Source organism: Papio anubis, chromosome 15, assembly GCF_008728515.1.
Source record: "Papio anubis isolate 15944 chromosome 15, Panubis1.0, whole genome shotgun sequence".
Lineage (NCBI taxonomy): Eukaryota > Metazoa > Chordata > Mammalia > Primates > Cercopithecidae > Papio > Papio anubis.
The window spans coordinates 9,312,898-9,368,175 of NC_044990.1; the positions used below are offsets into that span (position 1 = coordinate 9,312,898).

The 55,278-nt window shown below is 44.9% G+C and overlaps 1 long non-coding RNA gene across 1 annotated transcript; it reads right to left on the minus strand.

Moving 5' to 3' along the window:
- Window positions 1-22,784: 22,784 nt before the first annotated feature.
- Window positions 22,785-37,696, minus strand: LOC103879135. Its single transcript, XR_639583.3, has 3 exons — window positions 37,090-37,696; window positions 27,978-28,043; window positions 22,785-22,825 (listed from the first exon to the last, which is right to left on the minus strand). It is a non-coding gene; the product is annotated as an uncharacterized LOC103879135 (long non-coding RNA).
- Window positions 37,697-55,278: the final 17,582 nt, after the last annotated feature.

Consider the following 55,278-nt stretch of genomic DNA (forward strand, 5'->3'; position numbering starts at 1 on the left):
GGCTGAGGCAGGAGAATAACTTGAGCCCAGGAAGCAGAGGCTGCAGTGCGTCAAGATCGCACCACTGCACTCCGGCCTGGGCAACAGAGTGAGACTCCGTCTCAAAAAAAAAAAAAAAATATATATATATATATATATATAGAACATTTGTATATATATAGAACATTTGTGTGTGTATATATATAGAACGTGTGTGTACGTATAAATATATATATACACACACACACACACATATATATATAAACTGCCTCAAATTCACACCACCACAATAAGGCACAGCTGGGGCTCAACACCACTTCCCATCAGCTTCTTCACCACCACCCCTCCCCTGCCACCTGATGACAACATATATGCACCTTTTTCTGTTTCATGATACCCCTCACCTGGCAAGCCAGAAGGCTTTTTCTCAGGGTGGGACTGGGGTCATCACACTCTTCTGCCCACCAGAGCCCAGGCTGCTGGCAATGAAGACATCATTCCTTCCTTCCCAGGCCAGTCCTCTTGCACACAGAGCAGTGGCAGCTGCTGGAAATCCCTTCTCCCCTCCAATGCCTCCACTGCCTGCCCTTTCTACCACATTGCCCATGTTTGGTCATATCCAGAACATCGCTGTTAAAATAGATTCATCTTGCCCAGCAATTCCCCACAGGTGTTCCACAAAACCCTAGTCCCAAGGGAAGCGACTTTGTATCACTGGTTTTAACTAAGACTAAGGTGCACAAGCTTTCACATTTTAATGTCTCTGAAATTAGGATGTTTGTTACAACTGATGTATATTATCAGCAGCCATTTTCCCATGCTTTAACCTATCAGAAATCACGTCTCATAGACACTGGCCTCTTAGCTTATTAGAATGGTGCTTGAAAATAAAGGAGTTCCATGGTCAAATACATTTGGAAAATAATGGAACAAACTAAAATCAATAAACCTTTGCAATGCAGATCTTCTCAAAGCCTTTAACATGCTAAAGTGCCTCTCCAAGAGATTTGCTAAGATTATTTGGTCATGGAATTCTCCTTTTTGTAGAGTGCCTTATAGTACTAGTGTTATATGGAATGCAAATTAAGAAATTTTGCCATTATAATCTGCGATAATTGACCAGATTTGCCAACCAACTAGCTGTCTTCTGGAAGAAAGCTCCAAGAAAGTTGATCAGAAGACATAACGCGAGAAGCTGCCAAGTCTGAAGTGTAGCCCTTTAGTGGGAAGGTCAGAGGCCTCACGAGGCACCAGCACCTGCTGAGTCACTGGAAAACACAGCAGATACCTTCGGGGGAATAATGAAAAGTGGAACGTGCAATGTTGTTAAGTTTCTCCCTCTTGACTCTTTTTATTGGCAGCCAAGCCTGCATGCCTTCATCCAGTCCAAAGAGACAAGAGTATGACCAGGGCCGTGTCTCCTTAATGCTTGGATACTATGTCTGACCCCCAGAACCTATGACAACATCATTGGTCTGCCAAATACAAACACCTCTTATATGACCCTGGTAATGCTGAAAGGGGAGATCATTCGTAAAGAATTTATAGTGCTGCTTAAACTCTCCAGGTGATTCCAATATTCAGACAAATTTCAGACCCATAGTTTTAGGCTCTGACCTGATGAAGCAGCACTTAAACTGTGACAGCTGGTGAAAGATACATTTCACTGTCTCGGTCATCCCAGCCTTAGGTGACAAAGGCCACAATGGTAGTGGTAGTGAAAATGCAGATGAGAGATAGAGATAAGAAATGTTTTAGGGATAGAATCTCCGAGGAGAGGTTCAGAATAACTCGGGTTTTGAGAAGTTTGACAGAATGACATACCATGAAAAAACAGGATGGTGAGGGGTGGAGGCCTGGGTTTTGAAGGGAAGATGGTTATTTGAATTTCTACCTTGTGCTCTAGCCTTTAGAAGGATGTCCTAGTAGAAATTTCCAGAAGGCAGTTGGAGATGTGGGCTGGATTTTAGAGGGCAGAGCTAAACATTTGGAAGTGATCTGTATCCTGGTGATGTTTGAAGCCTTAGGAGCTTAAAGATGGTCTTCCCTGCAATGTGATACTGTTTGGAATCCCACACATGTATAACTGCTGGACTCAGCGTGAAGGATGTGAAGTTCCAGTTCTGCCTCTGCCACTTACCGGTGTCTGACCTGAAACATGACACTCTGCCTTCTCAGCCTCAGTTTCCTTAACTGGAAAGCAGATGGAATCATGCCAACCTCGCTGGGCGTTTGTGAACATTAGTTGAGAAAATCCTTGTCAAGTGCCTGGCATAATGCCTGGTGCTGAAGATGGCCTCCAGCCTTGTCAAGTCTCTCTAATGTCCCTCGCCTCACCCCACGCAACTCCCAAGCAGGCCATGATAGAAGTCCACTTCTCTTCTGTGCCAAGAGTGACTCGAGCAACAACAAGCAATCGATTTGCACTCATCTTAATGGTATGTGTAGATCAAATCTTGGCAGACCAATTTAATTTTCTTTGATGATAGATAGCCCATGTAGATAAGGAATGAGCAAGAGATGTAATCTCTCTGTGTTGAAATCTGACCTTAGATTCCATCACAAATGACTTTTCATCAACTAGATAGAAGGAAATAAGTGAGACTCTCTTCTGTCCTAAGTGCAGGCACCAAGAGTTGAATAATATCACCCAAAAGGCAGCCTATCCATGACTCAGCCTCCACCTGGGGACATCCTGCATGACCTTACTCATGTCAGAGAGGAGCCCATACTGAACATCTCTCTTTTTACCCCAACAATGTCATAACCAAGAACCTCCTAATTAAGGTCAGATGACACCAAGTTGTGAGGCATTTGTCTAAGGTAGGAATAGAGCCAAAAATAGCATTAACTGACAGTTCATAAAGAGTGAGGGGCAATAGGAACAAGTTTAACATTAAAAAAAAAAAAAAAAAAAACTATGTAAACAAAAAGAAGAATATATGTTGGCTTGTTCACTAAACTAGTAACCAGTGTCACCCAGAGTTGTAGCCAGATAAGGAATGCTCAAGAATAACTGGGTGCCTAGGCACCCCTGATGAGTTTAACCCATATCAGAGAAGGCAACAAGAAGGCAGAGGAAAAGGGAAGGAGAGACAGAATGAGAAAGAGATCAGGGAAGGGAAGATAGGTAAGTGCGATGTTGCTGTTGTTGAATATGTTCAGAGTGGAAGACGCTAGTCCATTGGAATTCAAGTTTACTTATATGGGCAACAAATAATTTATTGAGCGTGCAGTGTGTGCCAAGCACCATATCCAGTGCTAGGGATATAGCAGTGAGTGGAACATTCAGGATACTGCCCTCATGTGGTCTTCTTCCTCTACCCAACTTCCGAGTGTTGAGGAACCCATTACAAGTCCTTAGATGGCTTCTCGTTTCCATCTGCACCCACTGCTCATATGATCTCATCCACTACCACAGCTTTCCATACCATTCATCTGCGACGCCTTGCAGACTCAGCCTTCCATCCCATCTTCAAGTGGCCAGTTGTCTAGCTGTCCTCTCAATGAACCACAAAGGTGGTCCATCCAAAGCAGAATCTTGATTCTTCCCACCCCCTACCCAAACCTCTTCCTTCTCCCATCTCTCCCACCTCCACACATGGCACCAAGCACGGCCAAAACAGAGGAGTCGTCCTGGACTCCCACATCCCACGTTCTGTTGATTCTAATTTTCCAGAATTCGAATTGCATCCCACAGCCAAAAAACAGCATTTTCTTCTTAATTATTTTGCATTCTAAAGATTGCTGCAAACAGGACTAGAGCAGACACCCCCTTCGTCCTAAGCTGTACCCCCTTCCCACCCTCCAACTGTGACCTTGGCTGAACCAGCCCTACCACTATCAAGCCAACAAGAAGACTGCAGAAAGAGAGGGGTTTGGGGGGGTTTATTGCCTTGGGAGTGAGGACTAAGCACTCATGAGGAACGTTACTGCCTCCCTCACTCTGGGGAAGGTAAAGAGAGGGATCCCAAAGTGATGAGACGCTCGAAAGCCAGGGTCAACAAACTTTTTCTGTGAAGGGCCAGATGGCAACTACTTTAGGATTTGCTGTCATACAGGGCCCGCCACAACTACTCAGTTCTGCCATTGTAGCGTGAAGGCAACCGCAGACAGTAGCAAATGAGACAGAAATAAATGAGCGCGGCTGTCTTCCAGTACGACTTTATTTATGGACACTTACATTTGAATTTCATGTGATTTTTCACATATCACGAAATAGTATTCTTCTCTTGATTTTTTTTCAACTACTTAAAATAGGTAAAAAACTATTCTTAGCTCACGGGTTAAACAAAAACAGGCAGCAGGCCAGTCCTGGCCACTGGCCATACTTTGCAAACTCTTCGTCCAGGAGAGCCACTCACAGACAGTGCAGGGGCTACCAGAAAGGGACAGTGACACCTCACTTCCCAGTAGACCCCTGATAAGCTGCAGAACTGCAGGCCCCTTCTGGAGTGGAGCTAAGGGCGATGAGAACATCGTGTGGGAGCCTCTCCTCTGGAGGCTGGGGACACGGGGAGCCTATGGCCAGGGCCTGCTGCTTAACTGGAAGCTTCTGAAGGCAGGATGACTCAGTGGAGCAGGCCCTGCTGCAAAAGGAACAGGACTCATTTGCACTCATAACTATCTCTCGAAAATATTATAAAGCGGTGTCTCCTAAACTTCAGCTCTCTCTGCAGTAAATTTAAACTGTTGCAACATTGTTGCGGGTGATTTACTGGGGTGGTAAGCTTCTGCATGTTTTTTTTTTTTTTTTTGGGAGGTTCCTTTTAAATTTCTACTACCGTTGGTATCATTTTTAAGGAGTTACTCAGATGACAGAGTGTTAAGCGCTGATAGTGGCTAACAAGGGAGGCTGCAGAAAGTCTATGCTGGGATATTTAAAACCATGATCAACTGCCATCTGTTTGGGGGGTTTTAAGGTGAGCCCAGCGTGCGTCGAGAGGCTAGGTGGGTCACCGCTCAAGTCTCCTCGATCTTCCTAATTCCAAGATACGAATGGAAACAGACGCACGTTGGGGAGAGTAATGAAAAAGAGCAGTTCTGCTTTCCTTTTCTCCAACAACAGAAACAGTGAATATTAACTCCCCAAATCCCTGTGTAACACTGAGTACCCAGCCAAAGAAGTTTCCTTTGAAATTGCCTCTGTCTGCCTAAGAGGTCTACAAAGCCTGCATTTTAACGCTGAAATAACTCCAGTTACTTGAGCTGCCGTTGCTGCTAAAAGATGTTTGAAGAGGAGGAGGAAAAGCCATCTCGATATGACAAGGATTTGTCACTTGCTGCAAAGAAGGCATGGGATTTTTTTCCCTATAAAAGGGGTAGTCAGAGTTGGGAGCTTGTCCCTGTCTTCTTGGCCCGGATTCCCAGAGGAAACACAAATAGACATTTTCAGGTCACAGGTGTCTCTGCATCAAGTGTTTCCGGAGTCTCACTCAGTTTCTATAAGTCAGGCCATTTCTCTCCATCTTATGAGTCTCCTAGCACTGGACATTCTGGAAATCCAAATGAAATTGACAAATTTGGTTGATGTCATAGCAAATTCAATGCACCTTGCTGTCTTCAGGCTGATTTCAAATCACTGGATAGAAAAGAGCTAAAATCTAGCTTTTGTTTTTAAAAATTAGACTGTATAAACTGATTTTTTAAAAAAACACAGGAATAGATATTATGTAAGATTTTCTATTCCCCACACTCCCCTACCACCACCCCCCACCAAATTTTTCTGGCCATCACCTTTTCATGACCAATTTTATTCCTGTAATGCAAGCAGAAGGTTTGCAGTTTTGTGATGCCTTTTAGTTTTTTAGTGCCACGTCATTATCAACCAAGATGTCCAGATAAATTACTTAACAGAGAGGCAGTGGAGATGCTGCTCACATGACCACCCAGCTGAGAAATTCTCTCTTCACTCACTCGCTTCTGTCCTGGACAGATTCATGTGGTTTACAGTTGCTCTTATTTCCATTTACCAGAAACAGATTTGCAAACATTTTCTTTTAAGCTGGATTCCCTTCTCTCCATTGTAATCTCCATAATCATGAAAAGAGGAATATAGAAAATGAGCAGCATTGCTTTTTATCTCATCACCACTCACTGAGCACCCACTGCATACTCGCCTCCAAGCAGGCGTCCCTTCACTAACATCAGCACAAGCAGGCATTATTCATCCATTTTCACAGCTATGTAAACTAAGCTGTAGAAAGTTCAATAACTTGCCCGGGCTCATACTTCTGGTATGAAGTGGAGCCTGGCTACCAGCCCAGCTCTGTCTGCCTCCAGCGCCTTTCTCTGTACCCTTCAGCAACGCCTGGCTACAGAACACACCCAGTGTGGCCAAGCATTTTCCATGACCGTCCCTGGAGCACATTAATTCACCTGCTGACGTGAACCTCTTTTGGAAGGTGAGCCTTTTCCAAAATCAATACTTTTCATTGTAGTTACGCAATCATGACCTAAAAGAAAAATTTCACCATGATACCGAAAGCCACTAGCTTCATGCAAACACCAAACGTGTGCTGTAACTGAGGAGGTGAGGGGCGAGTCCTTGTCACACATTTCCTGGGGGTCAGGTCAATCCACCTGTGAGCCCAAAATTATGCTGGCAGAAGGAAGAAGCGAGATGATTTTTAATTGTTATGAAGTGTGCTGGTAACTTAAGTTATTCTACGTTTCCATCTTTGTTTTGAAACCAGGTTGAAGCTCTGTCTGTCTCTCTCTCTGTCTCTCTGCTTTCCCTACAAATTGGACAATAGGTTTCTCCTCAAACAGTTTCTTCTTGGCTTCCATATGACATCAGGTCTTTCCTAAATAAAAGCAATCAATGCAGGAAAAAAAAAAAAAGAAAAAAATTTCAAAGATGGGATGCCACTGTCTTCACAACGATTGGCAGTTTTATATTTCCTTGCAGTCATGTTGATGTGGATTTAACTAGTACATATTTTTAAATGCTAAAAATTGTATTTCTTTTTATACTTCACATTATATTATAAACGTATGTGTTTCCATATAACCTTTATATGACTAATTACATTATATCATAAACATATTTGTATATTTCTATATAACCTTTACTAATTGAACAACTGTATAATATTCCTTCAAGATGATATACCCCAGTATCTTAAACTATTTCTTTTCTGTTAAGTGTTTGTAGTGTTTCCCTAATATAAGTAATGTTTTGTTCTCACCTAGGTCTTAGAAAAAAAAAAAGTACTGTTAATAAACTTTGTTTGGTGTATATACCCTTTTCCCTTTCACTGGAATTTATATTTAAGCTAAATTGTCAGAAGTAAAATTACAGGGCCAAGATATTTGAATATTTTATGTTTGATCTTTCTTGCATCCTGAACACATACATATTATTTTCAACATTCTTCCTGTCATCTTCGAAGCATAATCTGGGAGAAACAGTCAATTCATTTCTTCATTTCTCTTACCCTTGACTGGGCACTGGATTATAGTACAGCTTGCTTACCCTCAAAGCTGCTGCCAATTTCTTCCTTCCTTTCCTCCTCTCCTCTCCTTTCTTCCCTTCCCTTCCCTTCCCTTCCCTTCCTTTCCTTTCCCTTCCCTTCCCTTCCCTTCCCTTTTCTTTCTGACAGGGTCTTGCTCTGTTGCTCAGGCTGGAATACAGTGGTACAATCATAGCTCACTCCAGCCTCAACCTCCCAGGCTCAGCGGATCCTCCCACTTCAACCTCCTGAGTAGTTAGGACTACAGGCGCACAGCAACACACCCAGCTAACTTTTGTATTTTTTTGTAGAGACAAGGATCCACTATGTTGACCAGGCTAGACTCAAACTTCTGGGCTCAAGTGCTCCTCCAGCCTCAGCCTCCCAAAGTGCTGGGATTACAGGTGTGAGCCATTGCACCTGGCCAGCTGCTGCCAATTTTTGAATATAAAGTAGACTTCTTGAAAATTCCCTGTTTCCCATATAAATAGAAGGCCAGAAAGATTTTTTAAAAATTATTACTCAGTGCTGGCAAGGATACAAGGAAATAGACACTAATAAATTTCAATGAGTATAGACTGGTACAACCTTTCTGGCAGGCAATTTGGTAATATGTGGGAATGCATTTAAAATGTATATGTGCTTTAGGCCGAGTGCAGTGGCTCACGCCTGTAATCCCAGCACTTTGGGAGGCCGAGGCAGGTGTATCACCTGAGGTTGGGAGTCAGAGATCAACCTGACCAATGTGGCAAAACCCCATCTCTACTAAAAATACAAAAATTAGCCAGGCATGATGGTGGGCGCCTGTAATCCCAGCTACTCAGGAGGCTGAGGCAGGAGAATCGCTTGAATCCGGGAGGCGGAGGTTGCTGGGCGGAGCTGAGAGCACATCATTGCCCTATAGCCTGGGTAACAGAGAGAGACTCCGTCTCAAAAAAATAAAACAAAACAAACAAAAAATAAATAAAATGTATATATGCTTTAGTCCAACCATTCTGTTTTAATAATTTATCATAACAAGGAAAGTCAAGGTAGGTACAAATATTTGCTACAAGCATATTCTTTTTAGCAATCCTTATAATAGCAAAAATGAAAACAAATTTCATCCAACAAAAGGGGACTGGCTTAAGAAATTATGACACATCTGTATAATGGATACCATGCAACCATTTAAAATTATAATTGCAGATGACATGATATATTAGTCACATAAACACAGGCTCATAATATATTTAATGAAAAAAGTGATACAATAGCACTTATTATATTATCTATTTGTGTAAAATATATATACCTAGATAGGAGAGCGATATGCCCCAATTGTTAACAGTATTTGGATCTGGATGGTGGAATCATTGGTGGTGAATGGTTTCACCTTTTTATTTTTTACACCACAGGTATTTTGTGTTTATAAGAAACAAAGCTTATTTTTTTCTCATTTATGCCAGTTTCAAAAGCTTACAAGGGCACAAAAATGTTTCCTGCTGCCCCCACCAACATGGAACAGGGACAAGAAGAACTGCTCTGCATCATCCTCTGGATTCTGTGTACGCTTCGTGATCCATGCCTCCGAATAACAAGGGTCGCAAGCGTGCAGCAATGAATGTAGGCAGAATTCTTTCTATGTCTAATTCAAAATACCAGTACCCCTAGTCTAGCGAAGGGAGTGAGAATGCTCCAACCACTCTAATCAGGGACATGGACAGTTCTCCCAGCAGAAGTAATGAGGGCCTCCTCTTGAAAGAGTCAGGAAGATACTATCTTCCCTCTGAATCCACAGAATGAATCCACAGAAGCTCTAATAGCTTATTTTTCCTTTCATTAAAATAAAACAGGTGGTACAGTAAGTAAAGAGCTTATCAATCGCACATTGAACTAGAGGTAATGGGCACTGTACTCTCTGTATTAGGTTTTCTACTGCCATGTAACCAATTACCCCCAAACACAGTAGTTTTTGCCACGGCAAACATGTGTGATCCCTCAGCATCTGAGGAGCTGGAAACTAGCAAGGTGGTGCTGACTCAGGGGCTCTCACAAGGTTGCAGTCAAGTCAGGGCTGCAGTCACCCGAAGGCTTGACTGGGGCTGGAGGAGCCACTGCCAAGAGTGCTCACAGTGTTCATGGCTTCAGGCCCTCACTGGCTGTTGGCTAGAGTCCCCATGGCCTCTCCACAGACTGTCTGCGTGTCCTTTGGACATAACAGCTGGCTTGAGAATTAGTGATCTGATAGATGGGGGGAGAGATGGGGGGAGAGACAGGGGGAGAGCCTGAGAGCTAATCTTAAAAATAAACTCTACTGGGTTCTGCTGTGTCCTATTGGTCACATAGATCAACCCTGCCACAATGTGGGAGGGGACTACACCATGAACACCCGGAGGTGGGGACCATCACAGGCCATCTTGAAGGTCACTGACCACATTCCCCAATCAAAGGCCTGCCTCACGGACACAGCCCACTACCACTACCTCAGCCAGAGACCTGGGGACTCAGGAACCTAAAGCCATCTCAAAGAAACACAATTGAGAGACCATGATTGCAAATGAATCCACAAAAGCTCTAATAGCTAATTTTTCCTTTCATTAAAATAAAACAGGTGGCACAGTAAGTAAAGAGCTTATCAATTGCACTTAAACTAGAGGTAATGTATACTGTACAATTAATTTCCATTTCATTGTGCTTTGCTTACTAGAAACTTTCAGATTTCCTTGGCAGCAGTTTCAAGGAGATTCTGATAAACTTACTTTGCTTAGATGCAGATACTGGGCACACCAAGACTTTTTCTCTGTGTCTGGTCCTATGTGCAGTGTTAGCGTGGCTGTCATAGATTTGCTCTCAGTCGTGCTCTGGCTATTGTCCTAAAGGCACAATTTTAGCCAAATGTAGTTTACTGCTTGGTTAAGGGGAAGTGATGTGGGGAGAAATCACAGTCCCTCAAGGCCTAACATCGACGGATTTAAAGCCATAACGACTGCCCATGCCTACTTCATTCCAGAGCTCATCAGAGAACACCCAGCATAGGAACTGGGCTCTGCAGGCCCTCCCACCTCCCTAAGCTCCTGCGCTACCCAGCCCTTGCAGTACAAGCTGTACCTGTTGTCAACCTCCACTCACCACACCTACCCCAAGCCCAGACCACATTAACCTCCATGGCCACAGCTTCCTCTTCACCTCTTTTTGCCCTTTCTAGCTTCCAGCTAACTAAAAAATTATTACCAGCAAGGTCAACTGACAGTCTCCATATACTTGCCTCTAAATTTTGGAAGGCAATTGCCATAGTTTGGATATGATTTATTTGACCCCAGTAAATCTCATATTGAAATTTGATTCCCAATGTGGTGATGTTAGGAGGTGGGGCTTAATAGGAAGTATTTTGGGCCATGGAGGCAGACCCCTTATGAATGGCTTGATGCTGACTTCTTGGTAATGAGTGAGATCTCATTTTCTTAGTTCCCAGAGGGGCTGGTTGTTAAACAAAAAGCCCAGTACCTCTCCCCTCTCTCTTGCTCTCTCTCTCACCCCGTGATCTCTACATACCAGCTTCCCTTTGCCTCTTGCCATGAGTAGGAGCGGCTTGAAGCCCTCCCCAGAGGCAGATGCTGGTGCCATGCTTCTTGTACAGCCTGCAGAACTGTGAGCCAAATAAATCTCTTTTCCTCATAAATTACCCAGCCTCACATATTTCTTTACAGCAACACAAATGGACTAAGACAGTAACCAAAGGTATCGGGTGAAGTGGAGTGGAAGAATTCATGTGACCTTTTATATTCTTCCAATGACTTAGTAAGGTTGCTTAACCTCAGGGATGACAGAAGAGTATTCTCTAGACCTGTTAAGTAAATGAATGAAGAGTTGGGGAAGGATAAATGTAAGTCTACTAGCCCTGTTTGACAAAATAAAAAGTTGGCAGCTCTATGATATTCTCCCCACCCTCATCGCATCCAAAAAAGTCATAATAATCTGGCCTGTGAAATCACACAGTTTGGGGACCCCCAGCTGAAGTTAGGAATGTAATCGTATTGTTCATATTGTTAGTTCCATGACTGCTGTCCTGCCTCTTGAGGTCAGAATATAAAGTAATGCCTGCCAACACTAAGATGTCCACATTGTTACTACATACTGTGCTGTATTTGCATTAGGAGGCTTGGACCAAGTAACAAGAGATGGAGAAGAATCTTATGGGTGCGATACAGAATGTATTTCGAAGTGGAAGAAGGGGTGCGGCATGGTGGTGTGCACCTGTTGTTCCAGCTACTCAGGAGGCTGAAGTGGGAGGATCATGTGAGCCCAGGAGTTCAAGGCTGCAGTGGGCTATGATTGTGCTGCTGCATTCCAGCCTGGGTGACAGAGCAAGACCCCCAACTCAAAAAAAAAAAAAAAAAAAAAAGTGGAAGAAGGGTTGTATTGTGGGGAAAGTTTAGCTGCTTAAAGATTTGACACACACTGGGGTAAGTCCAAGGGACCCAGTGGCAAACTCCCCTATCCTGGTCAACTTGGTACAGGTGGCAGCTGGATAGTGTGGTATGTAAACCCTGTATTACTCAGGACACTCCCAGTAGCCTAGTGGCAAAAGCTGAACTCAGGCTAGTTTAGATAACAGGGTCAGGGATTGAAGTCAAGGATTTGAATGCCATCAGAATTCTTCTCCCCATCACCCCATCATTTTTTTTTTTTTTTTCGAGACACAGTCTCACTCTGTCCCCCAGGCTGGAGTGCAGTGGCACGATCTCAGCTCACTGCAGCCTCTGCCTCCTGGGTTCAAGTGATTCTCATGCCTCAGCCTCCTGAGTAGCTGGGATTACAGGCATGCACCACCACACCTGGCTAATTTTTTTGTATTTTTGTAGAGACAGGGTTTCACCGTGTTGGCCAGGCTGTTCTCAAACTCCTGGCCTCAAGTGATCCGCCTGCCTCCGCCTCCAAAAGTGCTGAGATTACAGGCGTGAACCACCGCACCCAGCCTCCCCATCATAATCTCTGCGTTTCTCTTTGCATGTGGATTTCAATCTCTCCTCCTACACAGGGCTTTCCTCACAGAGCAGTAGACGTGGCAGTCCATCTCACTGGGGAAACAGTTGAATGGCTCTGTCACCAAGGAAGAAAGGGTTCTTCTGCTAGGTCCAGCTAGGAGAGCCCCGCCTTAGGACTCTGCTGGGTGCCAGGTCCATCCCTACACTAATTCCCATAGCCAAGAGGCCAGCTGTGTTACTAAAAGATGGAGCAGAAAGGCAAGACAATAGCCTCTACAAGCACATGGACCTAGAGCTGGACAGCCTTTGGTTCAAACCACTCACTAGCTGTGTCTTCGTGAAACTTATTTAGACCCTCTAAGCTTTACTTTTTTTATCTGAAAAACAGGGATAATACTAATACCAACCAGAAATTGTCATTTAAATGTGCCAATTTAAATCATTTAAATGTGCCAATATGTATAAAATACTCAATTTCATATCTTGCACATAATAAATGCTCAAAATGTCCATTGTCTATTTGGGCAATTATTAATGCTTTGTTATCTGCTCAACATGGAGACCAAACTATAGTCCCTGATCTTCTCCTTTGTACCCGAGTGGTGCAGCTTTCTGTTTTCAACACTCCCCTATTTCTACGGCCAGACTGGAGTTATGTTGGATAATGTATTAGGTTGGTACAAAAGTAATTGTGGTTTGTGTAATTGCACGTATTTATTTGCTTATTTATTATTATTATTATTATTTTGAGATGGAGTCTCACTCTGTTACCCAGGCTGCAGTGCAGTACTATGATCTCAGCTCACTGTAACCTCTACCTCCTGTGTTCAAGTGATTCTCATGCCTCAGTCTCCTGAGTAGCTGGGATTACAGGTGCCTGCCACCACACCCAGCTAATTTTTGTATTTTTCGTAGAGACAGGGTTTTGCCATGTTGGCCAGGCTGGTTTCGAACTCCTGACCTCAGGTGATCCACCCACTTCAGCCGCCCAAAGTGCTGGGATTACAGGCATGAGCCACCATGCCTGGCCACGCAATTATTTTTAAACACTTTAATTGCAATGAAAACTAACTAGGTAGGTCTTTGGTATTAATTCCATAAGATGCTATCAAATCACCTGTGCAAGAAGGTGTGAGGGGGTCAACAAAGGTAAAAACCAGAATTATACAATTCAGGACTTCAAAGAATTCATTGATATTTCAGATAAAACTGTACCCTCCATGTAGCTATATAGAGGCAGAAAATATAACTTGGTGTTCAAGATCGTGTTGTCATGAAAAGATAGAACATTGGAACGTTGGATTTGCAGATAAACAAGTTGGTCTCAGCTAGTGTTGGTTTGCTTTAAGGCCTCTGCTTTATCCATCAGTAAAACAGAAATAATGATGTTCCCCCTCAATTCCCACATTGAGGTTCAGTAAGACTTAATGAGGCACTGTTGGTAAAATGCTTTGAGCTCATCTCATGAAGGGCTCTATGTAGGCGCTTGGTCTTATTATACAGACACTTCATGGTCCTATATGTTTAGAGTAAGATGTTGCTTGGAACCACTTCAGAGAATTGCTAAGAAACACAGATACATGAAATGGTATCTTCTTAAAAACTGAGATTATCCAGGCACAGTGGGTCACACCTATAATCCTATCACTTTGGGAAGCTGAGGTGGGTGGATTACCTGAGGTCAGGGGTTTGAGACCAGCCTGGCCAACATGGTGAAACCCCTTCTCTATTAAAAATACAAAAACTAGCCCAGTGTGGTGTCAGGAGACTTTAATCCCAGCTACTTGGGAGGCTGAGACGGGAGAATCGTTTGAACCCAGGAGGTGGAGGTTGCAGTGAGCCAAGATCGTGCCCAGCCTGGGCAACAGAGTGAAACTCCATCTCAAAAGAAATCCCAAAAAACACAAAAAGCTGAGATTAAATGGGAACTGAACGGTTGGTTACTGTTACTACCTTGTTCTAGCGACTATATTGCTAGCAGTTGTGTTGCTGGGACAAGGCAGTAACTGTATCAATCTCCTCCTGCCCGATTGTGTTGACACCACTTTTCCTTGACCACCTGTGGATACTGATGACCTCTCTTCACCTCATTTTATTTTAACCTTTTTATTTATCCCTCATGTCAAGCATCATCTCATTCCAGAGGTGTCATCTTTTCTTCACCACAGTTTGAGAACTACAATTAGACAATGTGAATTTCGGATGTATTACCAATGTGTTAACAATATGTGAGGAGAGGTAACAGTATGCTATAGAGAAATAAACTTAAAAACAATTGATTAATATACTAAAAAGATAAGAAAACCATTACAAAGGCATAAGCCCGGTGGTGCGTTAGCGCCAGCTGACACTGACTTTTGAGAACTGATTGTTAAATTGTCGAGAATTTTGCCAGCTGGTTGTGGCATATAGCTATTTAAAAAACTAAACTATATAGGCTTACAATTTATGTTAAAAATAAAGTTAATAAAGGCCAGGCGGGGTGGCTCACGCCTGTAATCCCAGCATTATGGGAGGCCAAGACAGGCGGATCACCTGAGGTCAGGAGTTTGAGACCAGCCTGGTCAACACAGTGAAATCCTGTCTCTACTAAAAATATAAAAATTAGCCAGGCATGGCAGCAGGTGCCTGTAATCTCAGCTACTCAGGAAGCTGAGGCACGAGGATCGCTTCAACTGGGAGGCAGAGGTTGCAGTGAGCCAAGATTGCACCACTGCATTCCAGCCTGGACGACAGAGAGAAACTCCATCTCAATAAATAAATAAATAAAGCTAACAAAATCTCAATACTTGTCACTTCATAATATTTTTATAATTACATACTCTCTTGAAGTTACTTTTCTCTATTGCTCATGTCTATTGTATGTGTATAGTGGAAATATTACACAGATGCTTCTTGACTTATGATAAGCCCATTTTAAGTTGAAAATATCATAAACCAGGCCAGGCACAGTGGCTTACACCTGTAATCCCAGCACCTTGAGAGGCTGAGGCGGGTGGATCACCTGAGGTCAGGAGTTCAAGACCAGCCTGACCACTATGGTGAAACCCCGTCTCTACTAAAAATACAAAAATTATCTGGGTATGGTGGCAGGTGCCTGTAGTCCCAGCTACTCAGGAGGCTGAGACAGAATTGCTTGAACTCAGGAGGCAGAGGTTGCATTTGAGCCAAGATTGTGCCACTGCACTCCAACCTGAGTGACAGAGCAAGACTCCATCTCAAAAAAGAAAGAAAGAGAGAGAGAGAGAGAGAGAGAGAGAGAGAGAAATCATAAACCAGAAAGTCATTTAATATACCTAACCTACTGAACATCAGAGCTTAGCCTAACCTACCTTAAACGAGCTCAGAATACTTACATTACCCTACAGTTGGGCAAAGTCATCTAACATACAGTTTATTTTACAATAAAGTGTTGAATATCTCATGTGATTTCCTGAATACTGTACTGAAGTACTGTTTCTACTGAATGTGTATCACTTTCACACCATCGTAAAGTCAAAAAATCGTTAAGTGGAACCATTTTAAGCCAGAAACCATCTGGATAATGGTGTGCTACTTTGCTTTTCTTTCCAACTGCATGTTCAGGGATGTCCTTTTGGTGCCTTGAAATTAGCCACATTAGGAATATTTACACCATAGAAATTGGACTGCTACCACTCAGGGTTCCTCCCTTCCCCGCAAGAGCTGTTTTGTCAGGCACTTACCAGCACACCACTGCCTGGACCCATAAGTATAAAGAGAGAATAGGAACAGAGACAACAGCAGATAAAAATGTTAACAATGTTATGGAAATCAGAAAAAAAAAAAAAAAAAAAAGCAGATGAATGAGAAGCAACTAATTTAGCAGAGAAGATAAAGCTGCAACCTAAGCTCAAAGGGAGGGAAATCTGTAAGAAGAAAATCAGCTACACCACAGAATCTTAGAAAAAGCAGAAATTGGTTCCCTCTGTGCAGAACATGGGCACAGGTGTGCTGAAAACAAATGTGTTGAGAATGTGTACATGGAGCTATAAGACTCCACATTTATTTCCATCCCTATGTACACCTATGCACAGCTGCACTGTCACACCACTGTCCCTGCCCAGCCTCGGGAGGAAAGGTTGAATCTGAGAGGGACTGGACTCAAGGACACCAGGCACAATCGAGACCCGGCGTGTGACACACCATAGAAACAGAATTAGAAGACACTCTGTCCTTTATCGTCTTTGTTGTTTTGTCTTGCTGTCACCCAGGCTAAAGTCCAATGGCATGATCATGGCTCCCTACAGCCTCAAATTCCTGAGTAGCTGGGACCATGGGAACATGCCAACATGCCCAGTTAATTTTGTATTTTGTAGAGACAGGGTCTATGTTGCCCAGGCTGGTCTTGAACCCCTGGTCTCAAGCAGACCTCCTGCCTCAGCCTCCCAAGTGGCTGGGACTCCTGAGTGAGCCACTGCACCCAGTTGCACTCTGGATTCTAGGACACCACAGCCTCCTTACCCCTCTTAGATCCCAGAATGCTGGCAATAAGGGTTCTACCCCATGGGCAGAAGATTCAAGGATTCATCATTAGGGAAGCTGACCAGTCAGAGAAAAAAGACTTACAGAGAATGACCTAGTGGGTTCCTTAATGAAACATCCAGGTCTCCATTGAATCACCTGACAATGAGCCCACTGGTTGACAAGCTTCACTCATGCACACGTCACTTGAGTGTCAACAGTAAATCACCAGACATTTGAAGAAAGCCTCTAACATGAAGCAAAAATATTCCTGAAGTTGAGTTCTATGCCCAGACAAGTACAAGGGACATTTACAAGGTCTCCAAATATTTAGCTGCCATGAACCCTTCCTCAGGAAGCTACTAGAGGATGTGCTCCAACAAAACAAAGAATTAACCAAGAAAAAGATACAAGCTCTAGGAAACAGGGAATCCAACACAGGAGAGAAGGAAAAATTATTTCCAGGAGGATGCTGAAATCTGAGCTGGTAACTACAGTAGACCTGAGGAGAAACCAGCCTGAGTTTGAAGCAGAAGGATAGTTCCCAGAGGATGTCCGCACAGGAAGAGAAATGCAATGGCAAGATTACTAGTGTGTTCACCACATTGAGGAGAGCTTGGGAATGAATTACTCATAAATGCCCAAAAAAAAAAAAAAAAAAAAAAAAAACCCCTATGAACTAAAAAAGACAAGGCAATTATTAACTCCCGAGGGGAAAAGATATACATAAGCAGAAATGTAAACGCAGTACACTGCAGACAATATTTACATAAGCAAAATAATACAAATACTGACCAGGGATTTTATCAGAAGATGTGCTGTCCTGTAATTCATAATATTCTAAAATGCACATTTTCCCCCTCATTTTAACATTTTGGAAATCAGAACACATTTTTTAGTCAATGTGATAAGAAAGTGTTGCATGATAGTTTACTTGCATCATAGTTACTTTATTTGCACTTCTCTTCTTTTTGTAGTGCCTCATAAAATAATGGCAAACCTTATAATCAAAGGCATGCGTCTAAAATAGGAAGAAATACAGGAACTCTGTTCCTTAGTGAGAAAGAAGCATGTCCTGGGGGGAAGAGGAAAAAGCTACCTCTTCATCTTCCAGTAAGTCAGGAGATCATTTCTAAAGTTTAGAAAGATATAACTCTATAAGCACATCATTTGGAATGATTGCTGCAAATACCAGGAGTCACAGACAGTGGCTGACTCTGGACAGCAGTACCTGAAGGCAAGAATGGGTGGGGCAGGAGGCTACAAGGCTATGAATTTTCACTAAAGTTTGTAAATATCAGAATTTTAAAACTATATATATGGATTAGCAGTAAAAATAATATATGGAAATAGGCCTGGCACGGTGGCTCATGCCTGTAATCCCAGCATTTTGGGAGGCTGAGGAGGGCAGATTACTTGAGGCCAGGAGTTCCAGACCAGCCTGGCAAACATGGTGAAACCTCTCTCTACTAAAAATACAAAAAAAAAAAAAAACAAAAAAAAAAACAGGTGTGCGCCTGTAACCCCAGCTACTCAGGAGGCTGAGGCACAAGAATTGCTTGAACCTGGGAAGCGGAGGTTGCAGTGAGCAGAGATCGCACCACTGCACTCCAACCTGGGAGAGAGAGGGAGATTCTGTCTCAAAAAGGAAAAATAAAGTGCAAAAAATAATACGTATAAACATAAAAATCATGAAATGAAGCTTTGCTATTTCAAGCGTCATCAGAACAGAGGTCTTCAGACTGAGACAACCAGCAGGAATTTTCATGGGTTTCTCTGTCAAGACCAGCCTTAGCCAGCCCATGCTGTCATCCCCAGTTGGGTTTGCAGAAGCGAGCGTCCTGGGCGACCAGGCCTCCTGGGCAACATGTACCTGGCCTCCCATGGCACCTCTTACCTCCCATCTTAGACAATTCGCTGTCTGAATTCTCACTCCCAGGAGATTAGATAGCTGGGTTTCAGGGACAGTGGTAACCGCAGCTCGCGCAACACATTTTTCTAATGTCTTGTTACTGGGAGCCCTCAAGAATGAGAAAGGAAGCTGGCGGTTGGGCAGGTGTGGAGTTTTTTTTCACTTAGACATCTGTTAGTGGTTCTGGAAGCCCACCCCTCCTGTTTTATAGACGAAGAGCTCTGGATTCCTGATGCAATGAGGCATTCATTCTGACAGTGTGTTCCAGCTGCGCGGCGGTGGGGGCGGAAATGTACACGGTATCCTGGAACCAGAGGGTGATAAAGGGAGAGGAAGATTCCTCCTGATAAAGCAAGAACTGCTTGCTTCTCCTGTCAGAACTGCACATGAGTTACTGCAGGAGAAGAGGCCACCCCACCGTACACTGGGACATTTGTGCACGGCCTGGCTCTGGATGGGAGAATTTTGCAATTCTGCAAACAAGTCTTTTGTCTGCAATTCTGCCGGGGATCTGCACGAGGCTGGCATGATTTGCCAGGCACCCTGAGAGGCCAGCAGGACCATCAGCTGCTAACCCCACCAGGGCTGAAGTTCAGCTGCTGGGAAGGGTTGCAGCCACACCTTGTTCTCACATAGAAATGCTTCCACACTAGGTGGTAAGCAGCCCAGGCCCTGGCCCCGCCCCCAGAGCCCCCACACCTCCCACTGTCCTCCAACCAAACGGGGGCAGATATGGCCCAGCAGGGGGCCTCCGGGAGCTGACTCTGGAGGCCCTGCGGTGACAGGTCTGCTGGGTCAGGCCCGCCTGTTAAACATTTTAAATATCCCTCCCTGCAACCAGATCTATCAGCGAGTGGCCCGAAGGCCCAACTTCCTGCAGAAACCTCTCCACCTTCCTCTCCCGGCCTCCTTTCTCCATGGCCCAGTGTTTGCAGGTGCAGAACACCAGACAGCATCTCTCCTAGTAAAATGTCTTTTCCTATGAGCAAGAAGAGAAGCCCTTTTCTTATCCCCTGGGGAATCGTGATGCTCCAGCCTGCAAGGAAATGCTCCTATGTGCTCTTCTGTCTGCTTCCCTAACTTGTTTATCCTGATCCATTAGGTTAAAATGGCCAGGGACAGCATCCTAAAAGGTGAAAATAAAGTTACTGACAAGCAGCCTCCCGGACCTGGGCCGACTGCAGGAAGAGCCAGGCCTGGGTGACGTGCATATCCTAGGCTGGCGGGGGGCATCTGATACCCGAATTTTGTAACTGGGACTGCCAGTGACCCTCCTCGCCTCCTCCTTCCCACCTCTCAGCTGCCACTTTGAGCGTCTAGACCCCACAGGACAGAGATTCCCCAAGGTATAAGGCCCAGGCCACAGATGCCCCGGCCCTAAGGACACACTGAGCTCCTCCTATGCAGCCATAGGGACGGGACTTGCCTTTCTCCAACACGGAAAGCTTAACTGGTCTCTTATCCTTTGGTAGAGGCAGGCCCAGGTGTGGCCAATGGAGACAAAGGGGTCCCCCAGTGTTCCTGGCTAACCTAGGGTCTTATGGGGTCTTTACGAGTTGGAACCAGGTGGACCCTGTGCTAGGATTTAAGAGGGCAGGTTTTTAAAGAAGTTTTTAAAATGATGCATGCACAGGGTTAAAAAAAATTAAGATATATACACGCGGCCAGGCATGGTGGCTCATGCCTGTAATCTCAGCACTTTGGGAGGCTGAAGTGGGCAGATCACACTGGTGAGGTGGGGCTTTGGAACTCCCAATGTGCATGATGATCTGGTGAAATCATTCGGTCAGTTTCCTCTGTCTGTACAGAAAACATTTTCCAGTCTTTCCTGACTGTAAGACTTGGGATAATTTAGCAAAGGGTCTCTTTTGGTTTTGTTTGTCTTTATGTGAAATCAGTGGCAGGCTGCATAGTGGAAAGCGTCCATGAAGTAAGGACTCAGAACACCAGAGTAAATCCTTTTTTAAAACATTTTATTTAATTATTTTTTAGAGACAGGGTCTCACTTTGTCACAACTGGCATGCGGTGGCATGGTGGTGGCTCAGTTAGCTGGGCATGGGGATGCACACCTGTAGCCCCAGCTACCTGAGAGGCTGAGGTGGGAGGATGGCTTGAGCCCAGTAGTTCAAGGCTGCAGTAAGGGTACTGCACTCCAGCCTGGGTAACAAAGTGAGACCCTGTCTCTTAAATTAAAAATGGCTGGCCAGGCGCGGTGGCTCACGCCTGTAATCCCAGCACTTTGGGAAGCTAAGGAGGGCGGATCACGAGGTCAGGAGATTGAGACCATCCTGGCTAACACAGTGAAACCCCATCCCTACTAAAAAAAATACAAAAAAATTAGCCAGGCGTAGTGGCGGGCGCCTGTAGTCCCAGCTACTCGGGAGGCTGAGGCAAGAGAATGGCGTGAACCCGGGAGGCAGAGCTGACAGTGAGCCGTGATCGCACCACTGCACTCAAGCCTGGGTGACAGAGCAAGTCTCCATCTCAAAAAAAAAAAAAAGAAATGGTCAAGAGCAGTGGCTCATGCCTGCAGTTCCAGGCCTCTGGGAGGCTGAGGCAGGCAGATTGCTTGAGCCCAGGAGCTAGAGACCAGCCTGGGCAACATGGCAAAACCCTGTCTCCACAAAAAGTACAAAAATTTAGCCAGATATAGTGGTGTATGCCTGTACTCCCAGCTACTCGGGAGGCTGACTTGAACCCAGGAGGTCGAGGCTGTAGTGAGCTGTGATCGCACACTCCACTCCAGCCTAAGTGACAAATTGAGACCCTGTCTCAATAAAATAAATAAATAAAAACTTTTTGTAGTGATAAAGTCTTTACATGTTGACCAGGCTGGGCTCAAACTCCTGGCCTCAAGTGATCCTCTTTATTCAGCTTCCCAAACTGCTGGGATTACAGGCATGAGCCATTATGCCAGGCCTAATTTTTTTATTTTTAGAAATGGGAGTCTCACTGTGTTGCTCAGGCTGGTCTCAAACTCCTGGCCTCAAGTGATCCTCCTGCCTTGGCCTCCCAAAGTGCTAGGATTACAGGCACGAGTCACTGTGCCCAGCCCCAAATCCTTAAACTCTCTGGCCAAGGCTTTCTCCTGAAATGAGAAAAATAATTCCTGAATACCTTCCTTAAAGCATTGTGATAAGTAACAAATGTAACGCAGTTTGTAAAATGCCTTGAACATTATAAAGTAGCCATGTAAACGTAGGATATTCTGGTTTTTCTCTTTCATTCTAGCCAGCTAGTCCCTTTGGGGGGACCCTCATGCACTGCACAACTTGGCAGAGCTGGTCTCTGCATGCTTAGCCTCTCTTCCATCCCAGCCCAGCCCACACTCCCTATTCACCCCTTCCAGATGCTCCCACTACTGCTTGGGACAGGGCCTCCCAGGGCAGCACTGCCTCTGCAGGTGTTCCTCTCCCTGACATCACTTGTCATCTCTCATGGTATAAGGGCCTCAGTGCACTGAGGACACCCTCATTTTGCTGCAGCACAGCCCATTGTTTTGGGTCTGGAGGGGACAGGAGACCAGATGGTCAGGGACAGAAGCATTGATGTAAAGAACTGTGTTTGTTTAACCCGTAGAAGACAGGGTACAAAGGCCCATGGGAGAAGTTTGCAAATGCACGCTGTTAACAGAAGAAAGATTAGAGGTGTTCTGCACAGCTTTATGAGGTAGAACCAGGTGGACCCTGTGCTAGGATTTAAGAGGGCAGGTTTTTAAAGAGGTTTTTTAAATGATACATGCACAGGGTTAAAAAAATTAAGATCTATACATGCGGCCAGGCATGGTGGCTCATGCCTGTAATCTCAGCACTTTGGGAGGCTGAAGTGGGCAGATCACTTGAGCCCAGGAGTTTGAGACTAGCCTGGGCCACATGGCAAAACCTCATCTCTACAAAAACTACAAAAATTAGCAGGGTGTGGTGGTGCATACCTGTGATCCTGGCTACTCGGGAGGCTGAGGTGTGAGGATCACTTGAGCATGGGGAGGTTGAGGCTTCAGTGAGCTGTGATCACACCACCGTACTCCAGCCTAGGTGACAGAACAAGACTCTGTCTAAAAAAGAAAATATATATACACACACACACACACACACACATATACACATGCATATAAACACACATACATATATACATACATGTATAAACCTAAAATTCTTCCTTCTACTCCTGAAACCAGTTACCATAGATACCCTCAGCAGAGGCAAACAGTTACCAGTATCTTTCCAGGTACAACCTAAGCATATGTTCATGTATCTCCTTTTTTTCTATCACATAAATGGAATTATTCTCTACATATTATTGAGCTAGTCTCTCTTTCTCACAAATCAACATGAATTTTAGATTTTTCCCTGTCAGTGCATGAGAATGGTTTAGTTTTTTTAACAGCCTCTTGGTTTCTCATAGTACAAATATTCCATAATTTATTTCATCAGTCCCCTGGTCAAACGTTTAAATTATTTCCAGTCCTTTGCTGCAATGAGTATCTTTGCACACATGTCTTTGAGCCCATGGGGACTATATCTGTAGGATAAATTGTTAGAGGTAGAATGCTGGTCAAAGGGTAGGTACATTTTAAATTTTGATAGATATGGCCAAATCGTGAGTAGATTTTAGCCTACAGTAAGAAAGAATTTTAGCAATCAAAACCACTCAAGTGGTGTGTGGACTATGTTAGGAGGTTGTGAGTTTCAGAAAGGAATCAAGATCAGGCTACAAATCAACTTGTCAGAAATGCCATTGGGTATATTCAAGCATTGTAAACACACTGATCACAAAAGGTCCTTTCAACTCTGATACCCTAGCTTCCTTTTTACTTATTTTTATGTTTTAAGTGACTATATATATATATTTTTTTACATGTACAACATGACTTTTTGTTTGTTTGTTTGTTTGTTTGTTTTTGAGACAGAGTCTCGCTCTGTCGCCCAGGCTGGAGTGCTGTGGCCGGATCTCAGCTCACTGCAAGCTCCACCTCCCGGGTTCACGCCATTCTCCTGCCTCAGCCTCCCAAGTAGCTGGGACTACAGGCGCCTGCCACCTCGCCCGGCTAGTTTTTTGTATTTTTTAGTAGAGACGGGGTTTCACCGTGTTAGCCAGGATGGTCTTGATCTGCTGACCTTGTGATCCGCCCGTCTCGGCCTCCCAAAGTGCTGGGATTACAGGCTTGAGCCACCGCGCCCGGCCAACATGATGTTTTAAAATATGTATGCTCTAGCTTCCTAAGCATAGGTATCACCGTAGAGACTCAATATGTATTCATTGAATATTGTGCAGAGATAAAGTAAGATGTCATGCCATTCCCATTGGAAGGTGTGTAGAAGGAAGTGGGTCAATGCAACACATCTCAAAAGAAGTCCTCTGGTGAAGCAGCGCCGTCACGTAAGGCACTGCGCACGGCGGGCTTGCACCATGTAGGGCCTGGGCAGGTGGTTAGGAGTACAGAGGAGGCCTTTCCTGTTCTCCCCATCATCACTCACATTGTCCATGTCTAGAACTCCACATTCAGAAAAGTGCTCTTTGGCAGATGTGGCCAAACAGAGAGTGCAGTTTCTGGCCCTGAATCACCATTATTAGGTCAGCATCTTCAGCAGCAGGGCCACGGCACCCAGACGGGTTGTGATCCATCGTGAGGCGTGTGCTTATTGCTAAAGGTAACTGAGCATCCGAGGTTTCCCAGAAATGGGAAGTTCCTACCATACAACTCAGTTCATTTCATTCCTTGGAAAGATCTTACATATAATGGGATAAAATGTGTTCCTCTTTAATCTGCTCCTGTTTCTTGATTTTAGGTCTTCCTTTCACAACCAGTGAATACAAAATTGTCCTCCATCTACATTCTAAGCCTCACAGAGCCTGAGGGCTGCAATTAAACGCCAACTCGGTCTTCTCTCCTTTGAATTCCATCTCTTCAATTCTCTCAAGGTTGCTTGTGTGTCGTGTTTTTCAGATATTTGCATCTTAATTGCTGTTTTTGAACCTATCCCTTCTCACTCCAAGCAGTCACAAGTCTCAGAAAGCGTATTGCCCAGAACTTGGCCCGATCTTGGCCAGGAAGGAGTAGCGTGGAATCATCTCCCTGTTTTTCTGTGCACCTTTCTAAAATCAGCATCCCGGAGATCCCTTGCTTTGGCCTGTCAAGCACACCCTCCCGCTTTTTTTTGGGGGTAAAAGCACTGTGATTTCTCATTAGAGAGCTGTTCTTCCTTATTCTGAGAAGTCCTGGTTCTCCCTGCCCCTCCCACTCAGAGGATGGTAGCACACAGAACCCAGTTTAGGCCTTCAGACTCTAGCTTCCAGAGTTTTGAGCATTTGGAAGAAAAATGTAACAGAAAACAGTGGAACAGAGAAGTTCTGATGATCCCATTTCAGGGATGGGGTTGCGGGGGTGTCCTCATTTTCCTGCAGCTTGGTTCTTCAGTATCCAACAACCATTCCATACCTTTCCAGAAAATCCCTTTTCCGATTTAGAGTCCATTTCAGTTGCTTGCAACAGAAGAACTCTGACCCAGATTACCCTGTCCTGTCCCAGTCCCCACCAGGAAGTCACTGTGGACCAGACACTCCTAAATCTATTTCACACGTGTTGCCATTGAACCACACGTCCCAGTCCTGCCCTTGGAAAGCTGATCTGGGACAAGAACACAGCCTTTGTTTTGGGCTATCCCAGTCATGTCCCAAATTCATGACTGGGGATCGTGGATCCCTCTTCTTAGTTCACATCCATTGGTTTCCTGTCACCTATTGGGCAACTTGCCATCAAGCTCTCCCATCAAGTCACTGCCAAAAGTGTTGAGTAGCTAATTACAGCTCATGGGTTCAGCTACTTCCGTCAGTGTGCCACCCTCCCAGGCAGGGAAGTCAGCGTTGACAGAGCTTAACTAACTGGCCAATAAGGGATGAAGCCTAGTCAAACCCAAGTCTGTCAACCCCAAAGCCAGGGCATTGGAAGGAGGAATCCTCTGAGGGGTCCCTGCCTACAAGAGACCTAGGGGAGAGGTTGCATCTTACATGGTTCCTGAAGACCTGTGAACAAAGGGGGTTGAGGAACCATATGAAGCCAGTGCCCGGATGCAAAAGGCCCAGCCTCAGACTCCATGTGCTAATTAATGGAGCAGTAGAGCTAAAGTGTTGAGGTGGGACACAGGATGGCAGAGGAGAAGGGGCACAAGATTTCCAGGAAGACGAAGACCTGGGTTTGGAAGGATCCTCCAACCTAGGCTTCATTCAGCATCCTGGGTATTGATATTGATATATTGATGCACCGTTGGCATCTCTCAGATTCAGAGGTTGGCAGGAAAGATGCCCCGCCTTCTCACGGTGCCCCTCACCCCACCTGATCTCTCCTCAATCCCCAGCTTTGCTCCAATAAGGATGTATTTTAGGGTAGGGAATTGACAACATAAGAAATTTGATGTGTGGGCCGGGCGCGGTGGCTCATGTCTGTAATCCCCACACTTTGGGAGGCCGAGGTGGGCAGATCACGAGGTCAAGAGATCAAGACCATCCTGGCCAACATGGTGAAACCCCGTCTCTACTAAAAATACAAAAATTCGCTGGGCATGGTGGCACACACCTGTAGTCCCAGCTACTCGAGAGGCTAAGGCAGGTGAATCACTTGAACCCGGGAGGTGGAGGTTGCAGTGAGCCGAGATTGCACCACCTCACTGCAACCTGGCGACAGACCAAGACTCTGTCTCAAAAAAAAAAAAAAAAAGAAAAGAAATTTGATGTGTCCGGAGAAACACCAACATTGTTGGATGATGGAAATTATAATAAAATAAATTTAGATGTTGCTTTTGTTGAAGTTTTTTTTTTTTTTTTCCTCACCCTGATTTGGTAGTTTGAGATTCTAATTTTATAACCTTGGTCACTGGGAGAACCTTGACTGATTCCTATCATTTTAAACAGCCTTTTATAGTCACAGCATCTAGAGAGAGTACATTTCCTCTTCTTTTTCAACATATCACATTTCTTGGCAGAAATAGCTAGCAGAAAGCACCAAAATGTTTATAATGAGGATAAAATCAAAATTTCGCACATCAGATTTCTCTTTTAGATTATTTCTTCCTGTTAAATCTTTCCCTGTTTTAACTTTATTTTAGTGGCTAACAATTTAACATTTATTTTGACACTGTTCAATCATCTTATAGGATTTTATCGTCAAAGGACATTGGCTCTGGGGTTAAACGTTTCTAAACCGAAAGGACTTTGTCGGCATAATCATGAAGAAGCTTGGCTGGGTTCAGGCCGTTGTCACCTCCCACTCGAATTCCGAGGGTGAACTCCGGAATGGCCTTCCTGCTTTCTCAGCCTCCACTTAACTCGGCTTCTTTCTAAGATTTTCCTTTTTAAAACTGTACACTATGCTCTTGATTCTGATGTAAAGTAGTTTGTAGGCCAGACTCAGGATCTCATGCCCGCAATCGCAGCTCTTTGGGAGGCTGAGGTGAGCCTCAAGACCAGCTTGAGCAATACAGTGAGACCCTCGTCTCTACAAAAAAATATTTTAAAGATTAGCCAGGCATGGTGGCGCGTGCCTGTAGTCCCAGCTGCTTGAGAGGCTGAGGTTGGAGGATTGCTTGAGCCCAGGAAGTTGAGGTTGCAGTGAGCTCGGGTAATACCAGGGCAACACAGCAAGACTCTGTCTCAAAAAAAAAAAAAAAGAGAGAGAGAGAAAAAAAAAGCTAGCTTGTGGTGGCCATTAAGGAGTAAAGATCAAGTTCAAGTTCAAATCAAAAGTATGCTAAGACTCACAGCAGAAGCCACAGGAAGAGCCTTTATTTAACCCCCAACCTGGGCCAGGATGCCCAAGTGACCTTTGCCACATTCAGCTGAGTCACCAGGGTCCCCAAATCTTTTGCATTTTGCCCTGAAACTGCTTTTCCATCTCTGCTCTCAGTGACTAGCTCCATCACGAATGTGACCCAATTTGTTCGGCAAGATGTGATTTTTTTTTTTTTTTTTCCAACTCATGCTGCTTTTACTGGTCACGATTCTCTCTCAGGCATTTAGCGACTCCCTTTCGGCACCCGCCCGGCCCTGCTGCTGAGCTGGATTGAGAGCTTTCTCCACAGCTGTTCCCTTCCAGCCCGTCCTCCTCTCCCTGGCACATCCATATTCCATTTGCTTTTCTGCAGCATTTTGATATCTCCAGAGTCTCCTTAAAATAGATAAACACTAACCTCCAAGGCAAGTGGCGAGGCAGAGCCCAGACTCGCATCAGCTTAACAATCTGCTCCAGGAGGCGGCTGGATGGAAAGAATAATGATAGGAGTGATCTGCTCATCGAGGCTGTTTGTCATTTACAAAGCGCTTTTGCTTGCATGATCTTGTTGAATATAAGCACGGGTATAAGCACTACTTCCATTTAATAGAAAAAGAAACTGAGTCTCAAAGAGGTGAGGAACTTCTCTAGATGGTAAATAAAAGGCAGGGCCAGGACTGGAACCCGTCCTTTTAAAAACTGCTGTATAATTTACATTCAATAAGACACAGATGTTCAGTATTCAGTCTGATGGATTTTGACAAAGGGATGCACTTTGTGTAACTACCACCCCAAAAGGGAAAAGATCTTTCCATCACTCAGGACGTCTCCTTGTGCGCTTTCTCGGTAAACCCCCGTCCCCTTCCGACTTCGACACGAAAGATTTGTTTTGCCTTCAACCTAAGTCTGACTCCAAACTCCTGTATTCCAAATTCCGTCCTTTTTCTCCGACACCATGCTGTGCTTCGGAATTAACAAAATGGGCACCATGGGTCCCACCTGGCTGGAATCTATAGACATAGGACTTTAGGAGGCCAGGCCATGGTCTTTTAGCTGAAAAACTAGGTCAGCTGGTCGAGTGGACCTCGAAGCTTTCAGTTTTTGGAATGTATGGAGGGCAATTCCAAAAATACACACAGGCCTGATCTCTAGAGTGCACCTTGAAGCTGAACTCACCACTCTCCAGCCTCAACAGCACTTCTACGTGCAGATGGTCACTGAAGGGAAACTGGTACAAGGCTGAAAGAGGAGTCAGAATTCAGCTGGAAGGCAGAGAACACAAGACTCCAGTCCCACACGTCTAGAGCCTTCCCACCTGCCTTAAACTGCCACCACAGGGATCTGGAGCCACTAGTTACAGGCAACACCCTCCATTCTCACATCAGAAAATTCTCTTTTGTGGACTTTTCATGCCCATCAGGCGGCGTAATCTGACAATGCAGAGCTTTGCAACTGGAGGCCTCCATTTCAGTGGAAAAGAAGAAAGAAGCAAAATCATGAAAGCCCACTCCATTACTTCCAAGGCTACGCAGTAAAGGGAACGAGCTGCTGAGTCACCGTGGGCCTCATTCCTATCAGGCTTCCATTAAGGAAGGGAGACCTTCCTTAATGGAAGGTTTATCTGTTTATCTGGCCAGTTTTATGCCAAACTCCTTGTCCAGTCCAGCAGGTTAACTGATTGCTCTTGGATTTTGTTTACATGCAGTGACATGCCAGTAAATTATCAGCTGGTTCTCAGGGAAGCGGAAAAAAGCCCCAATGTGTAGTATTTGGAGATTTCCGTGGTTTCACCGAAGGCGGCTTTGAGAGTGTGCCTCTGCAACCTGGCTCTAGCGCACTTCCAATTTACAATAACACCTTTAATTTATTCAGCACACCCCTACCCCAGCGGTGACACAGTGATCTAAGGGGTGGAGATTTGAGAGTGGCCCTGTCCCCTCTGCATGCTGTCCCAAAGCCATTTTCTCCCCACAAAAGATGGGGCGCTGCATAGTCAAGAGAGTTTGCAAGGGCCTCCTCTCCCATGTTGGAATCTCCAAAGAAACCTTCAAAGTTATTTGGAAGTATAGAATAAACATAAGAAAGCCCGAGATAAATTCCCACAAACCTCCAATCCAGGGGGGCTGAGTCGCCAGCCTGCACCTTTCTTTACTGGCCTCCGTCAATAGCCAGCCTGTACAAGTTTTTAGAATATCCCTAAACATTCAGTTTTCTTTCTTGTTTGGTTTTGTTTTTCTCTTTAGAAGACTAATTGCAGAAAAGCCTAAGAATGCACTCATTTCCTGCTCCCGGATGAGCAGCAGCAGCCATGCAGAGAGGAAAGGAATGGCAGGAAGAGGCTCCAGCTGAAAACACCGTTGAAACCAGGAGTGAGCGCCGGGTCCGTAAATATCGAGAGGCTGCCGCGCTGCCAGTCATACTCCTCCTCTTTAAGGCCACAAGCGTAGGAGGAAAGCTGAATGCCAATGTGCAGGCTCAGAAAATGATTTGTGCGGTGGAAAGATTGTTTTTCCTTTTTTTAAAAAAATTTAATTTTTAAATTTATGATTGACATAATTGCACATACTTCTGGGGTACAATGTGATGTTTCAGTACAAGTGTACATTGTGTAATGATCAAATCAGAGTAATTAACACATCCAGTACCTTAAACATTTATGATTTCTTTGGGATGAGAACATTCAAAACCCTCTCTTCTAGTGATTTTGCAATCTATAATACATTATCATTAACTCCAGCCATCTTTTTCCATTTTCATCAACATGCCTGTGTTGGGTCAGGTTGGCAGCAGGGCTCCCTGCTCTGCCGGCATTTACAGCACCACGCTGTTCTCTTTGGCCACCTTAATTAGCACTCACTCATCATGTGCCTTTGCTCCTTCTTCCCTCCAGAATGTGACCTGATTCTGCATGACCTCTCCCAATCTCAACTCCATTTCCTGTCCCAACACATCCTTGCTCTTGACATTCTGCTCTGGGTTTTGTTTTCTGCTCCACAGTTCTTTGGCAGGAGCTTTGGCTTTACATTTATAAGCCTTCTGATGACCATAGATATTCAAATAATTATCCAAGCTTCCTGTCTCTCTTGTTCAGTACAGTCTCTCTTGTGTGATGCATTCATTAAATCCCTCTGACAGACACTTTGCCCACTGTTATGGAGGGGTTCAAAGATATCCAAGAAGAGGTCCCTGCCCTCAGAGATTTTGTAGTACGGCAGAGGAATAATAATAATATCTATGCCGTACTGAGAGCTTTCTACACGTCAAGCAGGTTCCTCCCATTACCTTAGACCTCCGAATAATCCTTGAAATAGACCCTAAGGTTATTCCCATCCCATATAGGTGATAACTAAGGCTCAGAGAGGTTAAGTAACTTGCCAAGGTCACGTGGCTTGTAAATGGTGAAGATAAATATGGAGCTGGGATTCTAACGCAAATGGTTCCAAAACCTAAGCCCTTACCACTGTGTGACAGTTAAGTATCCAAATAACAATACAAGGCAGAGAGTGTTGATAGCAAAAACAAAGCAGAAGTTAAGAACTAGGTGGTTTTAGAGGGTGGAGATGGGAGATGATGGTTCATAAGAACCTTTTTAGGGGGAAGTAGTGAATTCCCAGGCCCTGAACATACTTGGGCAGAAACTGGAGCTATCTGTGAGGCTCTGAACTAGTGTCCCCACCTGAAAGATGCCTCTGGAAGTCCTTCTGGCCCTTGGAATGCTGATTTTAGCACGTGACCTATGTGCAGCGCCTAGAAGGATGATTTTCTTTTTCCTCTCTCTCTCTCTGAGACACAGTCTCGTTCAGTTGGCCAGGTTGGAGTGCAGTGGTGTGATCTTGGCTCACTGCAACCTCCTCTTACTAGGTTCAAGCAGTATTTGTGCCTCAGCCTCCTGAATAGCTGGGATTACAGGCATGAGCCATCACTTCCAGCTAATTTTGGTATTTTTAGAAACGACATTTCACCATATTGGCCAGGCTGGTCTGGAACTCCTGGCCTCAAGTGATCCACCCACTTCGGCCTCCCAAAGTGCTGAGATTACAGGCGTGAGCTAGTGCACCTGGCCAAGAATGCTTCTTGATGGTGCAGATTGAAGGAAGAAGCCAGGGACCAAATCCTCAGAGCTAGAACACTCAGGGGGCACCGTTAGTTTTGACTGCAGTCCTCATCTGCTTCGAAGCTTGCCCATCACTTGGGCCAGGAATATATGTATGTGTGTATATATATATATACACACAAATCACAGTCACTGTTTGACAGCTAAAGAAGCAAGAAACGGGACTCTTTAAGCCAGTAGTTCTCAAACTATGATCCTGAATTTATTCCATACGCTGGACTTGGGAGTTCCACAGTAAAATTAAATCATTGCCTTATTGCTAACACTCAGGGGTGGTGCAGTTGTACTAGTGTACTAAAAGCACCTCAACTTCAATAGATTCCATTGAAAATGTTCCCTCAAATGTTTCTGAAAATTTCAGCACCTGCTCTTACTTATCTGACAGTGGACACTGATACAATAAAACAAATAAATGAGTGGAGCTAACAACTATTAGCAGAGAAACAGAAGTAACCAATTAGATTTGGCATAACAGCTTGGTTTTTGTATTTTCATGGATGGTGGGTGGTAGTTTTGGATTGCACACATTTATTACAGTCATACTTTCTGCCTGTTAAATTGTTCTTAGATCATTTAATAGAAAAAGTACATCAAGGCCGGGTGCGGTGACTCATTCCTATAATCCCAGCACTTTGGGAGGCCGAGGAGGGTGGATCGCCTGAGGTCAGGAGTTTGAAACCGGCCTGGCCAACATGGTGAAACCCCATCTCCACTAAAAGCACAAAATTAGCCAGGCATGATGGTGCGCACCTGCAATCCCAGCTACTTGGGACGCTGAAGCAGGAGAATTGCTTGAATCCAGGAGGCGGAGGTTACAGTGAGCCAAGATAGCGCCATTGCATCTAGGCTGGGCGACGAGTGAAACTCCATCTCAAAAAAAAAAGAAAAAGTTACCTCAATGTTTCATGGTGTTCTGCAGAGTCCCATGGCTTCAGGTGTTGCCCCTCACCTTCCTCACACGCGGCGTGACTGAGTGATGATTATGTGGTTGTTGACCTGCAGTGTGAATGAACTTGTGGAGATTCTAAACGGTGGGACTGTGTGCCGTGACTAGGCTGGAGCGGGACACTTTAAGTGCTGGGGGAAAATGGTTCAACCCAGGGGTGCAAAATACAAAGGACGGTCCCAAGCCTTCTCTCTCATTAGCACTGCTTCCCTCACTGCAAATGGTGCATTCTCCATCAGTTAAGGATGCATCAGAATCGTCCCACGGAGGCTCTGGTCCACAAAATGGATCCCTCACTGCCAGCTCCCGAAGGACAGCTCCCACGCCTGTCACACACCTGTGAGAATCTCAGGCCCGTGGGAGGAGGAGCGCACGCACAATTGGAAAAAGGCAAACAGGTGAGTTCTACCTCGTCATCTGCTTAAAAACCTCAACCTGGGGCCGGGCACAGTGGCTCACACCTGTAATCCCAGCACTTCGGGAGGCCGAGACGGGTGGATCACCTGAGGTCGGGAGTTTGAGACCATCCTGAGTAACATGGTGAAGCCCCGTCTCTACTAAAAATACAAAAATTAGCCGGGTGTGGTGGCGGGCGCCTATAATCCCAGCTGCTTGAGAGGCTGAGGCAGGAGAATTGCGGGAACCCGAGAGGCGAAGGTTGCAGTGAGCGGAGATCACACCACTGCACTCCAGCCTGGGCGGCAGAGTGAGACTCCATCTCAAAATAAATAATAAATAAATAAAAGAACTGCTACCTGGACCCTCAATGAACAGGACCTTTAACGATGTTTCACTAACGTTTAAATGCTCCCCTTTCAAAGAGCCCCTGTAGCCAGCAGAGGGCTGTGACTTTTCTCGTCCTCAATCCCACCCTTCCCTCTAGCCCTGCACCTGGAACTGAGACCCAATGCACCAATCCCTGAAAGAGGCCGGCTGTGACCCATTCTCCTGCAAAGCCAGTGTAGGCCCCAGCGTCTTTGCCCACCAGAGCCCGGGCCACACCAGATGCCTTGAGCTGACGCACCCTAGCCTCAGGCTGCCGGCACTGCTTAGTCCTATCCTTCGAGCTCTGGTCTGCCCCCTACTCATTCTCTCCCCAGCCAAGCCCATCTCTTCTCTGAGGCTTCAGTAATGCACTAGATGCAGATGCTGTTAACTAAGGCCTCTGGAACTGCCTCCTGGGCCGTCCCCCTAAATACTCATCAGGCACCTCAAACCGAGCATGTTCCCTGCTAACCCCATCATTTCCTGCTCCAACCCAGCTACCCACTCCCTGTGATTGTGAACTAGTGGCTGTTACCACCACCTACTTGGCCGTTTGAGCTGGAAACCTGGAAGCTGTCCTTGAATTTTCATTCTCTGTCTCCCAGCGCCTCATTCAATGACCAATCACATTTCATGTCCCACTTACTTTTTTTTACCTGGCTTTCCCGTGATCTCAGTCTTAAGCCTTCATCATCTCATCTGGATTTCCTGTAACAGATATCCCTGGCTCGGCTTTTTCTCTCATGAATTTCATCCTCCATACTGCTGCCAGGAGGATCCGTTTACAAAGCAACTTGGAGGCAGGTGTGCTGGCTCACCCCTGTAATCCCAGTGCTTTGGGAGGCTGAGGCAGGAGGATGGTTTGAGCCCAGGAGTTCAAGGCTGAAGTGAGCCATAATTACACTACTGTACTCCAGGCTGGTGACAGAGTGAGACCCTGTCTCTAAAAAATAAAATAATGATAATAAATAAGCAACTCAGATATCTAATGACACCAACATTTCTGACCAGCCAATAAAGCACACACTCCTTTATGTATTACACCTAGGTCAGGCGCAGTGGCTCACACCTATAATCCCAGAACTTTGGGAGGCCAAGGCAGGTGGATCATCTGAGGTCAGGAGTTCGAGACCAGCCTGGCCAACATGGCGAAACCCTGTCTGTTCTAAAAATACAAAAAATTAGCTGGGCATTGTGTCGGGCGCCTGTAATCCCAGCTACTCAGGATGCTGAGGCTGGAGAATTGCTTGAGCCCAGGTTGGGGAGGTTACAGTGAGCCAAGATGGTGCCACTACACTCCAGCCTGGGTGACAGAGGGATACTCCTTCTCAAAAAAAAAATAATAATAATAAAATATATATTACACCTGGCCCTCCCTCCCCACCTTTATCTTCTGCCTTGCCTGGCCTGAAATTTTAAGTCCCATCAAGATGCAACTGCTCATCCCTTGCCTTCCTGTCCTAAACCTGATCATGCTTCCACCTCCAGCTGCCTCGAACGGCTGACCTTCAGCTGTTATTCCCCACCGTCTCTGACCCCGCCCCTTCCATCCCAAAGCTCCCATGACCCCAGTGCTTACTTCTGGATGACCCTGTTGATTTCTGTTATATGTTTATGTGTCTACTGTCTTTGAATCTCCACCCCCTAGAATAGTGCCTGGCCAGTCTTAGAGCAGAATGACAAACAGGGTGAAAATCTAAAGCCAGTTTCAGCACAACACTATCAGTATTTTCAGTCTTTTGAAAGGAAATACCAGAAGTCATCACCACCCCCAAACATCCTATGGGCATTTCTTTACTATTAAAACATCCCCCATGTTCCCTAACACATAGGTGTGGGGATGGGATGGCTCCCATCAGCTTCTTGCATTCATCCCTGATTCTCCTTCTCAGTGTCTCCAGTTAGGAGTAGACCTGAGTGAGAGACGAGGGTTGAGACCCAACTCCCCATCCCAAGCTATCTTTCCCAACACCCGAAATCACCTGAGGCTCCCATCTGCCTCCCTAAACACATACACACACACATAGACCAAGTGTCTCTCCCCTGCCACACCCTGCTCTCATGCCTGGTTCCCTGCATGGCCTGAAGTGCCCACCACCAGCTTGGCTCAAGTCAGCAGCAATCTGGTGGCATCTCATCATCCCCAGGATGACTATTGGCTTGACACCCTACCAGACTTCTGGTTGCCCCAGTCTCCTGTGGCCACAGCTAAGAAGCTGAGTCTTTGATAAGTAGACAGCACTATGAGGCCCTTAAAGGTCACCCACGCCTTGTGCCATAGCCAACAGAGGTGACAAACATGGCTTCTGTTCCAGGTGATCCACTGTATACCCCATTCTGATCGTTACTGAGTACTTACCAAGTGCATGCCACTGACTGCCTGTCTTACAAAAGGTGCAACTTGGCGTCATAAGAACACGGGTTCTACAGTCAGGCATAGGTTCAAATCCCAGGTCTGCCAGTTAGTAGTTGCATGACCTTGAGCAAGTTACTAACCTTTCTGTGCCTCAGCTTTCCATCTGTAAAATGGGACTGACAACAATAGTACCTCCCTCATAGGATTGCTCTGAGGAATAAATGAGTTAACAGAAAAACAGTGCCTGGGATGTAGTGGGGGCCACACAAGTATTAGCTGTCATTATTCATGTGCTAATGAATATTAGTTCATCGACTTCTCACATCACCCCATTTTATGGATGAGAATACCGAGGCTAGACAGACAAAGAAGCCCAGACCTGAGCATCTCCAGCATCCATGTCCTCAACCAGTGAGACCATTTGTGGCCCAAATCCCCTCAGCCATGCAGCTTAGGCCTCCAATCCCAATGCTTAAACTGGGCAAATCTTCCACATCCTTATATTGATATCACTTATCATTTTAGTAGGAAATGAGTTCTGAGTTGATTCAAAGGTAGGAAATGCCTAATACTTAAAAACAGTTTGTTTCATAAAAACAAAAACAAAAACCCTTGTTAATTAACACCTGACCAAGTCACTCCATTAACAGGAAGGTGACATGGTGGCAGAGCGAGGGCTCAGGGTTCCAAGTTTTGACTCATTGTTGTCAACAAGCACGTCCTTTTGCCCAGGGAACATCAGAGAATTGTTCATACAGAGACAGCGACCGCAGATGGGGCACTAGTGCCTTCAGCTACAAAAGGTCGTCTGGCAGGAAGCACGTTGGTCCCCTGGCAGTTTCTTGGGCCATGTGGCATAACCGCCAGGTTATACTTCTGCAATTACAGTCCCCAGGGACCTGCCACATGAAACAGACATTGGTTGAGATCCTGTAAAAAGCCTCAAGCAGTGGCTCTTTCAGTACAAGGAAACCCTTGGGACAGAAAAGTTTACTTTTGCTCAGGCTTTATGGTGACAACCAGCGTGATCAACAGGAATTCTGCAGTGGGGTGACGCATCAGGCTCGGGAGCCTTTGCGCTTGACTTTGAAAGATTATAAATACACCAGGCTCGCCAAGCATAGCCAGTCAGTTACAAATTACGAGTCATCTTTCGGTTGTTGCTGAACTTCCTTTACAACTCTTGTTTTGAACAGTGAGCAAACAACATCTAATCTTCTGGCTGTGGAGTTCCAAGTACACCACAAAGCATCGGGACACACCTTTGCCCCGGCTGCTTTGTATGGTTGCAGGTTAACCAGACATGCAGCTAGGAGTTCACCTAAAACCTTCCTTTCCCCGGTACATACCTTGGTGTTGATTTGACGGCTGGATTCTGACTATTGAGTGTTCAGGGATAGTTACTTCATTAAGGCTTCTGAGATCTCCCATTTGCTTGAAGATGAAAACAGGCAAAGGTGTAAACAGATAAACAGTCACACAGATAAATAGCTGTGTGTGCCATTACTTTTAAAGCATAGTAGATGTTATTTGTGTTTGGAGAAGCTTAATGATACACTCAAGAATCCAATAGTAGAAATTGTTTGCTTTCAGGAAAAAAACGTTATACCAGGAAGGTAGGTATGAAGAAAAGAACTGTATAACAGCAATCCACAATATGCCTGTTCATTTGTAGCGTAACAGTTACACCTGCTCACTGGAGCTTCTTTGAGATTTCCGTCTTTGGTGTAAGACACATGTATGCACATGTGCACACACAATGGTAAGCACACATGCTCCGCAGCTTCAACCCTCAGTGCGCAATAAAATAAAAAGGACACTTGAATCATCTGTCTCAGCCCCAGCTAGAGCCTACGTCTTCCAACATGAATTTTAAAATACCTTTTTGCCTTTTAAAATATGCTGTAGAGGCCAGTTACAGTGGCTCATGCCTGTAATCTCAGCACTTTGTGTGGCTCAGGCAGGTCACGAGGTCAGGAGATCGAGACCATCCTGGCTAACATCGTGAAATCCCATCTCTACCAAATATACAAAAAAAAACGTAGCTGGGCATGGTGGCGGGTGCCTGTAGTCCCAGCTACTCGGGAGGCTGAGGCAAGAGAATGGCGTGAACCCGGGAGGCAGAGCTTGCAGTGAGCCAAGATCGTGCCACTGTACTCCAGCCTGGAGGACAGAGCGAGACTCTGTCTTGAAAAAAAAAAATGCTGTAGATGATTTTTAGTTTTTCCAGGTCCTTTGTAATTAATCTCTGCATTCATCGTAATTGGAAGTAAAGCTCAAAGTAAAATAGCTTTCCTCCAAGTTTATTGCAATTAGAGAAAAATATAATTTAAATGTTTTTGTTTCCCATTTCTGTTCCTTACATACATTGGCTAGAATGGTTCCTGGTCTGTAAGCCAGTGGGTTGAGATTCCTGATCAGACCACCTTTTCAACCCAGTTCTTTCTCCTCTTTGTATTTCTCCCATACAATACAATATTGAACATTTCACAACCTATGGGCATATGTTTTTGGCAATGTGGCTAAGCCAGGCAGCACTGAGGACTGTCCTGGTGACAGTCTGGTGCAGCCCTCACCCAGGTTCCCACGCTCACACCCCTCCATTCTCCAGTGGGCCGTGTAAGTAAGTTAACAGCAAATAAATGGCCCAGAATGGCTTCCTGTTGGGGGAAAAAAGGGACAAAGACTTCTGCCCTTAAAACTCTGGTACCAAAAGTAATCTAGCAGAAATCAATATTACTAGGAATATCCTATGATTTTGGTGGTGTTGAGTTCAAAAAAAGCATGGCCGAAGTGTGACCATCCACCCAGTCACGTGAGGCAAAAACCCACGCGCTACCCGCATCCTCACCTCCAGCTTCCTCCCCACGGCCAGTTGGTTAGAACGTGTAGGGAGAGTACCTCTCCCAGCCCTGGAATCCTCTCACCATCTTCACCCCTTCACCACCTTCAAAGACTTTCATGGCCAAGTGTGTTCTGACCATGCTTGACCCAGAGCCCTTCCTCTGGGCTCTCAGCTCCACGTCACGTCCTCGTGACCACGCGCCTCTCACTGTTATGTGCTTAGATATGTGTGTGTGTCCACCTCACCCACACACTGTGAGATCCTTGAGGGCATGGTGTCTCTTTCATTTCTGTATCTCTAGTGCCTAAAAAGGAAAGTGCTCACTTACTAAATAAATATACAATATAAAAAATAATTTTTATCCCTTGTCCCATTTGAGATCGCAAATGAGTAAAGTTTACAAGTATTCATCTAGTCAGCATCCCACTAAGACCACACAGACACTGAGATGAGCGCAGGATGCTTATAAGCAAATGCAAAATAAACTGTGAGAACTGTGACAGCTTCCAGTGCTCTTCATTATAAATATCGGCTCTTCATTATAAATATCGGCAATTGCTAATATTCAATAACATGTCAAACACTCTACATTAAATTATCACAAGTCCCTCAGGCAGGTGTCAGTTTTCTCTTTGTACAGCCCAAGAAGCTGAGACAAGAGTCACACAACCAGCCAATGGAGAGAAAAGATTCAAACCCGGAGACCTTCTGTCTCTAATCCCACCCTCCTCCCACTGTCTCCTGCTGCCTCGCTGTTTCAAAGCTTGGCTCTGACACTATGAGCACTGCCAAAATTTTACAACAGTTTGTGTATGTCATGGTCTGCAAACGCTGCCGATGGCACTGGTGGCAGCCTCAATAGAAGGCTGGGACTGCTTACCAGAGGGAGGATTTCCTGAGCTCTAGTCACACCTGCTCTTTGTTCTCTCTCTCTCTCTCTCTCTCTCTCTCTCCCCCCCCCTCACCCCGTCTCTCTCTCTCTCTCTTTTAAATACAGACAGGGTCTCACTCTGTTGCTCAGGCTGGAGTGCAGTGGTGTCATCATGGCTCACTGCAGCTTCAAATTCCTGGGCTCAAGTGATCCTCCTGCTTCTGTCTCCTAAGTAGCTGGGACTACAGGCATGCACCACCAGGCCTGGCTAATTTCCTTATTTTTATTTTATTTCTGTAGAGACAAGGTCTTGTCACCTTCCCAGACTGATCTCGAACCCCTGGGTTCAAGAGATCCTCCCACATAGGCCTCCCAAAGTGCTGGGATTACAGACGTGAGCCACCACACCTGGCCCACACCTGGTTTTTATCCTCAACACACACGCCCAGGCTCAAACTCAAAAGGAAGGAGCAAACCCAAGAAGCTGCGTGGAAGACACCTTGACCTAAAATGTGCTCATGAACAGGCAACTTGTCTACATATTCTCCTCGACCTACAGTGGAGCAACATCCCTATAAAAGCCATTGTAAATTGAAAATATTGAAAGTCTAAAATGCCTTGAATATACCTAACCTATCGAACATCAGAGTTCAGCCTCGCTTCCCTTAAATGTACTCAGAACCCTTCATTAGCTTACAGTGGGCGACATAATCTGACACAGGCCTATCTATGTTCTAATAAAGGGTTGAGTATCTCATGTGATTTATTGAATACTGTACTGAATGTGAAACAGAATGTTTGTCCGGGTACTCACCATTAGCTGACACAGCTGAACGCACACTGCGCCTGAAGAGCGTTTGAAGCATTGAACTAAAATTAATTGCTGGGTGATGGGGATGCTACAACGACAGGGTCATCAATTTCTCTCTTCTGCTGAGACTCGAGAACCACGGGAAGAAGGCGCTGGAGCATCAGCACTTGCTGGTTTGGCAGGCTGAGCGCTCTTCCTTCAGGAAGGCATCGGGTGTCCGTGGTTTACCCTTCTGAGGGCAGGGCTGCCTGGGCGCTTCGGCTCGCAGCCACTGCCCAGCATCGAGAGAGTGTCATACGGCATATCCCTTGCCTGTGGGATAAAGGCCAGTCTTCAGAATCTGAAGTGCACTATTTCTGGTTTTTTTTTGTTTTTTTGTTTTTTTGTTTTTTTTGAGATGGAGTCTCGCTCCGGAGTCTTGCTCTGTTGCCCAGGCTGGAGTGCAGTGGTGCCATCTCGGCTCACTGCAACCTCCGCCTCCCGGGTTCAAGCGATTCTCCTGCCTCAGCCTCCCGAGTAGCTGGAACTACAGGTGTGTGCCACAACACCTGGCTAACTTTTTGTATTTGTAGTAGAGACGGGGTTTCACTGTGTTAGCAAGGATGGTCTCGATCTCTTGACCTCGTGATCCGCCCTTCTTGGCCTCCCGAAGTGCTGGGATTACAGGCGTGAGCCACCGGGCCCAGCCCTGAAGTGCACTTTCTACTAAATGCCTGTCACTGTTACACCATCCTAAAGTTTAAGCTGGAACTCTCTATGCTTGCACCTGTTGCATGAAGGATGTATTAGAAACAATACAGTTCCCTCCAACCCCTCCCCACCTCATTTGTGGAAGAATCTCAGGTCTCCCTCCTAGAAATGGATTCAGCCTCAGAGATTCTCAAGACCAAGGTGGCATCCCAGGGTTCCAGGCTCTGGAGATGAGGATGTGGAGGGAAGGGGGTAGGGGGAGGTCACTCTAGGAAAATGCATGTACCCTAGATCCCCAGTGAGCTAAGTGGGACTGACTCCTAGATGGAAATAGCCCGGGCAGACTTGTCACTGCAAGAATTCTGGTCTCCCTGGATACCCAGCATGCTCAAGAGCCCACTTGAAACGCTGAAACACTTCAGCATACTGTATGTGCTCAGAGGAGTGGCTGAGACTAGCAGGTTGAGGAAGGAAAAGGAAAGAGGGCCTTCTACGTGCCAAGTCCTAGAGCTCAGGCACCATACCAGGAGACAACATGAAAAACAGTCTGCAGCAGACGTTGCTCTCGCCTCACGCAAAACCAGTCCAACCTCCTTCTAGCAAGATTTCCTGTGCACCAAAGGCTGAAACACTGAAGACCTCTTCCTCCAAAGTCCCTTGCGCTAGGGTTTTCCCCGAGTAGTCTTCCAGGTCGATTATAATAATAATAGCAGCTTACCCAGGCAGACGCTCTGGTGCATGGTACAGCCTGGGCATTTTAAGTGGCTACCACACTGCCCCTCTGGAAGCACAGAGGTGGAGATGCTTTGGACCTTCTCCAGCAGGGGTGACAGTGGCACTATGTCTAGTCAATCTCTAACCTCAGGGGCAGTCAGCAGCATCAGCACAGCTTCCTGGTTCAGAGCTTTCCGGCCTGCAGCACAGGCAATGTGGTTTTTGAGTTCACAGTGGAAGCAGCAGATACAGCAGCTACCTGACTAGGCCAGTTTTGCAGTGTGGTTCTGAGACTGCACCTGGACCTAGACCCACTCTGTAGCCTCCCTCTCCAGCCCTTGCCATCATTCTGTAGCCCAGTGGTTCTCCAAGGGTGGGCTCTGGACCAACAGTACCTGGGAACTTGTTAGAAATGCAAATTCTTGGGCCCCACCCCAGACCTGCTGGATCAGAAATTCTCGGGGTTAGACCCAGTAGGCTTGACTTTAGCAAACCTTCTAGATGATTCTGATATGCCCTAAAGTTTAGGGACCTCTGCTGTGGGTCAATCACCTATAATAAATCCATTTCTACTGTAGCTAGAGTGGATCGTGCTGTCTGCTGATTCATCCTGACTGAATCACAGTCCCTGTCCTCATGTTGTCCATGAGGAAGACAATAAATAATGACAAAGCAGCATATCATTCTGGGGGAAGAAAAGAAAGAGTCACCTTACCCAGCCAAGAATGGTGACCTCCCAACTATCTTTATAATCTAGCTGTCGCAACAATTTTGAACATGTACCATCCATAGTTATATTTATTTCTAAATTGTATATATACTCTATTAAACATTTTAAAATTATAAATAGAAACCTAAAAGATGAGATTTTAAAAAATGAATATAAATTAACGTTCTAACACTTTCTTCCTGAATCTCTAAGGATTGATTTGGCACTTTAGTGATCACCGCTCTAGAATGTCAGGATAACCTTTTGGCAAAAAGTAACAGCAGAATCAAAGGAATTAAAAGGAGGGTGCAGGATATTTTTGTGGAACTTAGGCAAGGGAGCATAAGGAGGTGACAATGACAATAATGATGATAATGACAATGATGATAATGATAATTACTCATTTTTGAGCAACTAACATGATCACTTAGCCTTGAAAGCAACCATGTGAGGTAGGACTATTATCCCTACTTTTCAGATTGGGAAACTGAGGGTCAACAGTCTCCTATCTGGTAAGTGGCAGAGCAGGGTTTTGAAACCAAAATCTGGGTTTTTCCATTGTCAGTTTTGGGCTTGGGCTACTGTATGGTTGTAAGAGCCATCTACTGAAACACAGAATTCAGGAAGAAGGGGGGGTTTGGAGAGAAGATAGTAAATTTTGTTTTGATGTTTGAGGTGCCCATGATGTATTCTGGTGAAGCTATCTAATACACAACTTAATATATGAAGCTGCAGAACCCAGGTCTGGCTGCAGAAAAAGGGTTGGAAAACTTTAACTTCTTAGCCCAAGTTGAAAACACTTATTTTGTTGTGAGCACCATGATGAAAAGGAGGAAGGGCCGGGTGCAGTGACTCATGCCTGTAATCTCAGAGCTTTGGGAGGCTGAGGCAGGAGGATTGCCTGAGCCCAGGGGGTCAAGGCTGCAGTAGCTATGATTGTGCCACTACACTCTACTACTTTGAAATTTTCTTCCAAAAAATTATGATGAATGCAGAAATTACAAAGGACCCAGATAAATTTAGTAAGCCTGGGCAACAGAGCAAGACCCTGTCTCAAAATAAATAAATAATTCTAAAATCTTTTAAAAAGAAAAAAGAAAGGAGCAAGTGGAGAGGGAAAGTAGAAGAGACAATGGGGGCAGGGGTGGGACAGTGGATAATGAATGGAGCGAGCTTCTCCATCAGCTAGGTGGGGACAAAATTGTGAGCACTACTGGGATTTGGCTGGCCAGGAGGAGGGACAGAAATCACACAGCCCTGGACTTGAATGCCAGCTCCATCTCCTTCTAGCTTCCAAAATCATGGAAAAGGTAATGAAGTAATGAACCTCGTTGCCTCTGTTTCCTCTTCTGTAAAATGAGAATAATAATATATCTCCATCTGATAGAAATGTTATGCTGAAATGAGAAATGGTGTAAAGTGCATATCTGTGTTTGGCCCACAGAAATAACTCAGTATTTGTTACCTATAATTAGCTAACTGTCATTATAACTGGTATTGTTCTCTGAGCCAGGAACGAAGCAGGTAAGGATTCGTGCAAATGGAGGTGACCTTATAGCAGAGGAGCGTAAGCGCTCAAAGGAATCGTGAGCTGACGACTTTAACTTTTGGGCCAAGTCAGGGGCAAAGTCAAGAACTAAGAATGAGAGGAGCAAAGGCAGGGTGGGGGCTTGAGGAGAAGGCACAAATCCTTGCAAACTACACTGGGGATTAAGACAGGAAATGAATTAGGTTCACCCGAAAGGACCTCCAAGTAACAATAACAGCATTAATCAATATGCTGTCTACAAAGCACACTCAGAAGAGCGAAGTTAGAGAATTAACACTTCCTAATTTCAAGACTTACTATAAAGCTACTGTAATCAAGGCTGTGTGGTACAGTATTGCCATAAAGACAGACACAAATACCAGTGGAACAGAATTAGAAGTCCAGAAATAAATTCATACACATAGGGACAACTGATATATGACAAAGATATGAAAGCAATTCATCAGCGAAGGAATAGTCTTTTTCAACAAATGGCGCTGAAACCATTGAACATCCATACATAAAAAAAAAAGAACTTTGATTCATTCCTTGTACCACATACAAAAATTAACTCAAAATAGACCACAGACCTAAATGTAAAACTGAAAACCATCACATTTTTATAGAAAACAGGAGAAAATCTTGGTGTTGTTGGGTTAGATCAGGATTTCTTAGAAACTATCCCAAAAGCCCAAACAATAAAAGAAAGATTGATAACTTGACTTCATCGAAATTAAAAACTTCTGCCCTTTGAAAGACACTATCAAGAGAATGAAAACACAAGGCATAGACTGGAGGAAATATTAGCAAAGTATGTATGTGATAAAGGTCTTGTATCCAGAATACATACCGACCTCTCAAAACTATAATAAGACAATAAATAAGCCAATGAAAACAATAAGTAAAAGCCTTTGAGCAGATACTTCATTAAAAAAACATGCATGGATAGCAATGATGCTCAACATCATTAGGGAAATGCAAATTAGCATCACAAGGATGTGCCACTACACATCTATTTGAATGACTAAAGTCAAAAAGACCAGTTACCAAGTATTGTCAAGGATGGAGAAGAGCTGGAACTCTCACACACAGCTGGGGGTCATGCAAAATGGTATAGCCATTTTGGAAAAGTTTGATTCTTAAAAAGTTAAACATACACCTCGCTGGGCGTGGTGGCTCATGCCTATAATTCCAGCACTTTGAGAGGCTGAGGCAGGCAGATCACCTGAGATCAGGATTCGAGAACAGCCTGGTCAACATGGCAAAACCCCACCTCTACTTGTGGTGGTTCACACCTGTAGTCCCAGCTACTCAGGAGGCTGAGGCAGGAGAATCACTTGAACCCAGGAGGCAGAGGTTGCAGTGAGCCAAGATCGAGCCACTGCACTCCAGCCTGGGTGAAAGAGTGAGACTCCATCTAAAAAAAATAAAATAAAAAGTTAAACATACACCTACCACACGATCCAGCCATTTCACTTCTAGTTATTTTCTCAAAAGGAAGAAAACCATATGTCCATACATTGAAAGACTTGCACAAGAATGCTTACAATAACTTATTCATAATCTCACAAAACCGTAAGAAGCCTTTAAGGGGTGGCTTCATAAGCATATGTGATAAAGGACAGGTGAGCCCCAAAACTGGGGCTTAGCCCTGGTTTTCCCAGGAAAGAATTCAAGGGTGAGCTGGCGATTTTAGACAGCAATCTTGTACTGAACAGTACTGCTCCTTGCAGAGCAGGGCTAACTAATAGACAGTGCATCTAGAGTTGGCAACAAATGAGCTGTTGGCAACTGTATTTCTACCCACTTACACTTTCAATTACATGCAAATTAAGGGACAGTTAAAGCAAATTGAAAGGCAGGTTATTTAGAACTTTCTAGGAAAGGGATGGTAACTTCTGGGTCATTGTCATGGCATTTATAAACTGTCATGGCATTGGTGGAAGTGTCTTAGGCTAATGAGTAATGACGACAGCTAGGGATGGCTTTTGTTGTCATTTGTTGGTCCCTGCCGGTTTGTTCACTTTTTCCTGCCTGAGACTGGGAAATAGATCCTGCCGGTCTCCTACCTCAGATGGATAAACTGGGTTTATCTATGCTGTGGAATACTACTCAGCAATGAAAAGGAATGAACTACTGATACACACAACCACCTGGATGAATCTCCAGAGAATTATGCAAGGTAAAAGAGTGCATACTGTATGGTTCTATTTACAAGACTCTAGAAATGGAAAATTAATCTTTAGGGACTGAAAGCAGTTTCCGTGGTGGACTGGGAAATAGGGGAAGGGACAGAGGAATTACAAAAGGCACGAGGAATCTTTTGGAGATGATGAACAGATATGTCCATTGTCATTGCGGTGATGGTTTCATGAGCATAGGTATATGTCAAAATTGATCACATTGTACTGCAGACTGGGTGGTTCACACAACAGACACTTTGAGATGGCATCTCACTCTGTTGCCCAGGCTGGAGTGCAGTGGTGTGATCTCGGCTCACTGTAACCTCCGCCTCCCAGGTTCAAGTGATTCTCCTGCCTCAGCCTCCCAAGCAGCTGGGATTACAGGCACCTCCACCACACACGGCTAATTTTTGTATTTTTAGTAGAGATGGGGTTTCACCATGTTGGCCAAGCTGGTCTCCTGACGTCAAGTGATCTGCCCACCTCAGCCTCCCAAGGTGCTGAGATTACAGATGTGAGCCACCGTGCCTGGCCTACAACAGACGCTTATCACCCCACAATTCTGCAGGCTGAAGTCTGAGACCAAGGTGTGGGCAGGGTTCGTTTCTCCTGCGGCCTCGCTCCTAGAGTTGTAGATGCCCTGTGTCTTCACGTGGTCTTGCCTCTGGGCATGTCTGTGTCCTAATCTCCTCTTCTTATGAGGACACAAGTCAGATTGGATTAAGGCCCGCCTTCATAATCTAATTTTAGCTTAATCACCTTTTTAAAGATCCTGTCTCCAAATATATAGTAGTTACATGCTGAGGTATTAGGGGTTAGGGCTTCAAAACATGAATTTCGAAGGAGAACAATTTCGCCCATAACAAGCGGTGGTTTCTGTTTATATCACAGCACTTACTTGCCACACAGTTAATTGAGATGTAGCCGAATTTCCTTAGGATATTCTGGTTATGTGAATTACGTGACTAATAGAAGAGAGATTTTCTTTAACTAGCAATTCTATTAAACTACCAAAAGCTATAGCTGAACACCTTTAATAACACACATATAGACAGGGCACGGTGGCTCACGCCTGTAATGCCAGCACTTTGGGAGGCCGAGGTGGACGGATCACCTGAGGTCGGGAGTTTGAGACCAGACTGGCCAACATGGTGAAACCCTGTCTCTACTAAAAATACAAAAAAAAAAAAATGAGCTGAGTGTGGTGGTGTGCACCTATAATCCCAGCTACTCGGGAGCAGATAAATTGCTTAAACCTGGAGGCAGAGGTTGCAGTGAGCTGAGATCACATCACTCCACTCCAGCCTGGGTGACAGAGTGAGACTCTGTCTCAAAAAATACATAAATAATTTTAAAAAATAAAAAACACAGACAAATTAAACAGGCAGAAGGCAACATGATTTTGGCGGGGGGAAGTGTAGGAAAGAATGGGCTGGAGACATAAAAAAAGGCCTGAAAGTTATTCTTTCATTGGCCGGGCGCCATGGCTCACGCCTGTAATCCCAGCACTTTGGGAGGCTGAGACGGGCGGATCACGAGGTCAGGAGATCGAGACCATCCTGGCTAACACGGTGAAACCCCGTCTCTTCTAAAAATACAAAAATTAGCCGGGCGTGGTGGCGGGCGCCTGTAATCCCAGCTACTCGGGAGGCTGAGGCAGGAGAACGGCGTGAACCCGGGAGGCGGAGCTTGCAGTGAGCTGAGATCCGGCCACTGCACTCCAGCCTGGGCGACAGAGTGAGACTCTGTCTCAAAAAAAAAAAAAAAAAAAAAAAAAAAAGTTATTCTTTCATCATAGGCAATAGGCACGGAGAAGAGCTACATGTCAAAAAGTAGCTTTTTCTTTATCCTGTGGTCTGGTTTTACCATCAGGCTACTTGGATGGACCCAAATGAGGACATTGTCTAGTCTGGTCGAGGGCCATCTGTTGGTCCTCACTGACCGAGACCTCCCACCCCCCACAGGACAATCATTGCTTTGCGACTTAAACAGAAGGCAGGTTTTGGGCGGAGTGCCTTCCTTGCCGCGGGACCACACCAGCAGCTGCTGCCTTTGTGAGTGCTTTCCGGTTAGTGCCAAGGGCAGGAAATTTAAGCTAGAGTCAGGCAGGCGGGGCACCAGGTGTGGAGGGAAGCAGGGCTTATCTGACAACCGTCTGCGTAAGGACCGATGGCGGCCTTTGCAAGCCCCAAGTTGCCACTTCAAACATTAACTTGTGTTTTTATTCAGAGAGTCTACTAAAGCTCAACGTAGAATTGGTATGTGCTTTTAAATACCAGGACACTCCTAATGTGCCTGTGATGAAAGCTTCCTCTTTGGGGTGAAACCTTTGGACTTGTAGGTGGAATAGGGGAATTTGGGGAAGAAGCAAGTCTCCTCACTTGGGCTGGAGCTGAGCAGTTTGTGAACTGATACTGCTGGGAGACACACATTATCCTTTTGGCAGGACTTGAACTTACACGAGCAACCAGAGAATCATGACTTTAGGGACTCTCGTTTCATTAATCATTATTATGTTGGCCATTTATTAAATATCTACTATGTGCCAATCACTGTTCTAGGCAGTTAATATACATACCTATGATATATATGTACCATCTCAAAGAGTAGATAATAATATTCTTCATTTTACAATCAAGAAAATGAGGATCAGGGAAATGCCTTGCCCAGAAACACGCAAATAGCAAGGCTCAACTCAGACCTAGATTTGTCTGATTTCAAAGCCTATACTCCTTTCTCCCACTTCTTGCTTTTCTGAAAGAATGCCCTAAAATATATTTTGGACCTGTATACTTGGGTTTTGTTATTTGGCAAGTTATCTTTATATGTCTATTTAGATTGTAAGGTTCTCCATAGGAAAAGATTGGGTTTTTTCTTGAGACAGTCTCACCCTGTCACCCAGGCTGGAGTGCAGTGGGCACAGCAACCTCCGCCTCCTGGGTTCAAGCGATTCTCCTGCCTCAGCCTCCGGAGTAGCTGGGACTTCAGGCACCCATCACCACGCCCAGCTAATTTTTGTATTTTTAGTAGAGACAGGGTTTCACCATGTTGGTCAGGCTGGTCTCGAACTCCTGACCTCAGATGATCCACCTGCCTCGGCCTCCCAAAGTGCTAGGATAACAGGCGTAAGCCACCACGCCTGGCCAAGGTTAGGTCTTTTTCTGGCTTTTTCTTACCAGAATATACACATTTTTACATCAAAAGTGTTACTTGAAAGTGTGCACCTGACTTAAGACTATTGTAACAGCATCAAGCTCCTGGTTTTGACATATATTGTTATATAAGATGACATCATGGGGGAAGCTGCAGAAAGGGCACGTGAAGACTCTCTGCAACTTATTTTTGCAACTTCTTGTGCATTCTAAACTATTTATAGCTGGGCGCGGTAGCTCATGCCTGTAATCCCAGCACTTTGGGAGGCCGAGGTGGGCGGATCACCTAAGGTCAGGAGTTTGAGACCAGACTGGCCAACATAGTGAAACTCCATCTCTACTAAAAATACAAAAATTAGCTGGGTGTGGTGGCAAAATAAATAAATAAATAAATAATAAAAGGTGTTTTTTTTTTTTTTTCTTTTTTAGTTGGTTGGTTTTGTTTTGTTTTTGAGATAGAGTCTCGCTCTGTCACCCAGGCTGGAGTGTGCAGTGGTGCATCTCAGCTCACTGCAACCCCTGTCTCCCAGGATCAAGCAATTCTCCTGCCTCAGCCTCCCGAGTAGCCGGGACTACAGGCGCCTGCCACCACGCGTGGCTAATTTTTGTATTTTTAGTAGAGACAGGGTTTCACCATGTTGGCCAACCTGGTCTTGAACTCCTGACCTCCGGTGATCCGCCCCCCGCCCAGCCTCCCAAAGTGCTGGGATTACAGGCTTGAGCCACTGTGCCTGGCCAAAGTGGTTTTCAAAAGTGTATTTGATGATGATGATAAGGAGCACTGTGGCAATATAGAACCAACAGAGTTAGGCAAGTTGAGTCCTGGGTTCTATCGCTGCTCTGCCAATAACTAGCTGTGTGGCCTTTACAGGTCCCTTGTCCACCTGACGCCTAGCAAAGTCAAGGTGGCATCCACATTCCACTGTATAGTCGAGTTATGATTTGTGTAATTTCAAAAAAAATGCATTTTAGACGTCCACTTTAGGATGCAAGAATGAATACACACACCTAATGTAGTTCCTCCCAAAACACACTAAAGTTACAGTATAGAAATTTTCTAAAAGACATATCCCACAAAAATAGGCGGGACAGGAGACAGTAGCAACAAAGGAATAAAATCTAGGCAGCTTCTATAAGTGATGAATGAGGAAAACACAAATTAACAGGTCTGGAGTTGGTGGCTGATAAAGCTAAGGATAAACCTATTCACTACAGAATCTTCACAAAGCTCAGGTACCTGGTACCTAACAGTACCAGATACCTCTGGAAATGGAGGTTCAAAGAGGGTGGTGGAAATAAGGACTGGGTGGCGACCCCAGAGACACAAGTCTGGAGATTCCTTCCCTGGCTGTTTGTCACCTGGAAGCTACTTTGCTTCCACCCCTTCATAGTTACACATCTCACTCTCTTACGAGTGCAAAACAGAAGTATCTGGACTTGGGAAGCTGAAAGCACCGTGTCAAAACCAAGAAGACTAAATGACTGTATGCACAATGGATGCTGAGTGATGAGACCCCCAGGCCCTCTTCCCCCAGCTTAGCTCCCAGAGCACTGATGGCCAGATCTTAAGCATCCAGGCAGGAGACTAAAATTCTGCTCCAGAGAATCTGACCAGCTCAAGAGAAATCATCAGAAGATACTGAAATTACGTTTGTTCAACAAATGGTCCCGCCAGCCAGCTGAGCCTGCAGTGAAGCTCACAGGCAGTAAACCGTGCCTTGAGCTCCAAGCTTCCAGTTAGCTTTTTGCTTCTCAATTCTTTTTCATGAAGATACAGACGAAACAAACCGAAGAAAAAGACAAACTGGAGTGTATGCAGGGAGAAGAAAACTTCCTCCAAAATAATTAATATCCTCAGAGAGATGACAAAAGATCCATGCAAAAAGGAAAGAAAGAAAAAAAAAAACCCACACAGAGAACAGCAACAGCTGGAAGAGCTCTTGAGAATTAAAAACAGGAGCATACAGATGACAAATTAAATAGAGAGGCTGGAAAATCAAGTTGATGGGAAGTATCCCAGAAGCTAGAGCAAAAAGACAAAGAGCTATAAAATGAAAGAGAAAAGGACAGGATGAGTCCAGGAGGCCTGACATTAAATAATAGAAGGAGTTTCAGAAAGAGAGAAAAGAGAAATCGTGGGAAACCCATCAACAAAATTCATCAAGAAGTTTGCCCAGAACAGAAGGACGTGAATTTCCAGAATAAAAAGCCCACCAAGTGCCCAACACAATAGATGAAAGTAGAATCACACCAAGGAACATCAATGAGAAATGTCCAAAAAAAAAAAGAAAAATCCTACGGGTTTTTATAAAGAGAAAATAAGTCAATTAAAAGGATCGAGAAACACACTGACTTCAGACATCTAAAAGCAAACAGAGGCTGGGTGCAGTGGCTCACGCCTTTGCACTTAACACTTTGGGAGGCCAAAGCAGAGGATCTCTTGAGCCCAGGAGTTCAAGACCAGCTTGGGTAACATAGTGAGAGACCCTATCTCTACAAAAAAAAAAAAAAAAAAAAAAAAGGAAAGCTGAGTGTGGTGTTGCATGCATGTTGTTCTGGCTACTCAGGAGGCTGAAGTGAGAGGGTCACTTGAACCCAGGAGGTCAAGGCTGCAGTGAGCCATGATCACACTATTGCACTCTAGCCTGGGTGACAGAGGAAGACCCTGTCTCAAAAAAAATAAAATAAAATAAAAAAATGAGTAAATATAAAAAAATAAAAATAAATTTTAAAAAAACTAAAGAAAGAAAAAGAAAAGCAAACAGACAATGGATACAGGTTCCAATTCTGGGCAGGAGGGCAAACACACATTCCACCTGGCTCTCCCAGCTGCACTTATAAAACCTGGACAGAATGTAATCCAGCATTTTGGGAGGGCAAGGCAAACGATCACTTGAGATCTGGAGTTTGACACGTGGGCAACATAGCAAGATCGTGTCTCTATAAACATTTTTTAAAATTTTAAATTAAAAAAAAAAAGGAAAGTAAATAGTCTTTCTTTCTTCCTTCCTTCCTTCTTTCCTCTCTCTCCTTCTTTCCTTCTTCTCTTTCCTTCTTTCCTTCCTTCCTTCTTTCCTTCTTTCCTTCTTTCTTTCTTTTTCTTTCTTTCTTTTTCTTTTCTTTCTTTCCTTTCTTTCTCTCTCTCTTTCTTTTCTTTTCTTTTCTTTTCTTTTCTTTTCTTTTCTTTCTAGACAGAATCTCACACTGTGAGCCACCATGCCCAGCCAGTACACAGTATTTCTGAGAAGTAAATAGTTGCAGGCAGATTGAGGAAGAGGAGAATAATCCAAAGTGCCACCAAAGCAGCAGTGCATGTCTCACTTTTTCCACTGAAATACTCTAGGCCGGCCAGGCAAGGTGGCTCACTCCTATAATCCTAGCACTTTGGGAGGCCGAGGTGGGCAGATCAACTGCAGCCGGGAGTTCGAGACCACCCTGACCAACATGGTGAAGCCCCCATCTCTACTAAAAATACAAAATTATCTGGGCATAGTGGTGCGTGCCTGTAATCTCAGCTACTCTGGAGGCTGAGGCAGGAGAATCGCTTGAACCTGGGAGGCAGAGTTACAGTGAGCCGAGATTGTGCCACTGCACTCCAGCCTGGACAACAGAGCGAAACTCCGTGTCAAAAACAACAACAACAACAACAACAACAGCAAAACCACTCTAGGCCTAACTCAAGGCACTATGACAGAATGGCAGCAATAACCTGAAGTGCCTAAAAAAATGGAATATTATTTAGCAATAAAAAAGAACAAATTGGCCAGGCACAGTAATCCCACCTGTAATCCCAGGTCTTTGTAATCCCAGCACTTTGGGAGACCAAGACGGGCAGATCACTTGAAGTCAGGAGTTCAAGACCAGCCTGGCCAACATGGTGAAACCCCGTGTCCACTAAAAATACAAAAATTAGCTGGGTGTGGTGCCTGGTGCCTGTAATCCCAGCTACTAGGGAGGCTGAGACAGGCTAATCACTTGAATCCTGGAGTCAGAGGTTGAAGAGAGCTGACATTGCACCACTGCACTCCAGCCTGTGTGACAAGAGCATGACTGTGTCTCAAAAAAAAAAAAAAAAAAGAAGAAGAGAAGAAGAAGAAGAAAAAGGAGGAGAAGGAGGAGGAGGAGGAGGAGGAGAGAAGGAGGAGAAGGGGAGGAGGAGGAGGAGGAAAAAATCAACAGAGAAACTCAAACAGAGGGATATTCTACAACATAACAAACTGGTTTTCTTCAATAGTGACAAAATAATGAACGACAAGGAAAGACTGAGGAACTGTTATAGACTGAAGAGACTAAATGCACTGTGGGACCCTCGCTTGGATCTTGAAACAGAAAAAAGACTTCGTAGGAAAACTGGTGAACTCCAAGTAAACCTGTAGTCTAGTTAGTCATACTGTACCACAGTTGCTTTCTTGGCTTTGATCATTGTGCTATAGTGCTGACATTCTGTAAGATGTAAACCTTAGGGGAAGCTGAGCGAGGGATATATAAACAGCCCCTCTAGTGTTTTTACTTTTCGGTAAGTCTAAAGTTATTTCAAAACAAGAAGTTTTTCAAAGACACATACTATGTTAAAATAAGTCATCTTATATTCTTATTCTAAGGTTTATACAGTAAACTTCTAAGGTTTATACAGGAATGACGTGGACTTGTAAACGACCCAGAGCTCAATCCTACTGGGCGACTGTGAGCTGGTGCCTGGGCCAGCGGCCTGGCTGACACTTCTTGTTCATTTCTCTGCCTCAGCCAGTAGGTTTGGCTAGAATTCCAAGGCCTTGGACTTTGCTGGACTAGAAAAGGAAAGAGGAAAGGGAAGTAAATCGCCACAGGGGTCAAACTTGCTTTCCTGCGCTCTTCTGAGCTGCTCTTGGCTCCTACTCTGCGGAGTTAAAACCTCTAAGGAAGCCACTCTTTTATCATCTCCTAAAGATTACAGGATCATATAGTCTGGGCTGGAACTATACCATCTATTTATGCCCTCGGAATTTTAGAAACAAGACCCATGTTTACAAATGTGAGCTGACATGTCACATTTGTGGAGAAATAACGAAGGAGCTGCCAGGCGGCAGCAAGATTCTTCATGTTCAGAAGCTCCTCGGCGTAAAAGCAGGTTAAGTCCTGAAAGATCGTTCTGAAGTGCACTGTTTGTTCGTTCAGTTGCCTAGGAAGGGTTTAAGCTTGCAGCCCTCAGATTTCTTTCCACCAAACAGGCGTGTTTTAAATTCGCGCACATGCTCCTCCTCTGAACTGGTGAAGGCACTCTCAAACATGTTTTCCCCTAACACAACCATTTTTTTTCTACATTGAAAATTCCACTGGGACAGATAACATCTGCAAGTATTGTAAGAATCTCCTTAGCAGCTTCATGTCCACCACTCCACTTTGAAGTCAGGCAAATTCAAAGGAGCCTTATATAGAGGAAATATCCATGGCGTGAGGCAAACATTTCATCACTCCCAGGCTCGAAGTCTTCGAGCAAACAGTTGGCATCTCCTGGACAGGGCTGGTAGACTCTGTGGATGCCTTGCTGTCAAGCCATGGCACTTTAAATCCTTTGGGGTTTGTCTACTGCATTTTCTATCCACTGCTGATTATTGTTGACTACAGAGGTAGTCAACATATATATCACACAATACATAAAAGGTCTTTTAGAACCTTTCCTAACGTTAAATGACTTAGTCCATACACAAGGGCAGCATTCGTTACTTTGTCACTGTTTTCTATTAAAACAACAACAACAACAAACTATCGCTCATTTGTCATTGAATACATTAATAAACCCTTTCATGGGCATGATGGAGTTGAATGTGTTTGTAAAACACCTCAGCACTCTGTACTAGCAAAGCAAGCACACCTTAGGCCAAGAACCCTGATCGAGTCCTTGGTGGTGACTGACCTTTCTCAGGAAAGTGCAGCTTTGTTGACAATCATGGATGTTCTCAAGGAGATGGGGTCTGTACTTCCTATAAAAAGCAAGGAGGCCAGGTGCGGTGGCTCATGCCTGTAATCCCAGCACCTTGGGAGGCCAAGGCAGGAGG